Below are 67,957 nucleotides of genomic sequence, written 5' to 3'. Positions count from 1 at the left end.
TGTATATATGTGTGTATATATGTGTGTACACATGATCATATATGTATGTATATCTATATTATATATAGATACATAATAGATATATAATAGGTATATAGAACACACACACACACACACACACACACACACACTCCTTTATGGTTTTAATCAGTCGAGATGACTTTAAGATTCATCTGCAATGAATATTATTGTAGAAGGTGCTAATTTATTCTTTTGTTCCAGTTTCTCTTTGGTAAAGAAACCTGTGGTTTATATGTTTTTCTATATTGGTCCTTTATGTTTTTCTTATCTAGAGTTCATTAAATGCTTTCCATAGATATGGGAAATGAACATCAGTTTCTACTTTTGCATTTTTGTCTATAAAGGGCAAGTGTCTAATCGAGAACAAATATTTGGTTCCATCAAATGTGATTTGTTTCCTTCCATGAGATATTATGTATGCTTGTTCTCTTTGGGTGTGGGAACACTTGATAAAGCAGAAACTGTCTTGGCCCATGTGTAAGTTCATTCTGTGCAAACATGTTTCCAGCTGTCAAAACCAGTGATTTATTTTACTTAATATAGTCTTGGAAGCTACATAGGACTTGCTGTGTTCTGTATAGGGATGGTGGATTTTATACTATCTGTTGTTCTCCCTGAGGTAAAAATACCCTTTGCCAATTCATTTTTGTCTTTGTATTTCTTCTTCTTCTAGGCATGACCCTGAACTTGCTAAATAAAGTCATTGTAAACAAGCCCTCATCTTGTGTCTACTGTGAAGTACTCTTTCCTAAGACTACTGAGAATGTCATTGGTGGCTTTTCCAATTTACTTTCCTAGAATGCATCATGTTCATTTCATACGATATCTTATATTTTGCTGGATTTGCTGGGTCACTTGTCATGAGCTAGTGATTTGTACATTTTTATTTCTTTACATGTCATTGTCAAGTTTTCCAGCAAGGTACCATTAGCCTCACAAATGAACTCAGGAGTGTACCATAATTTTTTATTCACTTTGAAAGATTAGAATTAATACTTTGTTGGGTATTTAAAGATGAATTTGAAGCCAACTCTCACCTGTACTTTTATAGATTATATCTACCACTAAGTAGACTGTCTTTGTGTCTTCAGTTCTCTAGGTTGCTTTATTTTCCTGCTGTCTGGACATTTTTAGAACATTACCCAAGGATCTGGAAAGGCAGAATTCTGTGTGGTTAAGACCTAGAGAGTCAATGCAACCTTGAGATGAAACAAATGATAAAGAGGCAGTAATTGTATACCTTCCAGGCATAAAAACATTTTGTTTTAAGGAATTCTAATTACAATAAAGTAGAAGGTTACTCAAGGATTGACTTTGTGGCAGGTGTTAAGAATGGCACTTATTTTCCCTCAGGATGTAAGCTGCACCTGGACCAGCAGCTATAATTGTATGCAGCATATGATTATGCTATGATTATCCCTACTCAAGACTCAGCTGCCTTTCATATCACCAAAGACAGATACATGGGCTTTATCCTTGTAGTTGATAGCATCATAGTTACTTCATTTTCTTAGAGAAAACAAATTGCTTTCTGTTGACTGTTTTGCTACATAGGAGAAATTTCAGGACCCTTTGTACATTTATAGTCACTGCCTGGCAGAACAGAAAAATCTTAGTGGACTCTTGTTTTCCATTTCTAAAGCTACACATTTCAATTGTGTCTTGCAAGCCAGGGGAGTGACTTGTGGTAGACACAGTGGCCTCCTCAGGCCTATAAGGGCTCTCATATCCCATTGGTTACATGTCCCAGAGTCCTCAGAATATAACGGTTGTCCTGAGCCATAGTCTGAGAATCCAGTAAGATGTAGATATTTCTCTTTTTCTCCTGTTGTTTTCAAAAAGCTTCAATTTGAAGTAAGGATGACAGAAGTATTCATGCGAGGATGTCCAAAATATTTTTACCATAGGTGCTTTCTTTTATATAATGTTCTAGCTTCATTAAATGACTTTGGTAGTAGATGGGTGGGCTGTGACTTTATGAGGACACTGGCTGCGGACTACCATTTTATTATAATGTTTAGACCTCTGCTTTCAAGGAATGGAGGATTTTCTTAGGTCATAAAAATCAAGTGAGGATTGAAGAAAGTTGTCCTGTTTTCTTCAAGACTCTACAATCAATCCACCATTCAAACCAGGTCGTTGACTACGATGTTTCTTTCCCTGTCCTTGAGCAACAGGGGTGATGTGGAAACTCACTTCAGTGCTGAGGTACTGCTCACACAGGTGCTCCTCATATCTTCAAAGGAGCAATGTCTGTTGCCAATTAAACTTAGCTTAGCAACAGGAACAGAAGGTAGAAGAAGAACGCCAACTCTGGTCACAGTCACCATCAGAGGACAGAGCTTATTTCCCTGTCTCTGGTTCATCTTTGACTGTCCAGGTTTTTAATGACATGATGCGAATTTACTTGGTGTTTAATTGTGCTTTGGAATAAAATATACCTGTGATTGTTTTAAAGTATATTTGTAAAGTCAAATGAATGTGTGTTATAATGAGCGTGACTGAAAAAGAACAAAAAGTACTAAAATGCATGAACAAAATAATGGGGCAATTTTGCAAATCCTTTCATGTATAGTGAAATATAATAAATACTTTATTATTCTTTATATTTAATACAATTTTGAATTCCATATAGTATATAGTTCATTGTGTCTATGTACTTGTAACATCATGTTTAAATATAGTTGTAATGGGGTACACAGAGAAGCATTGCTTATAGATGTCCCCATATCTAAGCCTGGTGAGATGAATCAATAGTTAAGAATGGAAGGGACAGTAGGTCAGGAAATCGAATAGAAATATGTAGCAGTGGGGGATGGGGAACTAGGGGTAGCCACTAGAAAGTCCCAGACACCAGAGAAGTAAGAGGCTCTGAGAACGGAGATGACTTTAGCTGAAATATGCATCAAAGGAGAGGTAGAACCTGTAGAGACCACCTCCAGTAGATAGGCACAGCCCTCAGTTAAGGGATGGGGCTATCCACCCATCTCAGAATTGTTAACCCAGAAATATTCCTGTCCAAAGGAAACATGGGGGAGAATGGAGCAGAGACTGAAGAAGAGTCCATCAGGAGACCGTACCACCTAGGGATCCATCCCATCTGCAGACACCAAACCCAACACTATTGCTGATGTCAAGCATCACAGTCAACCATTGGATTGAGCCCAGGGACCCCAATGGAAGAGCTAGGGGAAGGACTGAAGGAGCTGAAGGGGATTGCAACCCTATGGGAAGAACAATATCAACAATATCAACCACCCAGAGCTCCCAGGGACCAAACCATCAACTAAAGAATATTCATGGAGGGAATCCATTGCTCCAGATACAAATATAACAGAGCATGGCCTTATCTGACATGGATGGGACTTGGAGACACTTGGTTATATAGAGGATTGAAGCCCCAGTGAAGGGAGATGCTGGAGTGGTCAGGCGGGAGTTGGTGAATGGGTGGAAGAACACCCTCGTAGAGGCAAAGGGGAGCGAGGGGTTGTCAAGGAATAACCGGGAAGAGGGGTATCATTTGAAATGTAAGTGAATAAAATTATTTTTAAAAAGACAATAAAGGCATAAGAACTCAAAACAAAGAAAAAAGAAACAAAAAAAAAACCAAACACCCCCCCCAAAAAAAAGAACAAACAAAAAACCAAACCAGCATCACCACCATCACTACCACCACCACCCACAATTGTTGGTGGTATGCAGAGGATTTGAGTTTGGGGCTCAGTACCCTTGTAGAGCAGCTGACAGTCACCCGTAACTGGAGTTCTAGAGGATACAAAGGCTTCTTACTGTCCTTCATAGGCATCTTCACTCACATGCACACACACATATATTTACAGAGTTAAAAAAAAATCTAGAGGCAAAATACTTTATTTTTCACAGAACCTTGTCTATTTCAGGATGTTTTTATTGTTTTACCAGTGAAAATATAACAAAATTTAAGATGATTTGAAAACAAGATTTCCCCTGAAAACACTGTAAGCTTTTGTTTCATTTGTTTAGACGAAGCTCTCATTCTCAAGTCTAGGCTGGCCCTTCTTGCCTCAGCCTACAGGTGTGTAAGGACACACCTGGTGAGGGCTCAAATTGTATGTTTCATCTACTGTGATATTATTTTGGAGAGGGCCATGATCTTAGTTTCTGATTTTTAAAAATAAACTTGTATGTATTCATGGGCATGTAGTAGAATCAGTTCTCTGCCTTTAAAAGTCTTTTCCAGTATATGTCTAAGAATGAGTGTCTGTTCTTCCAATTTGTCCTCCCTTTCCATTTGAATCAAAAAGTTCCTCCCCTCTTACTCATTGCAGAAGGAGGTGTGTTCCAAGATCCCCAGTAGGTGCCAGATCTCACGCGTGGTACAGAATATTCTATATACTGTATTTTTTCTATATATACTTAACTTCAAAGTAGCTCCGAACATTCAGCCATTTACTTAAAGTAAGCATTTTACAGCTTCTCTTTGTTATAACTGAATTGCTACCATCACTTCTCTTGTGACAATAGTTAGTTGAAGATAAGACCCAGAATACCATCACAATGTACCTGCTAACTAAGATAGGTATTAAGTGCATAATGGGTATATAGCATGTATTTCTTTAATAAAAGATTGATTCACAGGGTGATGTGCATTTTATTACACTACTGAGCATAACATACACTTGAGTTTTCCATTTACTATTTTCAAGCAATATTTAACAGCAGGTAACTTGAACTAGAAAGGGAACAAATGTACCCATGTTTTTATTTCAAATCACATATGCAGTTATAGTAACTAGTTCATTACCACATTTCAAACAGTCCCAAGTGTCTTTCAATCTCCTGTTTTGCCCCTGAAGAGGTTAACTGTATATTAGCATTAATATACCTGTTAATGTCCCACATCTTCTGCATCCCCACAGGATCAGTATAAAAGTATGACTGGTTTGTGTCTAGGGAGATGATTCAGTGGTAAAATCATGTACTACACAGTATAGGCATGGCTGAGAATCCAAGCAAACATAGGAGATGGGGGATTCTTGGATCTGTTGTCTTCTAGCCTGGTTCAAGGGAATAAAATGGAGAATGAGAGAGCAGGACACCTGACATCCTCCTCTGTCCTCAACATGCACGCATGAACACACAACACACACACCTATACATCTCTCACACACACTCACAAAAACACACATACAACACACACATACAAAAACATACAAACACACAAAGACACACAAAGATGCACATGCTTACACATACACAAACACACCACACCACACCCACACCCACACCCACCCACCCACACACACACACACACACACACACACACACACACACACACACATACACACACACACACACCAACTAATTTGCAAACTTCAGTATTGTAACCAGAGGGTTGCTCAAAGAATAAACTGCAACCAAGTTTCAGGATGGCACAAAAAGCCTGTCTCCTGGGGAAAGAATCAAAATTCTAACAGGTCTTTGCAAACTCCAGCATTGCTTTATGCCTGGTCTCAGTACCCGCTGAAGATCCCTTTTCTAGTCCTGTCACGTGCTCTCTCTCATGTTCCTCCCCTTTCTTGTATGCCCTTGTTCACAGCCTAGGTGTTAGACAACTCTACCTGACCTTTTCTTCAGGAGATTGGCACTGCTGTTTCCCCTTTAAATACTGTGCTTTCTCCCATGTAGAATGGCATGCCTGCATCTCCAGGGCAACCTCCTCTGACCTCCCAGTTACTCTCCTTATATCCTCCTATTTGGTTTTCATCAAATTTATTGGCATCAAATATTTTATTGCTTTTGAATACTTCCTGTTGTCTCTCACCGTGTACAGGGAAGAACCTTATCTACTTCATGGCTGACATGCTCCACTTTTTACATTTCCTGAATAGCAGGCAGAGTGCTCTCTTTGCTAATGAACAATTCTAAAAATAAATTCTTTTGGTATAAATACTTGAAACTTAGTGGACTCATGATGTTTTAGCTTCATAGTCTTAATTCTACGATACAATCATCAGTACGTGCATTACCCCAAGAAAGACTGCATTTACCTTTTGTGAATATTCTTTATATAAGTTGACAGTACACTCAATATCTTGTTTTCTAGGTAGGATGGATACAGAAATAATATCTGTGTACTCTTTGCAAAAATTAAACTAGCACATTTTATTTTATTTTTTAAAGAGTCACTGTTTTACATGTGGACAGGTTGAACTTGCACTCATGAGTTTCTTGTTCCAGTCTTCTGAGTACTGTGATTATGGGGATGTGCACCGTGCCTTTTTAAAAATTAGCATCTGCTGTAAAAAGTCAACAAATATTACTCTATTATTCCATCCCACGTAGAATAAATTTACCTTTTTTTTCTAGGCCTAAAAATATGTTTTATTTGCCAAATATGTGTGTGGGTACTAATATAGTTATCTGAATACATCTTGCTTCTGAGAACTTTTAAGTTAAAGAACTTGAACCAAATAGTAATAAGAACTTCTTAGATTCTCAAAATCATTTATATATATTTCTTTATCAGGGGAGAGCCTAATTAAATTAGTTCTCATAATTATGCCTGCCAAGGATCCTCTCTACAAAAGGAACATTGGAATATACATGTATAGCTCTTACCCTAGCATCTGTAGATACATGACTGTATAAGCCAGTCATTGGCTTTCAAACTGTGTGGGTGCTCAAGTCTCTTAGATAAAACGACCTAGTATTAGAATATGATATTCACAGCATCCTTACTTTAAATTATCTCCATCGATTTAATATAGCACAAACACCACATGGGCAGTTGTTACAATGTGTTTGCTGGTTAAGGACATGGAGGGCTGACTGCAAACAGGACAGGTTCCTAGACTTCATGAAGTCTAACAAATCATAGCTTCTATTTTCAAGAATTCTACTATCTTACTTTGTTCAGGAGCATTTTTATTTGCCTCCTTTGTCTTTTAAACCGTCTACAAGTCTTTAAGAAACAAAGAAAGCAATTCCAGCTTTTTATAAGTCTCTCTTATAAAAGATACTATATAAACTTGGAAACAAGGTTGCAAAAGCCAGATACTTTTTGTTTGCATTTTCTATTCTCTTCCATACTCATGGATACATACAAAGTTATATTCCCAAAGGAATAGAGTATAGTATACAAATGTTTAGAATGTCTCATTGATCTGCTGTATTTTCTGCTCTGATATTTAAAGTTCCATACTCTTTTTGAGTTTGGAGCAAACAGATAGTTTGCTATATTCTTTTAACAAAGTGGAGGGTAGGGTGGACTTTGGTCACACAGTGATAAACAGGTCTTTATTATTTTGGACACTGATACAATGATTCTAGTGAGCATTCTTCCCAAACTAGCATATGTCCTTTTATTACAAGCATGGTGAACATTTATGATAAGGGTACAAGTTTGACTTGCTGTAAAATTAGCTGATACCATTACCTGGACATTGAGTAAAAGTATAATACAAGATGTGTTTTCCCAGTTTGATTGACTTTAAATCAGTATACTAATATATACTGTAATGTATGGGATTTTTAAAGCTTAAAGACACTGAACAGATAATATTTATCCATCATCATTTTATACAACTTTCAGATATTTAGAAATATCTAAATATCTTTAGAATGAAAATACATTTGTATGTCAATAAAGTATAATTAAACCTTTATTTTCTTTATTAGAATGAAATAATGAATCAAATGAAACAAGAAAAATGGCAAGGAAAGATTTAGCATAAAACAATATTTTTTAAAGGAGAATGTCAAGAACGTTATGAAAATATTCACATTGCTTATAAGTGCATGGCAGAGTCCAGTCGTTTACCATAAAAAAGCAAATAAACTCATTTCCTTCAAGCTACAATTTAGGGCCTTACGTTGGGAGTGGACCATTCCTACATATATGGTTTCTGGTTTTATAATGAAAATAAATTATTATCTCTGGAAGACTATCTGGATGTGTTCTTTCTTAAGCCACAACCCTTCCATACTAAGAGGGAATTCATTGATTGTTCTATCTTTCTTTGCCAGAGAAAGATGTAATTAGAACAGGTCTAAACAAAATATCATAAAGTCAAAAAATAACGGTGGAATATTTAAAATTATAATTATTGAGTGAAGATTAAACACCTATCTTCTTCAGTATGGGCTTTGCAGTCATTTGCATATTGTATTCAGCCAACAATCACATTTTAATTTTTAATTAGTAGACATTAAAATATAATTAGCAGCAAATAACAGAATGACAAAGCTATGAAAAAAGTCTTGAAGAACAAAGGAAGCAGCATTATTTAGTCAGAGTGTGAAGTGCTCTTCCAGGATCTTGGGGAGTCAAAATGTCTTCTTAGTTCTCACACTTGGCCTTTCTTTTTCTCTGAGATAGAATATTGATAACACGAGGGGATCTGTCAAAAACTAGGTGTGCATTCCTCAGATTCAAGATCCCCAGACCTTAATAAACACATGTGTAAAAGAACACAGCAAATTCCAACATAGCATACACAGAACAAAATTAATTCATTTATCAGAGACATACACAATTTTAGATATTTCCAGAAGGAAGCAGAGGACAACAGAGACAAACTGTAGCTGTCAAATCAGTGGGACAGAGAAATACGCTACAAAATTCACACAATACATGAGTTACAAATGAAAAAATAAATGCTTTAGGAAAAGAAGTTGGTAGCCTAATATATGCTCATGTATATATTTGTATATAGAATGAAGAGAGTCAGCTTGCATGAGCATCATAACCTATCTACCTTGAAGTCATATCACACATACTATAAGCAATTTACAGAATTTGCCAGGTTTGCATATACAGAAATTGCAAAATGAATTAAAATACATTGAAATATACCACACTCGATATGTACGAATATAAACCTCCCAGGATTGACAAGGATTGGCCATAATTGGCACTTGCTACCATTGAACAAAAACGGCAACCAAGGAAAAGAAGGGAAACTCCAAGAAAAATTCCACGGGGCAAAGAGGAAGTGAGAAAGGACTTTCTTTGATTATTCCATGTGTAAAATCAAGTTGTCTGTTGTTGATCTGACGTGTTCAGCGTTTTGCTTTTTGTTTTGTTCTCCAGCTGGGGTGCTGTTTGAAGGCAGTTTTTGTTTCTTAGGATTTCCATCTTTGTTTCTTGCAGATTAGGTGTCCCTTGGTAGGAAATTGGTGGAATCCATGGAGATATTTAGTATACTCATGTCGTCCAGGCCAACTCCTGAGCAGTCAGTGAAATTCAGGTTTTATTTGTTGAAATAAAAGAGGAAAAAAATTGATCTTGCAATTAGAAAATGTCCTATCACTTCACATCAATTCTCTTGAAACAAAAGATGAGCCACTTTCCCAAAGAAAATTATTATCAATAAAGCGTGTGATAATGTCTTCACTTATGCTTCCGGAAGCTGATGCTCCTTGTGTAGATAACTAGAGTACAGGGGTGCAGAATGGTGCTTGGAGTTTAGGGTCAACTTTGCTGTCCGCTCCGTAGATTTTACAGGCGATTTGCTCTTTGCTTTAAGAAGAGAAAGTGATATTGGAAAAAAGTCAGCACTTTAGATTAAAGCAAAGCACCCTTCACAAAGCCACAAACAAGAAGCAGGACAGAAAGTCCATGGCTTGTAGCTATCCTCGCACCTGCGGAAGAAGTTATAAGATATTCGCTCATCTTGAAGATTTCCAATGCTCCTTATTAGGCTGTTTTAAACATATACACATATATATTTAATTAGCTCGCCAGCTTGGCTCTGGTGCTCATGAATGTCTTGGCATGCACTGCAAACAACAACACATACAAAACATTTCAGTCCCAAGAACTGGTGGTGTCTGATTTCAAACAATGCCATCCCGCGGCTGGGAACTCTGAGAACGAAGGAATCCACTTTTCCCTTAAGAAATTGTGTGAGGACCACTTCCTGTGGTCCTTTGGTCATTTCTACCCACATGCCTGAGAGCACACTCCCTATTTCACTAGTGTGTTAGTGTGAAAAGTGCAGGAGAAATCCAAAGCTTATGAGCGACGTGCTGGTAAGTGCTGAGGACTGTGGTGGAGGCCATGGCCTCTTAGTGACAACTTTCAGAATATGACCTTTCTCAAGCTTTATCCCTCAAGTCTAGGGATGTCAGTAATGAAGAAGCTCTGAAACTAGTTGGGTATGGTAGGGAGGGAATCAATGAGTGTTGTCACAATTCTTCCTTTATTATCCAGTCAACTTCTAGCCTTAATGATGTATGCATAACTATTAGAGTGACAAGGGACAAACGCATGCTTCCTTCTTTGTTTGTTTAGTTGGAGAATGGTTATAAGGAATTGGAAAGGGTAAGAACTCAACTTTTTCGACATTTCAGTGAAAACACGTCAGCTCTTTAATTGCAATGGTAGAAATTGGTGCATTCGAAGAGCTGCTTCAGAGTAAATATGTGGGACTTTGGAATGGCCCACTGTCAGGCTTCTCTGATGCTGACTCTAATTTGTTTGTCTAGACGGTGGCCTGTGTATGGCCCCTTGTATCTCCTTCCATCAACCTAAGAACTGGATGTTCTGTAAGTGCTCTGAATCCAACTTGTGTGAAAAGTTCAGAGACCCAAAAGTTACTCTCATTCCCTGCGTGGCTCTAAGTACAGAGATCATGCAAGAAAAAAAAAACATGTATTCTAATCCACTAACTGTTTGCAACTAAGCGTGTACTCATGTTTGATTTTTGAAGAACGATATCTGACAGAAAGAAAACGGCAAATTACTAACAGTTCACTAAATACCTGATTGCAGTTGATTGGACACAAATGTATATGCGACCGAGAGAAGTTTGTAAAATGATAAAAGTAGCATGTCTTGGCAAAAGGATTCACTCCAGGAGTTATTTTGTGCAATAGCAGGTCCCTTCCCAGGGTGAGTGTTAAGATGTTGGGTTCTACCTGAAATCGCTGTTTTCTGATGCTCCTTTCTTAGATCTACCCTTTCTAGAACATCCCAGACCCATGATCCTTCTAACACATCGCTAAAAGGGCAGCTGCTTCCTTTTGACTCAGCATTTCCTGTCCTATGTCTAGCGTGTGCAAGTTAAAGCATAATTTACATGAATGGTTTAAAGGGAAATAAATAAGCCAGTCACACATGGTTGGAAAAGGCCACTGGAATTTGAATCGCCTTCTGACATACAATCCACCATTGGAACACAGACCTTTCTCTTTGTCCAGGTTGGAACTCTTTATCCACTCTAGTTGCTTGCATTCACTAGCACATTAGTCGAATTTATTTCTGCCGCGCAATCCTAAGGCTTTGTTCTCTCTGGTAAATTCTACATCCTGTTTCATCACATCACGGAGTGGTTTTTCACTTCGTTTTGTGTCTTGTGTGGAGACGGACTCCTCAGTGAAGTTTGAGGCTCTAAACTGCTGTAATCTGTCTTATGTATGTTACCAACGTCACTGTTTTCATTAAGATTCATACTGTTTTCAGAACACAATATTGTCATCCAATATACTCTTGTTTGTTACATAGAAACATTAAAAGTATTGGGTTTTTTTGTTTGTTTTATATTTTTTTTTTGTTTTCTTTTGTCGAGAAAAAAACCAGCAACACCTCAGGTACTCTTCTCATTTTCCCATACAGAAATATTTCACTTTTCTGGGACAATAAGCCAAGGTACAGTCAGAAGTCCTGAGTTCCAACTTCTTTTGCTCACCTCTGAGATTTCCAATGAGACACTTAACTTATTATATGTCTTATAAAATTACCCTAACTGTGCATATATTATAATATTTTGACTCTTTTCACATTTTTAAGCCTGATCTGACTTAGAATAGATTGGCCTGCTTTGTTTCATTTAGTGTCCTTCCCTCTATTCGCAGGTCAACCATGGAACCTATTACCTGCCGTAAATTATCATACATTTAAGCAATCATTGCCCTCAGATGCCCTGCTGTACTCTGTATTATTTTTTCTCCAGAGGATGGGGCATTCTCTCTTCTGAACTTTGCAAGTATTTTGATTCTGCTTCTCTTGTCTCTTCACATAGTTAACATTGTTTGCAATTAATTTTCTTTTTACATTATCTCACTGATAGAAGAGTGATCCATTAAAAGCAAAGAACTGAATTCATTTAAACAGTTGATAAATTTGCTGTAAACATATATAAGTTTACAGGTTTCAAACTTCCATCTCTAATATAAAATACTCTGTGAAGAGGGGAAATGTTATTATATAATTGTTGGAAGAAAATATTCAGATAGTATATCTGGGCTGAGAGAGGTCAGATCTGACAAAGAGCTTTTCCTTCCATGGTTCATAAGTTATGTCCCTTAGCTTGGTACCTGTCCCACCCTCCACGATACTTAATCATGTTCCTAGAGCACTTTTGGGTGCTAGCCCCATGTCTGTGCAAGATGGTGGAGGTATTTTCTCTATTGTAAGTAGAAAAGAACTATCCAAGAAATCTTAATAGTCTGTGAAATGCAGAAGCCTAGCTCCCATTTCTTTGAGGCCTCAGGTTTTTGCATTGCCTCCAAAGCTGCAGACAAGCATGTAATCCTCTGGAGTGTGAGAAATGAGTCTTACCAAAGAGCAATGAAAAAAAAATCTTAGCAATTTCATCATCGTCATCATCAACATCATTAGCACCACCACCACCACCATCATTATCGTTGTACAATATAATAGACGTTCACTTGTTTATTTTTTAAAAAAATTCAAAATTGACCCAAGCTCAATAGTCAAGACTTGGCAACTTCCTCAGCTGAGCCAGAAATGGTGTTACCCAGCCTTCTGACGTTATCTGGTCCTACTGTTATCCTCTGTCCCAGGTCATCAACAGAGATCGCATTTTAAAGAGGCTCATACTCTATCTTCCCCTTACTTGTTAAATCTGTGCCAGCAGATAAATTGTTTCTTTCCTCCTACCCCTTGCCCCGACACCCTACCAGGTAGAAGAATCTTGCTCCCCTGTCCCACACTATACTGTCCATTTAGCATTCATTTGAACTATACAAGGTATGCTTATGGTCTACAAAATAGCTAAGACGTACGAGGGAGCTAGTATAGATCAATACAGTAAACATTTGTAGACAGAGTTTTATTCCTAATAGCAATATCAGATGCTTAATGCACAAATTAAGAACACAGTCCTCAGTAACAGAACATCACTCAGTCTGAGATACACAGAGAACAGAATAGGGCAAAAGCACAGGCAAGAATCCTAGGTAGAGTCAGCTAAGAGCCCTGGCAAGCTCTGGACTGAGCTCTGGGACCATGACAGTGCTTCAAGAGCCTCGCCTTTGTTAGCACATCATTTGAAGAGTGTACTCGAGAGATAAACCTCTGTCACATACATTTTTTTTTCTGCTATGACTTGACACATGTTAGATATGGATATATCCCCATGTCCAAGAGAACTTTAACTTGGGATTTATAATGTTTCAGATAGCATATAACTCTGTGTTTTGAACTTTTCAAATCGTAGACTTTCAGAGTTTAAAGTTTCCTCAAAGCTTCTTAAGTGTTTGAGTGAGATGTGAGTTCACCATTATTCGGACATGGTTTTGGCTAAGAATTTCTTTTTTCAAGATTTTGACCCAAGAGAAAAAAAGGGATTGGTTAGGTGTTGAATATTCCATTAGTTAGCTATGGGAATGGAAGGAATAGCAAAGCTCATGACTTGGAAGAATTATCAGCAGGAGCAATAACAAATGACCAAGTGGGAAGTGAAAAGCTTCAAACTTTAACTCAGGCAAAGCTTATTTAAATATCCACTGTCTTTTGACTTAGAATAATTTTTATGCATTACTTTCCTGTGCACATAAAACTAGAATAGAAGTCTCTCTACTGAAAGTGTTGTACACTCCATATGTGCTGCCCGAGAATCTCCTTGTCTTCTTTTCCCTGACCACCTAATATCATAAACAGGAACAAGAAAAAATGGAGCAGGATATTCTCTGCCTGTGTAGCTCCACTAGTCAGAATGTAGAGTATTTATTTCACAAGAATGAACTACTCATCATATGACTAGAACTCCTCCAAGATAAATGCAGCCATAGTCTGATATTTTGTTGTCTGAGAAGAAGTCCATGTTTCTATGCTCTTATAGCCCCAGAGAAGACAGGTCCCTTTGACATACTTTACTTTATTACAAACGTCAGCTTTAAGAAGTGAAAGTGACTGTGGGAAAAATTGATCTAACTTTTGAAGAAATTTTTATTCCAGTTCGCTTGTAATAAATCACTACTAAGGGGAAAGCTCAAATAATAGAAAGATTTTATCCTAGAATATTTTTAAGGATGATAGCTTTTTATTAAAAATCCTAAGGGCCCAGTGACAATTTCTTTGAGAAATTTAGCTTTTATGAAGACGGGGATATCATTTTGACTTGATAGATATATTACTGACTTTGCTGTGTCCTGCCATGTTGGCTGCTTCATATTCTTTTCTTGCTTCCCTTTGGTTGGCAAATCACAGCCTCTTCTAATTAGAGAGCTTTCCACTGAGGATCAAAGAGAAAGTTTAATTGTCCCTCCATTCCAGGTCTAAAAGACAAGATGAATCAGTGCATTGTAGGCTCAATTGAGAGACGTTGCCTCATGTCTGGAAAGTGATCAAGGTGGAAAGTGATTGAGGAATATGCCCAGTGTCAACCTCAGGCCTTCACATACATTGTGTTTGTGTGTACAAGACACACACACACACACACACACACGACACTAAATGAATGCATAGATAAACATTATAAAAGATGTACTATGATCTTGGAAGGAAGCAATATTTCTCTTACAGATACAGTCTTTCTTAGAATGTAGATACCTAAACTTTGAAGTGACTGATTTTAGGCAAAGAGAAAGTCTGGGACATTCTGTAGTGATTGGGGTATTATCCAAGTGCCTTGTCATTTAGACCCAAGTTTTCTGTGTCTCAATTTCTAATGTGTTGGGATTATAAGAGGCCTTCATGCTCTGCCTGACACTCATGTGGATATTGAGGATTTAAATAATGGTCTTCATGCATGGGAAGCGCTTCTCTCCACTTAGCCAATTCTCTGGTCCTGAACTCTGCTCCTTACACTTAAATGGAAGTATTCACTTACTGAGCCAACGTCAGCCTGCCATCATACAGCATCTATTTAAATACATGTTCATAGTGATGTCCAAGTAAATCTGATCCTTTCCATCTTGTAACCATGACATGATGAATTATGACAGGACAATCTAATATTCTTCGTCACGTTTACCTCTGGTTATGATCCTGTGAACTAGCTACAGACCCATTTAAAAACAAAAGTAGGGTTTATACAATTTGTTCAGGTTTACTTATCTGGTAGTCACCGTCATTGACTTCCAAATGCAGATTATGTTAACTGTAGAACTCAGATGATTACCAGTTAATGCAATCCATATTTTCATCTTCATGCCCCCACAAATCTAACCTTTGCCAATCCTGACTGCTAAAAATAGAAGGGAATCTGAGTGGATTTCACAAAATAGAAGCAAGAAGAACAAGATTTGGTAGATAAATAGAAGGTTCCAAAGAAGGACCTTCGAATATCATGCTTTAATAAGAATTCTAACATCTAAGTAAGAACTATGTATAATTAATCCTACATATATCCTGGATATAAGTAAATGCTGCTAGTGTGGTTAAAACTAGTTACTCATAGAGTTTATATTTTCTGCATGTATGTGTTTATTATTAGTTAGCAAACCTTCCTATAAGGTAAAGGTAGGTATCAATTCAGACTCTGAATATTGAAATTCTACACATGCGGTTTTCCTACACTGATAATAGTGACTAGCTCTAAGTTTAGCTATGGTGTTATGTAAGTGGACAATGAAAGTGACAATGGGAGGACAATGGTACTGGAGTATGGTGACAGGAGCTTTGCACATGGTTCACCTATCCAAGAGCAGCAGGAAGGATGACCCTGAATGAGGAAGCCAATACAAAGAGTACCACAGCTAGAATTGTCGAATGCTAAGTGTAGCCCTCAGAGAAATGTGCTGTAATGATACCCGCACTGATGAGGTAGACATCAGCATAAATACTTAGGTAATTACTCACTAACTGGTAAAACAAAGAGTGTCTCCTTCATTTCCCGTGTCTGCACAGACCTCGATCATCAAGGACATCAAGGCAAATTCTTTATCAAAGAAGGAAAACATCTCACGTTAAGAACCAAAAGACAATGGAGGAAGGAATGAAAGGAAGGAGAGCAGCAGGGGTCAAGACACAACTTCACATTCCCCATTCCCGGAGGCTTCTTAAATAAATTGAGATGACGTCACCATGACATGAAAAGTGATAATTTCACACAATTTAAAATTTAGCTTTCGCTGTTCAGCACATTTTTATTTTTGAGGAGGCAACTATTGGAGCAACGAATATGAACAAAACAAGGAAGCCATCAGTTTCATGTCCTTAACAAAGCAGCTCTTCAACACAAAGCAAAGGGGTAAGACTCTCTAAGCGCTTTAATTAACTTAGTGCTATGGTTTTTGCCCATTTTACGAATCTAGCTGTTTCAAATGTTTCTATTTTATAAGGTATATTTTATAAGGTATTTGCATAACTGAGATTATCTTCCTAGCCATCAGCATTAAATAATTAGATATTCTAATATGAATACTTTTTAAACTTGTCTCCTTGTCAAAACATGAAAAACAATGGATCAACCAAACTTGGTAACAGAGAACATTCCCCTAACCTTCTAAATACAACTTGTGAGTAAGTATCACTTGAAATACCAGTATGGTTTAATGAAGAGGGGTCCCAGTGCCACTTTCTGGCTTTCTCTTGCCATTATTACATAAGTGGTTTGAAGCTATTTTCTTAAATATTAACTAACTTATATAAAAATGTACAGATCTTTTTTTCAACAACAACGTATCCTGGTGGTTTTCACAGAGATAAATTAAAACCTAAATCTTCAAATCTCAACATTCTTTTTACCCTAATTATATTAGCTAAACCCGAGGGACTACAATAACATTAAAAGCACAGAGATGTAATTCATAGCCCTAAATCCTCTTTAATATTTTAGATGGTTTGAAAGAGAGTCTTCAAGTTCCGTAAGTTGTTTTTAAACTGTATTTAGAAGTTGTAATTGTATTGGCTCTTTTTTAATCAGCATCTTTCTACTTTAATTAAAGCTAGAATGGGAAAGTTCCCTTCAAACCACATGAGCTTGTGAGGTCAGAAAAGTTATAACTGAAATATTTTACAACTGGCTACAAAAGATGCTTTTGTATATTTGTTCATAAGACATTGAAATGATACAAGAAACGAACTGATATTACCATAGATTTTGTCACGGCTTTAATTATGCCTTTACATAGAGTATCTGACTAAATTATTTAATGCTCACCAAAATATTTATTATGACTTTGAGGATAAAATTGCTTCCTTTAATTTCATCTTCTGTCTTTATTTTCCCAATAGTTCTATAATTGTCTGCTTAATGTAACCAGGTCTTGAAAATATACAGAGACTGTGGAATAGTCAGGTGAAATGCTGATGCCTCTTGTTTATAAATCTTTCTGGGTATGGATTCATTTGACATTCCGAGTGCTGACACATCACCTATCTTCTTACTATTTCTTTGAATTGTGAGGCTAAACCACTTCATTGAGAGGGCAAAAGATTGCATATTTTATTTATGGCCATTATGCGTGCTTGACTTACAAATTCATCAGGCTCAAATTTTTCTGCTTAGAAACAATGATTTTGATAGAGAAATTTTCCATTCAGTGTCCAGAAAGTATGGTGTTGCATATGTGTATGTGGATATAATATGCCTAGTTTTATATCCTATATGAAATTCTAAGTATAATACTTTCATGACAGTTCTTCACTATAAACATGTGAATGTGTATATCATGTATCTGTTTTAATTTTGTCAGGAGCTCGATGTCACATAGTTGTATTATTTTACTTCTCTGATGGCACTGTCATGGGATGCCTGCTTTTATTTTTCCATCAGGCACAGTTTAATCATTAAATTTTTTTAATTACAGCAAAGTATTAAGTTATTTTACTGATAATATAAATATGAACATCAAATGTTAACGTCTTGACTTTTTTAAAAAGATTGATGTATTTATTTATTTAATGTATATGAGTACACTGTAGCTGTCTTAGACCCATCAGAAGAGGGCATCAGATCCCATCACAGATGGTTGTGAGCCACCACATGGCTGGTGGGATTTGAACTCAGGACCTCTGGAAGAGCAGTCAGTGCTTTTAACCACTGAGCCATCTCTCCAGCCCACATCTTGACATTTTAGTGTACATTTTCATGTATCATTTTTATTAGTTTTCTATAAACACAGTGATGTTTTGTAGAACGTGGTTTGATAAGGTGTGTGGGGGCTGCCTTAGTGGATCCAGGCTGAGGCACTCCCTGCCTCCCCTGAGGCACCAGCCACAAGACAGCTGTAGTGTGAAGTGAAGCTTATTTTGGGGATTGGGAAGGGGGCTGAGAAGGGAGTAGAGGCAGAGAAAGAGAGGGGACAGGGAAGTACAGAGAGAAAGAAGAAGCTGTCCAGGAACACAGGGAGAGAGAAGGGAGGGGAGGGGGAGGCCAGAGGGGAGCTCAGAAAGAGAGAGAGTGTGAGAGAGGACAAACAATCCTTTTATAGCAAGCCAGGCTCCTACCTGGCTGTTGGGTAGAGCCTAGAAGAAATGTTAACACATAGATCAGATTGATTTAAGGTTTTACCTGTGAAATGGCTTCATTTAATGGTTTTGTACTCTGGTTTCTCATGTTATGTGATATACCGAATCTTCCTATTGCCATTATTCTTCCTATAAAATATAGTTTTAGAAGCTTCATAATATTTAATATATGCTTTCACACATTCATCAGTTGACTTCTCTGGTTTTAGTCACTGTGAATTTTATGTTATAAGAAAAGCTGCCATGAGTATGAATGACGGTCAGAAGTTGGCATCTGATTCACGACTGGTCTAGAACTTAGTTCTCACAAGTATAATATCGGAGAACAGGAGTCCAATTCCCCACATTTGACCTTTTCTGTCAAATCAAATTGTTCCTGGGAAGGGTTGTTCTGTCCCAGCACAGAGTGGTAGGACACTGAATTCACTGGGACCTTGACGATCTCATGACCCTAGGCAGCATTTGCCACGATCATGCCTGTCAGGTTTTAGTAAAATTACTTAGGATTTTCACTTCGTTAAACGTGTGGCTGACTGCAAAGTCTGACAATGGCAGTACTGCGGGTAGCCATCTGAATGCACAGAGCTTTAAGTTACCTCAGTAACTTGCTCCGTTCCCATTTATGTGACCTGTTATTATTTATTACCTTTTTCAAAAATGACTTTTTTAAAAATGTTTTCCTTTTGCACACGATTGAGCATTCTGCATCACGTTCTGACGTTTTCCTCCCTAGGTATTGTACTTGGATACAGGATTGAATTGAGTTTGTGTATTCGTTGAGTTTTTGTCCGTACCACGTGATTCCACTGCTGAGTAGCTCACATAATCACGGCACATTTTACTGTTGTCATGCTCACCTCATTCCCTAAGGGTTATACAAAAATACAACCTTGGGCATTGTTTCGAGTTCCCATTGAACTTAATTAAACATTTAAATTGCTTACAGTAAAATGTCATGTCCATCTGCTGACTATTCCATAGCCTCAGATTTCTGATTTGACCTTTCAACTTTTGATTTTCTTTCCATTTGGAAATAGAACCTAGGTTGTGGCAAAATGTTTCTTTTTTGCTTCTTTTAATTTTTCCTCTATTTTTGTTTCTAACTTACATCGTTTCACACGGTTTCAGAATTTTCCAATCTTTGTTCCCCCTACTCTCATTTGCGTTCCTTTGATTTCTTCTTTTATATTTTATCTTATTGTTTTTTATTCTTTTTTAAAAGATTTATTTATTTATTTATTATATATAAGTACACTGTAGCTATCTTCAGACACACCAGAAGAGGGCATCAAATCCCATTACAGATGGTTGTGAGCCACCATGTGGTTGCTGGGATTTAAACTCAGGACCTCTGGCAGAGCAGTCAGTGCTCTTAACCGATGAGCCATCTCTCCAGCCCTTTTTTTTTTTTTTTTTTTTATTCTTTAATCATTTTTTTTTTACAGTCCAGTCTTTATCCTCCTCCTGGTCAGCACTTTGTTCCACATCCCCTCCCCTGTCCATGCGCCTCCCCTCCCCCCAGCTCTAAGATGACTAATGACTGCACCTCTCCTCTACCAGACATCCCTGCTCCCTGGGGTCTCTGGAGGGTTAAAAGATGGCTGTTTGATTGAGACTTTTGGGAAAGAGGGTGAGGATGGGGAGTACTGACCTCACCTACATGCTAGGTTTGCTTTTTAGAAGTTTACGATCTATGATTTTATTCAAAGCTGAGAAATGACCTGGGACATGAGCATTGCCACATCAGTTCCTATAACAAAAGCATTTCTAAAGTTCAGAGTGACTCTGAGGAACGTTCATCCACAGTAAAAGGCTGGTAGACAGAGTTGAGGAATCAGTCTGTATCCACCTGGGATTGCAAACCAGACTTTCATCATCGGCTCTACTTTTCCTCTTTTTCTACTTAATCTTTTTCTTTCACTGTTAAGGCATTTTGAAATATTTTCATTTCTGTGTATTTTAGCTGTATCTCTAATCATTTAAATTTTTTGAAGACTTTTTTGAAGGCTTGAACTCTGATTTAGACGGCAGCAGATTTGTATGCACACAGCTTTCGAAGCCTTGCTGCTCGTTCGGGTTGATTTCTTAAAATTCTCTCAAATTTTATTGCACTTTGCATTGAGGATCTAATCACATCTTGAGCAAAAGAGCTGCTGGCCAATACGATGTGCTTCTGTAGACGGAAACCTATCACTTGTTCAGGGTAGGTGACAGAGGGGGAAGAAAGCTTTCACATTACAAGAGGCAAAGCAAGACGATTTTAACTTATCACATGCCTCCAAAGGGGAATATCTGTCTCCTACAGCAGGTGGACCCAGCCATTTACAGCCTTCCTCCTAACTGATGGTTTTCTCTTTCGCTGTCTCAGTTATCTAAGGTCAACTGCTCTCCAAAAATGCTATTTGTCTTCGTGTCTGGAGAGATTGCTCAGTCATTCAAACCATTGGCTGCCCTTCCAGGGTTTGATTTCCAGCACCCACACAGCAGCTCACATAAATCTGAAACTCTAGTCCTAGGGGATCCAATGCCCCCATATAGCCTCTGCAGACACGGCATTCATGTGTTACACAGACATATATGCAGTCAAAATACCCATTATACAAAATAAAAAGAAATGAAAAATACTAAAATATATTTTTCTTGATTCTTCCTAAAGAGACCACATTGCCTTGGCTTTTAAATAGTTGTTCTAATTTTGTGATTGTTTTAGCTAATCTTTTCCTATGCCTTATTCATAGTTTAAACTGGCTTTATCAACATATATACAAAGCAGAGAGTGGTATCTGTAGGGTTCACGTTACCTAAAACTTCATGGGTCCTGACATGCGTCCCCTATAGATTAGGACGGACAAGTGTGCTCTCAGAACTTTGTGCTGGTAATAACCTGCAAGCATGTGCAACGAGAGCTGTGCTCACTGTAACTGGTTACCATTTGCTAGTGAGATGTTATTGAGAGCCAAGTCTTTAGTACATAATTCTCAGAAGTCTGAGGATCGTGCTTTAGTTCCCTGTCAGAGGATGGAGAAGCAGAAGCACAGAGCTATCCATGACTCCCTCTTCTTTACTGTTGGACTCTATTCCTCTGCTGGCCTCAGAGGCAGGGCAAGGAGTCCAGGCCCCTGGTCTTCTCCGCTGAGACATGCTCTAGGTATAGCTTATCTTCCTCTCCGTGCTAGCAGTATTTCTTGGAGAAGGAATGCTGCCTTTCATCTCTCGTTCAAGATGTGTGTTCTTTTGACCCATAGGGTAAAGTATGTCTGGTAGCTTCCTAACCCTTTCATCTACCCAGCAAGAGGCTCATAAGCCAGCAGCAGCTTGCTGCAGTTCCAAGGCCTCTCACCAGACACACTATGAGAGACACAGTTTAGAGTCCTGACAGATTATGCTTTCTGTGACGTGTGCCTTAAACACAAGTGAACCTTCACCGTGAGCTGAGGAACCTTTTCAGGAAGAAGATAGCTTCCTTCAGTTAGTAAATTTTGCTAATGGTTTCTGGAAAAGTGAACCAGTCTGGACTCCTGGTCTACATAATTCCTGTTCTAACAGGCTCTGGTAGATTCTGTGGCCTGTGTCATCCAAATGACTGCCTCTCATCCGTTTCTCTCTTTATTAACTGATTATCCATTGACACAGCTGCCTGTTAGTTGATGGAATGACAACGATCAAAATAACTTACTCTAAATATCGACATTAACATCTAAGCTGTGCCATGGCTCTGTACCTCAGTGTGGAACTGCACTTACTCAAATACCACATCACTCTCCATGCAAGGCCCTCAACTCCTCAGACTACTTCCCCCATGACTCGGAAATTCTGATTTAAGGACGTTTGTACCTAGCCACTCTTGGAGAGCTGCCATGTTTATCAGCAGCCGAGGAGCTCCAGTGAGCCCTGGGCTTCTGGCAGCTTTAGCAGCAGCTGACTCTCAGCTCTAAGGATAATAATATCACAGTAGACAAACAAAAAAAAATCATGTTTCAGAGTTCAGGGAGCCAGCATTCCCACTGAGTGACTAGATGTAGCAACGATACTAAAGACATCCTTAACCACTGCCAGCTTTCCTCACTCCCAGCTGTTCATCCCTGGAGTGAGGTACAAAGGGTTTGCAAGTCTTTCTCAACACCAGAAAACCACAGTAGACACAGAAAAGTCTCTATGAGTATTTCGAAGTGCTGGCCCCCTCGCCAATAGACTTCTACTTCTTTTCTTGTTCCAAATGACTTTTGAAAACTAGTCATTCTCATAGTTTACAAGCATACAGACGTCCCTTTTTCGTTCTGTCCTCAGAGGCTATAACTGAGTAGATGCTGGATGGGACATTAGCATAGGAAAGTGACTGACACATGCTCTCTTGTGGCATCTTGCAAAGAACAAGTGCAGGATTCACTTCAAGAGTAGCTGTCAGTAGTTTACATCATTCGGGAGATTGTGGCATAAATATTCACTTCTTCTAGGCATGTAGAGCCCATTTAAATTCTTGCCATACTCATTTTCAGTTACCAAGGAAGAGTTAGCATAGTGCAGCACCTGTTCTAGTCGGCCTGAACATGAGGTTTGCAGAGCTAAAAGAGGCATTTTTCACAACACAAGGTATAACACTGGCTTCAGAGCAGGTAAGACCGAACTGATGAAGATCTGGCTAATGAAACCATGGATTTGATTTCCTGATCAGAGAACAGGAGAGAGCAGTTTAAAAGGGTAACATGTATAGAAATTCACAATCACAGGAAGACTCGCAGAGGAAAAAACATTTACAGGGCTATAGAAGTAAGATAGTATATGAAAACACTCAAGAAATACTAAGCAGGAAAAGAAAAGTCAGGATTATGAATTAATTAAAAGAGATTATAAAATTAATGGTGGGCACTTTAGACATAATGTTTTTTTCTTTTCTTTCTTTTCTTCCTTTCTTTTCTTTCTTTCTTTCTTTCTTTCTTTCTTTCTTTCTTTCTTTTCTTTTTCTTCCTTTCTTTCTTTTCCTTTTTCCTTCCTTCCTTCCTTCCTTCCTTCCTTCCTTCCTTCCTTCCTTCCTTCCTTCCTTCCTCCTTTTTGTGGTGAAATGATGGCTTTTAGAAATAAGACAGGTGCTGTTGTGATACATACCTGATGTTGGAATCGAAACACAGAGGCTGTTAAGAGACTTATGATAAGTAAAGTAAGGGGTGCTTGTGTTCAGAATAATATTAATGTGTGCAGAGTATTAAAAATGCAGTTTTCAGGGGAAAATATTGCTGAACAAAATGACCAGTTGAGTTGGCAACTGAGAGAGGGAGAGATAAGACATTTCCAAAGTTTTCACCAGAGCCGTCTTTATGATGATACTATTGAATGCCCAGGAGAAGGGGTATTGTTGTTGTTGTTGTTGTTGTTGTTGTTGTTGTTATTTTTAGTGAGAAAGCTCAGGTTAAAAACATAGAGCTCTGAACATCTGGGTTTAGTGCCCTATTTCAGGTATCTACTGCTGTGGAAGTGCTGCTTACTCAGTCCTTGAAAAGTGAAAGTTCATTATCATCTCTCATGGTTCTTAATGATGCCTGGTCTAAGCTAGGATTGCTTGTAGGAGATGGAATTGGGGATGAGGTTAGATGCAAGCTTGGAATGATGGGTGTTCAAGATGGCGTCCTTATGGTCCTTGGCCCCCAAGAGGTAATGATGCCTTTGAGTTCTTGTAAGGCCTGAAATTGGAATCACGTAACTTTCCCAACCTTTATGAGTCATATGGCCTCAGGCCAACTAAAACTCCAGCTGAAGGAAAACATACTCCACTTTTCAGTGCTGGACCAACAAATGTGCTCCTGTCTTTTATTTGCCACAAGGCTTTGAGTTCCCACATTCAGAGATGTTTAAAAGGACAATTATGAACCCTAGTCTGGATCTCTTGAAGAAAACTAGACGATAATGTGAATAGAAACATTTTCTAAGGAAATTAACAGTCAAAACCACAGAATAAAATCAAGAAGTTACGAATGACAGAAGAATGGCATCATAGAAGAAACTGAAGTCAAGGAGGAAATAAAACAGAGGGAGGCCAAGAACAGGGAGCCAGCCTTCACATGCAACAGAGGGCAGAATGTCAGAAGTGGGAGAAAAGGAAACCCGTGTTGCCTACATGTTGGAAAGGATAAGGAAGAAGAGAACGTGCAGGAAGCATCAGGGACATGACAGACGCATCACAAATATTATTAAGAAGTGAGCAGTACCCTGTGGGACTCTGAAGAGGAGGACAGAACATAATACTGCCCTTCCAGGAGGAACTGGCTTTAGCTAGGCAAACACTCACTGAGATATGGCTCTGCCCAGTGAGAGTAGAGAGGCTTCCTTTGGGTTTTATTTGCTTTTTTAGAATGGGTGGGTTAGAATGATCAGTGAAAGAGAAGGGAAGAAAAGAAAGGAGACATCTGACTTGATCAGGGTAGGTGAAATTTAGCCTCTGAAGGATTGAAGGTGAGGGTTGGAGGAGACAGGAAGTAATAGCAAAGACAGGCTAGCTTGATTATTCTAGGATATGGGGGAGGTAGGAGGGAGCTAAAGGATATCTTCGATTTTCTGCAAAGTTAGCTATGGGGTTCCACCTTGATAGGCGTCCTGGATTTTGCAACATCATGGTCTCCCCATTTTCCTATCAGAGAAGTCTTATTTCACTGTTTTTGCTGGAAAGATGTAAACTGCCCTCCTGTTATTTAACCCCTGTTCCTCAAGAGACTTTCTTGAATCAGACAGGAAGGAAGACATAGCTTCCTCCGGAACATCATTAGAACATTTCTTTAACTTCTATTTTCATGCCCTGGTTGTCTCATGCATTAAATCTAGTGGCATTTCTTTTTGTCTTCAAGCTTTGTGCACTATAAAAATAAAACATAACAGAATAAAAACATGATAGGAAACCTAGGTTTGATATGAACAAATTCTGTCCCAGGTACATAGAACTGGCGTGAGCTTTAAAGAACTGAAGATTAAAAAACGTATAAGAAAGTTTTGTCTGTTTGTTTGCGTTATATTTTCTCTGTTATTTCAGTTTTAGCTCTGGTTATAAAAAATAAACTTTAAGTAGCTTTAAAAGTTAAGAATTTATAATTATCTGTCACTTGTGAAGGAATTTATAAAGAGAAAGAAAATAATTGCAAGAAAGAAAGGACAGTGTATAGTTACTAGCTTTGATGAAATTGTTGGGAAAAGAAACCAGGACTATATTATTAGGCTATATAATAGGTCACAAGGTAGATTTTCCCTCTTCCTTTTCATCCCCATTTTGCTTTAGAGTTAAGCAAACAAACATTTAAAACAAATTTGAAGATTTTATCTAAAGTTATTTTTAGCTACTGTTTCCTTCATAAAGAAACAGGAATTACTTGACAGGAAAATTGTATGAATTTAGGGTTAAGCATGTGAATCTAAATGGTCAAGCCAAAGAGTGTAATAAAACAAGGAGCCAAATAAACCAGTTTATTATGGCACAGGTTAATGTGACAATGCTATCTATTCTATAGAAAAGTAATTCTCAACCTGTGGGTCGTGTCTCCTCCAGTAGTTAAAATACCTTTGTACAGAGGTCACACATCAGATATCCTGAGCATTAGATATTTACATTACAATTCATGAAAGTAGCAAAATTTAGTTAGGAAGTAGCACCAAAATCCTTTATGGTTGGGCGTCATCACAATAGGAGGGTCAGTATTAAAGGACTGCACTGTTAGGAAGGCTGAGAATGAATGCCATAGATGACATAAGCCTCCTTGTATCAATTGATAAACTGTAAAAGGCTAGCACAGACCTTTGCCACTCACACGAAGATTTTCACCCTTGTGTCTTTACCATAAAAACTGCACACTATATGGAATCTACAGACACTCCAATTTTTAATGGGAAAAGAAGCAAAGCCTGTAGAGGGAAGCAGTGTGGCTTTTATGTTTGTGTTCCTGTGCTTGCCATGCCTCCCTGACACAGAAGGTAAGTGAGTAAGTCAATGAGGTACTACGTTAAGTTGTATTTGAGTCTCACGTGAACGTGGCAAAAGCAAAAATCATTAACAGGGGACAGGAGGGCCGCGTGTACAACGAATAGTATATGTATATGTAAATGCCCATCCCAATGACTGTATTGTGTGAGACGACCTTACAGGCATGAATCATAGACAACATACAGAGTGCTTGGAAAGCCTTGGCTTCTGAATGAGATGATTAGCGACTGTGGATAAAAGCATGGATGAAACAAAGAAGGGCAGGCCGACAGGAACCGGATGTAGATCACTCCCGAGAGAGACAGCCAGAATACAGCAAACACAGAGGCGAATGCCAGCAGCAAACACTGAACTGAGAACGGGACCCCGTTGAAGGAATCAGAGAAAGAACTGGAAGAGCTTGAAGGGCTCTGAGACCCCATATGTACAACAATGCCAAGCAACCAGAGCTTCCAGGGACTAAGCCACTACCCAAAGACTATACATGGACTGACCCTGGACTCTGACCTCATAGGTAGCAATGAATATCCTAGTAAGAGCACCAGTGGAAGGGGAAGCCCTGGGTCCTGCTAAGACTGAACCCCAGTGAACTAGACTGTGGGGGGGAGGGCGGCAATGGGGGGAGGGTTGGGAGGGGAACACCCATAAGGAAGGGGAGGGGGGAGGGGGATGTTTGCCCGGAAACCGGGAAAGGGAATAACACTTGAAATATATATAAGAAATACTCAAGTTAAAAAAAAAAAAGTGCATGGGAGATCTTCCTGTATCCACTGGTAGAAGAAGGATGCAGAATGTTTTGAGAGATTTTAGGTTTGTCTTTGCTACAGTCAGGGAGGGAGTGGCATAAACCTTATACTGGATAGAACTTTCCAGGAGAGATCATCTTTCTCTCCTTTAACCTTCAGGAAAAACAATTTTGTATTAAGGATGGGGCTGATGGGAAGATGCAAAAGGAGCAGTAATTTTACTTAAAAATTGTTTGAGGATATTCAGTTCACAATTTAGTTCCCATCACAGCTCTAAGGAGAGATAGCAAAATAAAGTAGATATTTTTAGTGTTTATTATTTTATGTCATAAAGTGGATAGGATACTTTAGAAAGAGAACACTTCATTCTTTGTAGTCTCTCACATGGACTAATTGCTCCCTTGGACTTGAGCACACAGATTTATCGTGTCTAGCTTGGAATATTATATATACGCTAATAACGTCTCTTTAGGGTTTAGAGCTCTCCCTGATTTTTATTGTAAATTGACTGCCAAGGCCTGCTGTAATTCTACAGGTAGAGTTTAGTCTCTTGGGGTTCTAATATAAAAGAAGATGAAAGGATCACGTCTTCATCGCTGGAAATAATGGTTGAAAATTGTAGTTGAGATACACGCATTTGTGTACTCACACACTGAAAGCTTTACCAGCTAGCTCTCCAGGCTTTGGTGTTGAATTTGGGAAACAAGAGAGATCCCAGGAAAAATTAGCAAAGCCAGAACAACTGGTTTCCAGAAAGGCTTAGCCATCATTCAGCAGATGGCTATGCTAATGTGATTAAAACCTAACAGGAGTCTCATCAGCGTCTAAAGCAATGAGAATGCACAGGACCCCGTCTGAGCACCCTAATGGATCTACATCACGTCTGTCCAAACAAAAAGCATAAAGAAGAGATGCACATTGGCATACATAATTTTATTAGTTTTTATTGATGGATTGATTTTTTTCCTATGATGCTGGAGATTGAATCCAGGGATTTACACAAATTAATAAAGTGCTGTATAACTGAGCTATATGCCAGACCGGACATCTATATTTCTTAAACATATTAACAAGCTAGGACTTAGAGGTGTGCATTGGCTATTCCTGATGGCGTTCAGGTAGGCCTGGGCCTGTGCTGCTGTAACTCCCTAGAGCTGCCATCAGTCATCGTGCACTTCTACAAGGCCTCTTATAGAACTCTGAAGCTTTTGGTGAATATTATTATTTCTGAAAAATTGCAAGTGGAAAGAAAAGCAATTAATCATCGCAACAAGTGATTCCTTGTCTATCAGGTATGTGCTTGGACAGGATGCTCCCCTTATCTTATGTCAGGCAAAGCATTTGAGAAAATAGGACAGCCAGGGGTCTTGTACAAGCCTGCTCAATCCAGTCAGCCTTTATCCCACATCAAGGTTAGAAGTAGAGTGCGTTTCCATTGGTGGAATGATTGCATAAAGTTAATGCCATTCAGAATTACTTTAACTTGCACAGCTGACTCAAGAGATGTGTGACTAAGCTTCCAAATTGACATGGAAGGCACATCTGTAGGAGCCGCCCTATCTTCGCACTGCTTCCTTGTCTCTCCTCCTCACTTCCTGCCATTATCACCATCAATTTCATCTCAGGCAGCCGAAGTTTCTCCTTCAAAACCAAAAGCCCTTGGAGAATGGCTGTGCTTAAAGCCAGAGGTCACTAAATATATGGCTGATTATGGTGAGTCCTTTTCATTTCCATTTTGATTAAGTGAAAGCCTCTTAATTTGGGTCATTATTGATACATAAATCTGCAGAGAAAATGAACATGCATTTATAATGTAGCCAACATTCCATGATTTATTGTTCTTATAGTGTGTAAATACAGAAAGAAGAGGGAGAATAAAAGGGTCCAGCTCTCAGATCCTTGGATATGAAACAGTGCCAGGGATTAATGGAGCAAACTCATCCTGAACGCCCAGCCTCCTGCTCTCAATAGCTCATGTCTCCTTATTTCAATCGAACTCAGTCTCCTATTTGAAAAGCCATCTAGTATTAATCTCTCTGTGCTCCTGAGCTGAGCTTTCCGGTGGCAGGTTTGTGAGTGATAAAATGAAAGGCTCAAAATGGGGTTTCATACCTGATTGTGGACTTTGCTTGGGGATTTTGGCTACCGCTTGAGGGCTGGAGGTGGAGTGCATTCGTTGGTTGGCAGAGCTGTGGACGCTGCTGGGAACCACCGAGGAGGCATTCTTTCTAGGCTTCGTGTCTTGTAGCCACATAGGCGAGGCTTCAAAGGCCTGCATCCGCCGAGCATGGCTGTTGGCATTGACTTTCAGGTAGGCCTGGGCCTTGTGTTCCTGAAGCTCCCCGTAGTTAGCATCAGTCACCCTGCACTCATATAAACCTTCGTCCTTTTTTCTCACTTTGGAAATCTGAAGCTTGTGGGAGATGTCATTGCCTTGGACTTTCACTGTCTGAAAAATTGCAGGTGAGAGACAAAGTTTCACATGAAAGGATTTTTACTCCCACTCTTTAAGTTTGCTCATGCCGGGACACTTAAGGGTCTTATTGGCTTCCCAGCACAAACCTGAAGGTCATATTCATCCTGTTCTATGAGCAATCCCATTCACAGACATGAGCAGTCATAAGCTCAATCTTAGCAGTGCTAGAGTGGCCCTACTATGCTCCCTTCCCAGACTATCCTAACATGGGACTGGTCTCTGCCTGGTTGGCTCAGCTGATTGAAAGACTAAGGAGGCCATCTTTGCACAGAATTGTTTTCTGTACGGCTACATGATAATTCCCTCAAATATGGGGCAAGAGGTGGGGAAGTATTGGTCATAATAGTTTAATAGAGGGTGCACTTTATTGAAGACACTACTAATAGACTTAGTAATATTTTTCTTCTCAATTGTCTACTAACAGAGGGTAGCAGGGCTCAGGCTACAGAAAAAAGGATGTGAAATCAAGGCTCACTCATATCTCCTGTCATTATATAAGCTTTTGATGCTATTAACTGAACATTATTTGATTTTCAAAACTAAAGTCAACCCATTTACTACAATAATTTTATCTCATACTAATAATAAGATCACATGTCTAATGCATAATATTAAATATATACCATGTATTTCATATATATATATACATATATCACAGCAGTTAAATTTGATATATATATTATATGTCAACCAATGATTGACAGGCTCAAAAATTACATATGTCAAGTTTAAGGATTTGATTGATTTTTATAAACACAGAAATGAAGAATATTCTTGCTATGGAATTATTGTAATTATTACAAATAATCCACATCTTCATATTATCAGCAGATCAGTATGGGCTAATAACAGATGACTTATATATTTGGTTTCATATTTTTGTGATTTATTTGAATACTATATTTAGAAATACTTTACATGAATTATGAATGATATTCAAATTGAGTTCATTGCATTGCATAATACTAGTGGTTGGTTTCATTTTTGTTTTCTTGAGATTTTTATTTTATATAAAGAGCAGGTACTGCTATTGCTTTGAATTATTAAAATTATTGGTGTTGAAGTAGTGCAGACCTTCACTGTTACGTTTAGGTGAATGTGAAAGCGAAGAAAAAACACTATAATTATCCTATTAGCTAGCAAAATAATACTTTATGCAATTTGTAATTATTTACTTTGTTAATACGTGGAATTTTATTTATGGATTCTAAATTCGGCTCATATTTAGGGCTTTAATGGGATGAAAAAAAAAGACAACTGCCTCTCATTCTGAATTTGTAAAATCACCTCTTCAATATCAGTGAATTAAAAGGTTTTCAATGTAAAATCTGTTTTCTATTCATGTCCAACTTGGGCCTGCTTGGCACTTTACTAAAGGACATGCCCCCTGTCCCTGGTCCCTGTGACACTCACACTAATCTTGGTCCCGTCGTTGTCCGGGTCTCTGTCGGGTAAGAGCTCCACCTGTAGGACAAGGGTGCAAATGCTCAACCTCGCCTGAGTTCTTCAGTCTCAGGCACCACAATACCGCAGCGCCGCAACAGCTAGAAGAGATCCCTGCCTTCCGTTCTTGGAACGCTTCAGACAAAGCAATTTAAGAAACGGAAGAGCAACCCAGGTCCCAACCGCACTCAGTTCCGAGGCCAGGATAGCCGCTGGACTCCCTCGCTCGCTCGTCCCTCCCTGGATCAATCCCTGAATTTCCCTGTCTCCACGCCAGATCCCAAGCAGTCCCCGGGGTCCCCATGTCTTCCCTGGGCATCACTGCGACCTCGGCTCTCCCCAAGAATCTCTAAGGTCTCCGTGGTAGCCTCTGTCTTAGCGACACCTTGGAGAGTTCCTGTCCTCCCCAAGCATTCCCACGGTCGTCGCGGTTCCCGTGCTCACCGAGCATAACCGAGGCCCCCGCGGTTTCCTCTACGCTAGGGACGCTCTGGAGAGCCCCTGTGCTCCCCCGCAGCCCTGCAGGCTGTGCTCCCCTTGGCTGGCCGAGTGCTCCTGTCATAGACCTGTTAGGTTTTATCGCTCGCAGTTCAGTTTGCCTGACCTGCGGGTTCCAAGAACTCAGGCGAGGACAGGAGTGTGGGTAGAAGTTTTTCAGACGAATTTCTGAATCCCTGCCCTCGGCGCTGACCAGTGCTCGCTCTCGTCTACAGACTTTCTGGTCCTCTAGGACTCGTGTCCGAGTCCCTTTAGCTTCCTGGGCCTCCCGGTTCCCGCTCTTAGCACGATTCTTTAATCTTCTCTTTACGTTCTCCTTCCTCCTCTTCTTCCACTCTCCCTCCTCCTTAACTGTCTCCTGCTCTACTCTCCTCTCCAGTCCAGGGCTCTCCCTGATTTTCTGATGCCTACCCCCATCTCTTCCTCCCCTCCTCTATCTCCTCCCCTACCCCACCTCCGCTTTCCCCTCTCTGCTCAGAGAGAGAGAGAGGGAGGGAGGGAGGTGGGGAGGGAGGGTTGGTTTGAAAAGCTCTATACCGACTACTAAGAGCTGGTTAATTCCAGTCTCAGTGGAGAAAGTCTCTCCCAGCTCCTGCGACTTCCTGGTGTTTTTCACTTACTGTCACTAGGACAAATTCAGCCTTGCTCACTCTTACAGAGCAAGGAAGGTTCCCTGGAACGCATAGGCAGTACCTTGGGCCCTGGCTGCTGGTTAGACCTGCACAGAACTAAGAACGTGACATGCGGGGGGCTCTGTGGGCTTTGAGCTATGGCTACCTGCGAGCCTGCCGCCTCTGTCCCTTGCTCCAGGTCCTCTGGTCCCCGAAGGAACCACCACTGGATCTCCAGGTACACCGAAGCAGAGCCGCTTTGGAAAGCGCAGGACATCTCCACATTTTGCCCTTCGGTCGCAGTCACGTTTCGCGGAAACTCGGTAAATTTTGCTGCAAAACAGAAATGCATCGTTTTTGGTGTATCTACACACCAGCCTTGCCAATGCCTCTTTCCTGGAGAACTCGACACAAGTTTGTGTTTGTTTGGCCTTTCTTTTTCGTGCGCCTTGAAAGAAGAAAATAAAAACAGCAATAACAAGCCCTTATGACATCCCCGTGGGGCTCCCCATCCCAGTCGCTCTGCATCAGCGTGTGGCGTGTTCTTTTCTTGGTATCAATCACTTTGCTGTTGATCAAGTCCAGATAATGGAAAGGTTAATGAGCTTGCCAAGGGCTCTCTTCTCTAGCCAAGCTGCCCAGAGTTAGATCCAAACATCGTTTGTCAGATTGCAGCATTCTCTAAAACTTACTGAGAGACCCAGGGAGGTGCAATTTAGACCATCTGTCAAGTTGATCTATGAGGAAGCCTCTAGATTCTTAAGTTTCTCTACAGCCTATGACTAACTGGGATGTTTCCTGTTAGAAGTGGGTCATAAGTATATGTCAAAATGCCCATTCTTAACCTATCAAAATAGTGGTTGGCAATTTTGTTCTGGAGCCCACAGTAGTGAAACAAGTTGCACACTATCTAAGAGGCATATGCTTCGTCTCCACAAGTTAACCTTCACGATTGTTCCCTTCAAGCCATTGTAAATCGCAATATGTCAGGGGATATAAAAATCACACATCCGTGTTTAGTTCGGATCAAAGATTATTTGAAAGCTACCACAGAGACTCTGTCTAGCCCCTTTGCAACTAACCTTGACACTGCCCAAGCTTGTAAGATTAATAGATCCACGTGACAGTGACAAAATAAAATCCCCTTCGTCCCTGGGGGGGTTTCTTGAACATGGGATGATTTTTTTTTCTTGTTAAGAAGATGATTGTTCTTAGCTTATCTCAGAGACACTTTGCAGAGAGCTGATGGCTGTCTAGAAGAAGCCTTTTATTAGCGGCTGAGAGAAGGGGACAACCGCAGGCACACATATGGAAGGAGGACGGCTGAAAGGCTGGCAGGAATGATTGCAGCCACTTTCTCCTCTTTTCTTCTAGATAGTGTATCTGGGTGTCTCTTGTCACTGTTTCATGAAATCCCAAACTGAGCAATAATGAAAGGGGACATTTTATGTCTCAAGGAAGTGGCGGACTGTCTGGAAAGGGTTTTCTGCTTACATTGGCTAGTGGACTGGGGCATCTCTGCTCGCAGAAGTGATGCAGTCTTCAGGAGGCAAAAACTGTGATTTGCTCATGGTGCCGAAGCGACCACTGCAGCCTGCAAAGTCCCGAACTACTGGGCCCAGCAGGCTGCTGCCGCTGCTTATGATGCAATTCATAGATCCTGGTGGGTCCTCTGGTAAACACATGGGGAAGAAGTCACAGTGCCGGAGGAGAAGGGGACTAAAGCTTTCTGCCTCCAGGGAGTACTGGCAGGGAGAAGCCCCTTCCAAACAGCAGCTCTGTATTCCCGAGCGGTTGCCTTGCTCATGCACAGTGAAAACACACACACACACACACATACACACACACACACACACACACACACACACACACACACACACACACACACACCTCTGTGTATGTGCTCACTGAGGAACTCACCCATCGCCAGACTGGCATCTACTAGATTTTTCTCTGAAACCTGGCTTGCTTGCAATTAATAAACTTTGGGGGGAAAGCCCAGATGAACACTATTCATACTACGGAAACCCACTATTGGCTTGGTTTGAGCCACTCTCCAGCTGTCTGTCCATTCTTCGAGTTGGTTCAGCACACACACGCATCACCACAAGCACATTACAAGCAACCGACTTACCTTGAGAAGAAAGCCCTTGTTGTACATATAACACGGAAAAGAACATAAATCCAACAGACGCCAAAAAGATCCCCATCATGCCAAGGGAATAGGGCACATCCGTGTAGCCCAGAGCCCCAAAACCTAGAGACAGGCAGGCAAGCGTTCCGCGGGCTGCTCTCAGAGCCCAGGGCGCGATACTGCATGCATGCTGCCACTCGCAGCAAAGAGTGGCTTGGGCACAGGGGATTGCGACTGGCGAGGGTTGGACCGAGCTGGCTGCGATCCGGAGGCTTCAGGCGCAGACCCGGGCTGCCACGCCGTGAAGTGTCTCCTCCGGCGGCTGGCTGCTTCCGCTACCTGGCAGCTCGTCCCACGTCAGTCGCTCGGCTTGCGTGCTCGCCGCCCTCCCCACGCCCAGCGAGCCCGCGGCGAGTGGAGCGGGCGCGGGGCGGCGCGGACTGGGCTCGCGCGGCGCCCAACTTTGCCTCTAATGGCAGCGATGATGCCTTTAACTCTCTGGGCGCCGGGACTGCGCACCTGCCGGCCGGGGGTGGGGTGCAGGGCCCTGGCAGATCTCGGCTCTCCAGTCCGCCTTTACCCCCATCAGTCAGCTGGGGCTTAGCTGGATGAGACTGCTTTGTGCAAAGAGAGCAGGACAGATTTAGGGTCTTGGCATTTGCTCTGGAGTAGGGGTTAGGGATTTCAGGAGGAAGTTGAGGCATTGTTAGAGACGAGGAGGAATGGGATGGGTTGGGAGTGACTGCTTTGGGGCGATGGAAACAGCCCACGGAGGAAAAAGGCGCTTAACCAGTTATTAACTGCCCTTGCTAAAATGATCCTATGCTATTATTTCACCGGAATGTATTGTGAGCAGCTTACAGCTCAGGAGAGGCCATTCATGCAGGCACCAGATCACTCCAGCTGGCGAATGGAAGGCACAGAAAGTACAGAAGTCGTGTATTAGAGAATGCTCCAGAAGGAAAAGTCCATCATGCTATGCGTATTATCTTTTTCATTCTTATACTCATTGCCTGCTTTGCCTCCCTCCCACAGTATTCCGGGTGGGGGAGGAGTTTTGCAAATCATTAAGGTCCTCTTTACAAGATTTATTTTTGTTTTGTTCAGTTTCTTTTGCATAACATTAATTACATAATAGTCTTTAGGATTATGTGAATAGACAATATTATTTCAGCAGGCTTCCTCGCTAACACACACACACCCACCCACACACACACACACACACACACACACACACACACACACACTCGTCCAGTAAGTTTCAGGACTTGGAGCAAGCCTAGTCCTTTCCTTTGGAAAAGCTTGAGAATTTATACTGAATTTTTAAAATTAAGAATCTTAAACGAACACACACACCCAGAAACTCTTGTCAGTTCTTGTTCAATCCAACCACTCGTCAATGAGCTTGCATTTTAAATTTTATTTTTCATCAAAAGGCACAGAATAATTTAAAGTATTTTCTACGTAGATATACATATATCCTTCAGTAATAATTGGAAATATGCATTAGTCTCAACAATGCTACCAGAAAACAATGAAGCTTATATATTTCCATCTTTGAAATTAAGAGGGTGAGCTTGGCTGATGGATTTCCTGACACAAAAACTTAACCCTAACCTGCCCGTAGGATTTTAAAGTACTTGTCTCCTACAACTGAATGCAGCAGGAACGTAAAATATCACAAAATGTAGGCTCATGAGCTTCATGGCAATGCACTGTATTTTGTGAAAATATAGTTACTCCCGTTACAGACAGACATGGGGAGATAGTTTGCATCTGTATGTGTTTAAGCTAAGCATATTCTGCGTCTTCCTCTGATCAATGTGGGAAAAGGATTTTAAAATTTGTCATACTTTTAAAAAAAAGTATTTCTTCCATTCTAACATTTTGTCCTGGAGAAGCTATTCAGTGCAGGTGAACACTCCATTCCGAACAATACTTCTTCAAAAACAAACAACATATTGCAGGCATTAAATGCTCATCTCTCCGGTCATCTTCCAATTTAAGTGTTATGCCTAACTTGACATGTGGGGAGTGATTACATGGTTTTTGGCTTTCTTTAGAGCATTCAGCATAAACACCAGCTTAATGTGTCTTGAGAATGGCCTGACTTCAAGTTTATCGGCTGTCCCAGTAGTTTCCAGAGCTCCTGTCATGAACAAGAGGTCTGACTAAGTCAGGTTGGCAAGGCAGATGGCATTAGATGGGGAAACTGAATCCTGGAGCTGGAAAAGTTGATTGGGCCAAGTTTGAACGTGCAAAGAGGGAAGGAAAGAACAATTATTAGCACACTATCGAAAGTCATAAACAGGAAGTGATAGCATCCGTATTACAGAAAGAGGGAATGAGGTAAAGAGGAAGTGAGGAAGAGCAGAAGGAAAGAAAAACTGGAAAAGCAGTTAACTCTTCTAAAAAAAGGTCTCGTAGTACTTTATTTTTAGTTTTTCCAGTGTAAACCAATGCTTTTTCTTAAATATCCGTCCCTACTTCGTAAAGAGGATAATCAGTGCTGGCAAACGCCTTCACATCATTCTATATGAAACTTTTACCTTACTGAAGACAAAATATATGGTAACCATTCCAACTGAGAAGTTTCCTGAAACAGTCCTGGTAGTGGTGTGGTGTGATCTCCAAGACTAGAGATGAGGAGGTTGGAAAGGCCAGTTTTCTGCATGGAGATGTGCAACCAACATTTCCTTCCCATTCTTTGTCTCCCAAAAGATAGGTAATGTGTAGTCTTCGAGAAATGGCTGTAAATTTCTCCTTAAGGTCCCTTAATATTTGCCATTTTGCTTTCTAAAAATGTAAGCATTGTGTTTCCACTGTTCCTCTCCCCTAAGCTCCAGCTAGAGAGGATTACCTGAACGTCCTCCTCCTCAAACGTCTTCCAGTCCCTGTGAGCCTTTCCATTGTTTTCCATTCGGCTTCTGTTGGGTTGCATTTGCATTTATGCAGGTTTTGCAGATTCAAAGTTGCTTAACTTTGTCTTTCAAACAGGTTTTTGCAGGCTTTTGCATAAGCTTTCAGAGTTATTGATCACTGAGTCAAAGGGAGAGGAAGGGCTAAGAGCCCTCTGGCTAGGGACCATGTAATCTCTTTACCCTAAGAGGCACGCAGAAGGTGCTTTTCCATAGTGAACTTGAAAGGATTCCTTATGCTCTGCTCTCACATGCACAGAATGAGTTTACTCTCAATCTTACACTGTCAGTTTTTAAAAACTGAGTCCTGTGCATCAAATGAAATTTGGAAAAAAATCTCAGAATCATTTAAAGACATAAAAATAGACATTTTCTTCCGGAACAGCCTTTAAAACATTTAAAATAGCTGTGTGTAGAACCAAAGGTTAATCCCCATGGATGCAAGAAGATAAGCCTCCTTCCTTTGCAGGCCTTGCTGGCATCTCCTGACTTAGCTGAGCTCAGTTTAGATGCTTTCCCATCTGCACCCCAGGGTGTGTTCGCTATGGTGTTCTTGAACACCTTCTTTGGAGATAATGGAAACTGCCTAAGAAAGGATATTCCCGGGTATTGAGAAACATTTTCACTCACAATCTCACGCCTGGATTAATTTATTTCTTACTTGGGAAAATAAAAGGGAGTATTACAAAGCTTCAGTGATGCAGTGCTATATATATAAAAAATCTACAGAGAAATTTTTGTATCAACTGAAGAAAGTTTAAGAGTGAACAGGAAAGTCGCAACTTAGAGTTACAAAAATGGGCTTTAAAACTTTGTTTTCTACGGAACCGTGCAAGCCAAGGGATATGACATTTAAGACTTCTTGGCATGTTGAAATAGAAAGAGATGATAGAGTTAAGGATGGACGGTGTTGTGAGAAGAAATGTAACTGTGTCCTTTTGCACATGTGCGGCTCACATCATTAGAAACTGAGTCTACTTCTGAACTTTTCCGGATTTCATTGTTCATGCTGGACCAGTGATAGCACACGGCTGTTAATGAAAGCAAACTCATACTTTGTTTTCCCCAAGATGTGAAGATCTAAAACGGGTTTGACTCTACAAGTTGAAAGGAAAATTATACACCCCGCGATCGGAGCGAGAGACGCGTCCCCCGTTTTGGGGTACGCTCTTTCATTTGGGGGCTCGTCCGGGATCGGAGCGTGACCCCCCGGAACCCCGAATGCCCCTTGGAGGTACGTTGGTGTGAGTGTTGAAAGTGGCCGCTGTGTATGTGTGTGTATGTGTGTGTGTGTACATTGTGCTTCTCGTACTGTGTATTGTGCCATGGTCTAAGGTTTAAGTTGGGTGCACTCGGGTGGAAGGGCTTCCCACCCCGAATTTGAGTGAACCCCGTTTTCGAGTACATCTGGGCAGATGGGTTTCCTGCCCCGTATTTGAGTGTACTTGAGCGGAAGGGTTTCCCGCTCCGGACAGGCGCCTGTGAGTAGAAGGGTTTCCTACTCCGAATAGTCTTTTTCTTTCTCTTTTTTCTTTTTAGAAAGCGCACCGGGGGACGCCCCAATCGCGCAGGCTCTGGGACGAGTGAGAGACGTTCCGAGAGCCAGCCTTTGTCGGGTCCTGGCTCTGGGACGCGTGAGAGACGTTCCACGAGCCGAATTTTGTCAGGAGAACCCGGCAATGGACAGTCAAAAAGATCTGACTGTGACTTGACTTTGGAGGTCGCGTTCGGCTGCCTATTTGAGTATAGGCACGGACAAATGTGCTTAGATGTGTTAGTGTCTGTTGTCTGTATTCTGTTTCTGTGTTTGGTATCCCAGAAGCGGTTAAGCTGCAGTTTGGGCCAGGTACTGAAGGTACCAGGCATCTGTGGAAATTGGTTATAGGATGCTTTGTCTTGGTCTTGTTTGTCTGGATTGTTTTCTGTGGTATTGTCCAGTGTCTTTTTGACTTTTGTTTCGTGTTTGAATTTGGACTGACGACCGTGTTTAAAATCTTGGACCGACGACTGTGTTTGAAATCATGAAACTGTTTGCTTTGTTCGTCGAAGAGTTTTACTTGGTCCTCTTGGTGCTTAAGTTAAAAGTTGAAAATAATTTGCTTGAGAGAAATTGTTTTCTGCCAGGAGTTTTATCTTTCTCTCTTGAGCCTCCTCCCCAAGGAGAGATGCCCCAGGTTGGGGGACAAAAAGAGCCCCTAAAATAGTTTCAAAGAATCTACAACAAGCTGTAAAGAACTTTGTTTTGTTTTGCCAGTCAAAATTTAGAATTCAGGCTTTGGCGGTGGCCAAGGTCAGAATTAATGTTTTCTTTTCCATGGGCCTTTAAACCCAGTGAGACAGTTTGGTAAAGGGCTGCTACTGAGGTCCTGATAGCCCCAGGTGAATTGGTTACAATTCTTTTATCAGCTGCTTAGTATCTAGCAACCAGGTTCTAACCATCTCTCCATCCTTTTGTTATTAGTTGTTACTAGAAGCCTAGTGTCATTTGGAGGCTGGTTCTCTTGAGAGGCAAAGCCATGGTACTGACACTGAAGAGAGATACTCCTTGAGGGAAAATCTAAGCTTGTGCTTATTTGTACAATGGCCTTTTTGTCCAAGAAGGCCTCCTGGTTTAGCTGTGTGACTAAATGCTGTTTGCCCTCTTCACAAGATTCTCCTGTTTTCTCACCATCCCATTTGAGATGCTTGTTAGTAACTGTTACAGGTCTTCTTTACCACCGAGGAAAGACAGAATCCTACTAGAGGCCAGAAAGAATGTTCCAGACATGGATGGAAGGCCCTCACTCCTGACTGTTGACTTCAATACCCCTGAAGGTAGGGAGTGCTCCGGGTCTGCCCCCAGGCTCCAAGGGCGGGTCTCCTAGGGGCTGGAAAATGCCCCACCAATCTGGCTAAGATAAGGAAAAGATATGAAGAGAAAGTTACAGAAATTTGAAGGGTTAAGCTAAGTCACTGAGAGAGTTATTGTAAGTTGCAGAGAAAATAAGTTGATGCGTGGTTTAGGGTCTGTGCAGAATAGTGGACAGCACCTAATAGCTGTAGAAGAAGATGCAGAGAGACTGAAAATAAGAAAGAAAGAAAAAGAAAGAAAGAAAGAGGTAAAAAGAGCAGGAAGCTAGGGAAGAAAAGAGACGAAAAGAAGAAGTTAGAGAGCTAAAGAGAGATAAAAGATGAGAGAGGAACATATACTGGCCACAGTAGTTAGGGAACTTAGGAAGATAGTACCTGGCAACAGAAGAGAATTCCTGGCTAAAGATCAGTGTGCCTAATGCAAAGAAAAAGGACACTGGGTCAGGGACTGCCCAAGAAAGAACGAGAGGGGCCACTGGAGAGCTTCTTGGTCCTAGAGTGCTGGCTATGTACAGAGATAGAAGGGAAGTGTGGATACAGGGACCCAATGCTCTGTGCTCCAATGCCCCCCCAGTGGGCCAATATCCAAAGACCTTGAGTGCAAGGGGCTACTGGCAACGAACAATACTTATGGACTGCCCGAAGAACAGTGGACCTTGGCGTGGGCCGGGTAACCCACTAGTTCATAGTCATCCCTGACTGCCCCTATCCCTTGCTCATGAGAAAATTGCTCTCCAAAATGGCTTGCGTGGGCTGAAATGGCTGGGTGAGGCCATGTTATGCATATCTACAGAATGTGTATGTGGAGCTTAAGACCTGTCTCAGTGCACCAGAACCTGATGCTGGGAGATGAATGGCTTAGTGCTTTTCTGCCTGGAACACACCGTTCCTGCCAGCCGGGCACTAACAATTATCACCCAATCCAGGACTTAAAATGTGATAGAGTGGCTGAGAGTGTCCCAAAAGATGGGACCACTGGTCAGCTGCCATGGACTAGATTCTCCACTGGTTGGGGACAATCTGGTCACCTTGCTGCCCAATCTGGACCTGGAGCCACCACAGCACGAGTGTCAAGCACTGACAGAAGCCCATGGGTGGAGGAAAGACCTCCGCGACTGGCTGATTGACCCCTGCTGAAAGCCGAGGACCTTGTCCACAGACGGGAACAGTTCTCTTCATGAATGAAGGTCAGAGACAAGTGGGTGCTGCCATGGTGGACAACACGACGTCATCTGGGATGGCTGAACTTCTACCCTCCCAGCACATCAGCACTGCAGATGCCTTTACCATCTCTTGGATGCCCTGGTGAAGCCAACAACTGTGAGTACTATTCATTGCTCAGGATATCAGGAGGGAAGAGATTCAGTGGCATAGGGCAGTAACAAAGCAGATAAAGTGGCTCGAGAAATGGCTATGCAGGAGCCTATCCTGGTTAGAGGCCTGCAAGAGACAGCCACTGAGAACTAGGATCAGACTAAGGGATGACCTCACTTAGAAAAGGCCCAAATTGCTTAAAAGATAAAGGACAATGGCACACTTGAGGGGAAAAAGCTATACTCCCCAGAGAACAAAGAAAAGACTCACTTTGCCAAATACAGAAATGGACTCATTTAGGAGATAAGAAGTTTGTCCAAGTAGTTAAGGTGTATGTAATAGACTTTAAGATTTTAGCCAGAGAGACAGTAGAAAGTATAAGGTATGTCAATAAGTGAATGCTTAGCAAGCAAACAGGGCAAAGAGACCTAGAGAGTTTAGTGAAAAGTCGAAGTGAACTTCACTGAGATAAAACCAGAAAAATATAATCACAAGTATCTCCTAGTGCTTGTAGATACTTTTTCAGGAATAGATAGAAGCTTTCCTCACCAAACGAGAGACGGCCTCTGCAATCATCAAGAAGATACTGGAAGAAATTTTCCCCCGATTTGGAATGCCCAAGGTAATCTGGTCAGACAACGGCCCTACTTTCGTTGCTAAGGTAAGCCAGGGTGTGGCCAAGTATTTAGAGGTCGATTGGAAATTACATTGTATTTACAGACCTCAAAGTTCAGGACAGGTATAGTAAATAAATAGAACTCTAAAAGAGACCCTGACCAAATTGACCATGGAGACTGGCGCAGACTGGGTGACACTCCTTCCCTCTTGCTCTCTTTAGAGCAAGAAATACCCCTTCCAGATTCAGCCTTACCCCCTTTGAGATCTTATATGGGGCCTCAGCCCCCCTGACTGTATTAGAGGATGTTACTGAACCAACATGTCATAGTGCCATAGTAATAATGATTTGTGTGCCAGGCTAAAAGACCTACAGGTGATACAGAAAGAAATCTGCTCACAGCTGACAGCAGCCTATGCCCCGGAGACCCCTGAGTTCCAGGTCGGAGACTGCAGCTACACTGAGCCCAGACATTCGAGCCTCGCTGGAAAGGACTGTACCTGGTGCTGCTGACCACCCTGACAGCTGTCAATTCTCAGCCCTCACCAGCCGTGTACTAGCTGTTGGGGCTGAGAGCTGGGACCTAGAGGGAAATTCAGTCATGTTTGTCCTGGGTTGTATCAAGATAGGTGTGGGGATAGGTTTGATTTCCATTACAAATGATGTAACATTGCATATGTTAGGACTCCTAACACTTCTTGGGACTGTGCCTCAGGGATCACAATCTGTATAAGTTTAGAAGTTCTAAAAGCTAGTCATGACCTTGGTGTGTAGGTTTAGATAGTGTCCAGATTGGAATCCTGATGCTAAAGACTTAGTAAGACACAAAAAAGGAGTTGAGAATTACTTAGGGCTAAGGCTATCTAGGTGCTGCAAGGGCAGCACAAGGACATCTGCTGTTGCAATGCAAGGCTTATAGAGAATTCAGAACTGCCATTCAGGAGTAATTAAAGACTCCATGAATAAACTTAGAGAAAAGTTAGACAAAAGGCAGACAGAGAAGCGCATCAGGGATGGTTCAAGAGCTGGTTTAGTAGATCTCCTTGGATGACTACTCTGGTATTTTCCCTTATGGGACCCTTCTTAGTTTTGCTTCTGCTTCTGATTATAGGTCCATGTGTGTTAAAGAAACTAGTTAATAGGTTTGACACCTACAAAAAGATAGAGACGCTCAACAAGGTTGGTTTGAGTCTTGGTTCACTCAGTCTTCCTGGATGACTACCCTACTTTCTGCTATATAGCTGGGCCATTACTAATAATTTTCTTGGTTTTAGTTTTTGGACCCTGCGTGACAAACAGGTTAATTGCTTTTGTTAAAAATCGAGTGAGTGCTGTGCGGTTGATGGTTCTGAGACAACAGTACCAGTCAGTTAGGACAACTGGTGAGACCAAATACGAGACTTGATATCAAAATTCTAAGATTAGAATTACTTAGTAGAAGAAGAGGGGAATGAAAGGAAAATTATACAGATGTAAGGTTTAAAAATATGAAGTTAAAAGAAAATTCAGACTCAGGATTAAACACTGTGAAAAACAAGTCCAGGCAGCCCCGCCCTGCCGCTAGGACTAACAGACCATAAAGATAAAGAAAAGGAATGCAGGAACCAGCCCGAGTTATCAGGACTGACCCAAACCATCTGGCAGGAAGGCACCTCCCCCAGCTTACTCAGAGTCACACCTTAACCAGATGTCCTTCAAACCCTGATACGCCCCTAGCTCCTAAAATCCTGTACGCTCCAGTCAATACGTACTCTCCTGCTGTGCTGTAATCTCACTGCCATGTTTAAATGAGCCAATCACCTATAGCCGCGCCAGAAATTAGCCAATTGTGTGTAACCGCGCCAAACCCCCTAACCTCCCCTATATAAACCCCCGAGTTTGGAGGCTCGGGGTCGATTCCTCTGTCTCCTGTGTGAGATACGTGTCGACCCGGGATCCCGCTAAGACCCGGGATCTCGTTAATAAAGCTACCTCGTGCTTTTACATCAAGAATGGCTACTCGTGATTCCTGGGGGCACCCCACCCCGCGATCGGAGCGAGAGACGCGTTCCCCGTTTTGGGGTACGCTCTTTCAAAGTCATTTGAGAAAAGACCCATTTAAGCACCACGATTCTTTCTAAGGCACAGGTTAAGTCACTTGTCATTCAAGTCTGTAACAGTTTTCTTTAACAGACTTCATGTTGCCTGTGGACTGTGCTTTGTAAAGTAAACAGTTTATGCAGCAAGACTAACGGGTTCTCTGAAAGAGACTAGGCAGGGCACAGATAGCTCCAAGATGTCAGCTGCCCACTGCATAGTTACTATTCATTTAAATCCCCCACATAACACCCTTTATCTTTTCCTCTTGTACACAACAAAAATGTAAATCACTTGGATTTGCCTTTTATGCTGGAAAATTTTGTGTAACTTTGCAATTGAAGTTCATAAAGTTAGAATACAAATTATTCATGAGGCCATCTTATGTCATTTTAGAACTGTAATGTCTGGCCTACAGGCGACCTCTGGAAAAAGAAGCAAAGACCTGAGTCACATTTTCTTTAAAAGTTAATATCAAAATCTTAGCTGCTGTGAACAAAATTTATAGCCCTTCCTATCCTTTCTCTTTCCCTTACAATAGTCTTATATGAATATATGCTATGCTTGTTAGTTTCAGTAGCAGAGAATTAACATCTCTTCAAAGCTCCTTTACCTACCAAAGCCGAGGATTTTGACTCTGAAGCTACTCTCTCTCGAGAGTTCCTGCTTCTGAATTATGCTTCAGTTAAAGCTCAGAACTTCTACCTGATATTTACTAGCTCCAACCTTTTTTTTTTTTCATTTCAAATCCAGTTGGTTTGATTAGACACAAGTAGCCAGAATATACACCTATTTTTGAGTAACTTTTAATTATGCTTTTGAATTTTTTTTTAAGAAACAAAGCAATTTGTAGACATTTAACTGGTCTAACATTCTGAGTATGTGTGTCGTCTAACTAAATGTATATTTGGAGTATCAGAGCCCTGGCATCAGCTTCTTCCTATTATGTATTACTCTATAACCTTAACAGTATTTAAAATCTTCGACCTTATTCAATTTCCCTACAAATAAAGATCCCCGCGTCAGACTTTGTGCTGACGCAGTAGAACAGAGTATGATCGGGATTATTACAATCTACAATGCTAGATTTCCTGATGATTTGCATTCAAGCCATGGTGAGATGGCACTTAGGGTACTTTTAATTGTGGTTAGCCAATAACTATATTGTTCACTTTAACAACAACCCTTGGCCATCTGCTTTTGAGAATTATTTGTTCATTTTATTCACACATTTGTTGAATGACAGTTTTGGGTGTGTGTGTGTTTATGTGTATGCATATGTGTATGCGTATGTTTATGCATGTGTGTATGTGTATATTTGTGTGTGTGTATGTGTTTATATATGTATATGTATGTGTGTATGTCTGTGTGTGTCTGTGTGTGTCTCTGTGAGTCTGTGTGTGTATGTGTGTGTATATGTGTCTTTGTATGTGTGTGTGTCTGTGTATCTGTGTGGATATGTTTGTGTGTGTGTATGTGTATATGTATGTGTCTGTCTGTATATGCTTTTATACGTATGTGTGTATGTGTCTGTGTGTCTGTGTGCGTCTGCGTGTATATGTTTGTGTATGTGTGTGTGAGTGTGTATATGTGTGTGTATGTTTGTGTATGTATGTGTGTGTGAGTGTGTGTATGTGTGTATATGTTTGTGTATGTATGTGTGTGTATGTGAGAGTGTGTGTGTGTATGTATGTGTGTGTGTGTGTGTGTGTGTGTGTGTGTGTGTGTGTGTTTTGCAGTGTTTAATAAATTCTGGTTACTAGTACCCCATCTGAGGTATAGCTGGTAAAGTTTCCTACATTTTATGTGTTATGTGCTTGTTCTGCTCACAGTTTTTTTCTCCCATTTGTTCATCCTTGAAGCTAAGCTAGTTTCTGAGGTATTGGCATACTGATCAGAATGTTCTTGCCTAAACCTATATCTTAACATTCATGTCTCATCTTTTTCTCCAGTGGTGTTAGCATTTAAGTTTTCAAATTAAGGTCTTTTAGCAGAAGGGGATGGTTCTAATAAAACACACTTGGTTCAAAGATAATTAAATGACAGCTAATACATTATATTCTAATTTTAAAAATTAAAACAATATCAGTTATTTGGTAATTACTCATGACTAAAGTTTTATTAAACTCATTCAAAATAAATCTCAGTGTACTATAGAGTAGTTCCTTTATGAGCATTTTATAGGCATAAACTGAAATACTCCAGAAGCACATTGGAAAAATTATATTCTATTGTTTCCGGAGTAATTAAGAATTTTCATAATATGAAGAAAAAGCCCCAGACATTAGCTCAAAAAGTAGACTAAATCAAAAATGGTAGGAACTTGAGATCGTATTCATGAGACAGGTGAAAAAGTTGTATGTTTAACTTAGTCATATTCAGAACTAGAATTATACTGGGAACAGGGTGCTAGAGTGACTTTAGTATAAATGTCAGAAGACCTACTCCCAATCCCAGGTAAGCCAAGCCAGAAATATATTAAATAACCCTTAAGTGATTCTGTTTGATACTGCACTTTATTAAAGTTAATAGAGTCATAAAAGGGGAAGAAAGTGACTCAGATAAGGGGTCTACACTTCAAAAAACTTTGACTGCTGGAACTCCCAAAAGTCTGACTTAGGTGAGTATCATTGCAATCTTGGGTTGATTAAAATCTTATAAATCCAGTGGAACAGTCCTGGTTTGTGGCAATTGCCCCTGCATAGACATTGAAGTGTCACCTTTGCTTCAGAGTGTAGTCTGTTTTTTGATGAAAATAGTATAACTTTGCTAGTTAAAGTGGAATGGGAGGGCCTAGATGAATTAAGGATCATGACTGGGAAACTTGCAAGGTCCAAGCTAAAAGATAATATAAGACTGCTTTAAGAGGTCAGGATTCAGTACTGTGAGGCTATTTGAGGTTGGATGAAAGAAAAGTTTGATCCCAGTAAGCCTATTCTGTTTTTAGACACTAGGAGTCCGTTCACCTTCTCTTTGGGAGAGCCCCCTAGGCCATGTGGGCGTAGCTGTGGATGTGTGAGCTGAATCATCAATTAGTCTTCATAATTGCAAAGAAGGAGCAAAAGCACATTGGATTTAGGAAAACGTGGCTACAAGATGCTAAACCTTGGGATAAAAGCATTGTAATCTAAGGAGGTGGAATGAAAAGCAATGTTGGGGGAGGGTGTCTCTGCTCTGTGTTTGGAGGGCTTGATTGCTAACAGTGAAAGTTATGCTTGTCCTTCAAAGTGAGAAGAGAGAGGAAGAGGGAAAAGGAGAGGGAGAGGGATAGGAAGGGAGTACATTGTTCTACAACAATCAATTTTACATGTGGAAGTGGGGAGAGGGGAATAAATATAGGATATAAAGAAATGACAATGGAGAAGCACGGTATTCTTCCAACAGATGACCTCAGATGATCACCGGTGCACAGATAAGAGGAATATGGGTGAACATTTCTGTGTTTCTGAGTAAGTATTGGGACAGATGTGCTTAGAGGCCTAGAGAATCATACGGAGTACAGGTAAGATAAATTGAAGTGAAAATGCACTGACTCTAAATTTGGGAAGAGAGGAAGAAAAGAAGGGACAAAAATAACATGAAAAGTGTCAGAAAAGAAGGTGGGTTGGAGTGACTGACTAATATCTTGGGTGGTAGAGTAAAACTGCTTTAAAACACAAAATGTTGGGGTATAGTATCCAAGTGAGTTTTTTTCCTATGGTGCAATAATTTTAGGAAATGGCAGAATGTCTAACGAGACAATGAAGTCAAGAGTTGAAATATATCCACTTTAGATAGAAAACAAATGAACCAACCAACCAACAAGCAAACTACAGTTTGCTCAAATTGCAGAATTTTAAGCATCATCCTCATCTGAAGACTGAGGTAACTAAGAGAGGATAGTAAGATATGGGTATTTTGTTCTGTGATAAAGTACCAAAAACATCGGAAAGACCATTAGAAAATAAAGACTGTTTTATTTGAGACTGAATTACATGAGTTTTGAGCAACCATGTTTTTCAGCTTAGGTCTCTTCCATACCATGCCTTAAGTAATGTAATATTTAATACTTTGACATTAGAACAGTTTGAAATTCTAACGTTCAGTATTTTGAAGTTAGAATGCAGCCATAATGAGTAAAAGTTCTAAAGGTGCATGTCATAAGGATGGAATAGGCATGTATGTGTGCATGTGAGTGTGGGTGGGTGCATATGTGTACACATGCATGCAAAAGAGTGAATGTAATGATGCAGAGAATCTAGTTTATCTTGGTAGAAATAACTTGAAGTATACTGTAGGGAAGCGGTGAAGAATGCTTAACCATCCTGGGAATGGGCCCACCAGGACATTAACAGAGAAGATAGGGTTATATCCTACACGGAAGTGGGATAATCTAAATTTTGTCTATGAACTGCTCTCCGTACACCTCCATCATGAGGAGTGGTGGTGACTCTGCTATGCCTTATGATGAGCTGGTTGGAGCATTTTTGTGTGTGTGTGTGTGTGTGTGTGTGTGTGTGTGTGTGTGTGTGTGTGTGTGTGTATGTGTGTGTGTGTGTGTGTGTGTGTGTGTATGTGTGTGTGTGTGTGTGTGTGTGTGTGTGTGTGTGTGTGTGTGTGTTCTTTGAATAAAAATGCTTTCTGGTCAACTGCAAATGTTTTTTGAATTGGAGGCAAAAAGAACATTTGTAGACAACCAGAGTGTGCTTAAAATAAGCCAAAATAAAAAAAAATTACTCTAGGTTCTTGATACAGTATTCTGGAGATTTGTATGAGAGGAGGACAAAAGCTACACTTTGGAGGTTTTTGCTTGATTTAGGTATGTTCTAACAAACTTACACTGGGTAAATTGCTTTAGAGTGACTCCCTTTGCATGTAGGACCTATTTTTGGTTCTATTGTACCTGAGTAAGGTGAGAGTATGTTTGTTTTGGTGTGTGTCATGCCTTGAGTCATGCAAGAACTAATGTTTTGTTTGTTTACTTTACTTGTGTAAACTGGTGATACTTTTAGAAATAGTTATCCATTCCATTTCTAGAGTCTTAGTAATTGGTGTTCTAAATGACAAAGGAGATCCTTGTATGTTAAAATCTCCTCTCTTAATTTTCTAGGCATTCTTTTGGCTTGGTATTACCCCTTTGCTGTTAAGAATTGTCACCAAACAATCCTCTTAATAAAAATAGAAACAACCTGCAAGGTTTAACTGTAGCCCTGCTACCATAGTGCTCAATCGATTTTTCTGAGATACTTCTTTATAATATATGAATGGGGTGTCAGCTGAGCCTTCTGAAGCAGGAGTCAGGCATGGCATAATCTTCATGAATCTGTCCTATGTAGCTGACTTCATCCAGTCATCTTCTCTTTCTAAAGACTTCAGCCTTCATATACCATTATAAGCTGGAGACCAGGTGCTCAAAATATAAGTATATGTGCAATCTTACAGTTTCAAATCATGTCAGACACAAATTCAATTCATGAGGTTTAGTAGAAAAAATTTTTTATTCCATTCAGGATATTTAGTAGAAAGATATTAGTATATCACATCAGCTTGAAGACAAATGTACATGTGACAGTATATTAAAAAAAATAAATCTCCCTATATACTTGTTCATTTGTATATGACAGTTGTGAGCTTTCTGGCCACACCTACAACAGCAGCAGTTGAGGATCAGCACATGGCATCCCATAGCTCTGCCTGCCTCCGAAGAGGCTGGTTCTAACCTGACACACACAGCTCCACCTGCCTCCCCAGAGGCCTACTCCAACCCAGGACACACAGGCTAGCCAACAGCAGAGAAAACCAGATGGCAGAAGGCAAGCCAAAGAACACAATCAACAGAAGCCAATGCAATTTGGCACCGTCAGAACCCTGTTCTCCTTTCTACAGCAAGTCCGGGATACCCTACATTCTTGAAGAACAAGATTCTGACCTAAGTTACCATCTTTTAAGGAGAATATAAATAATTTCTTGAAGAAATACAGGAAAGCACACGCAAAGAAGCCCTTGAAGAGGAAGCAAACAACACAATTAAAGATATACAGGAAAATACAATCAAACAGGTGAAGGAAATGAATACAGCAGACTGAGACCTAAAAATGGAAATAAATGCAATAAAGAAAACACAAATGGAGTCAACTCTGGAAATATAAAACCAAGGAAAGAGAATAAGAACTACAGACACAAGCATCATCAACATAACACAAAAGCAAGAATTTCAGGCATAGAAGAAATGGACACATCAACTAAAGAAAATGCCAAATATAAAAAGGTCCTAACTCAAAACATCCAGGATATTTGGAAAACTATGAAATGATCAAACCTAAGAATAATAGGAATAGGAGAGGGTGAAGATTCTGTTCTTTAATATCTTTAACAAAATCATAGGAGGGCTAGAAAACATCTTTAACAAAATCATAGAAGAAAACGTACCTAACTTAAAGAAAGAGATGGACATAAACATAGAAGAAGCTTGTAGAATACCATACGGATTGTACCAGAAAAGAAATTCCTCCTTCCATGTAATAATCAAAACTCTAAATGTACAGAACAAAGAAATAATATTAAAATTTGTAAGGGATAAAAGCCCAAGTAACATATAAAGGCAGACCTATTAGAATTACACCCGACTTCCCAAAAGAGATTTAAGAACCAGAAGATCCTGGACAGATGTCTTGCTGCAAAAGACAAAAATGACCACAGATACTATACCAGACTACTATACCAGCAAAATTTCCAATTATCATAGATGGATAAACCAAGGTATTTAGTGACAAAACCAAATTCAAACAATACCTTTCTACTAATCCAGGCTTACAGAGGATAGTAGAAGAAAACTCCAACCCAATGAGGCTACTATACCCAAGAAAACACAGAAACAAATAATTTCACACCATTAACATCAGTAGAAGAGAAGTACTCTCTCTCTCTCTCTCTCTCTCACACACACACACTCACACACACACACACACACACACACAAACACACACACTACACACTCAATGATAAACATCATCAAGATAACAGGAAGATAACAAGAAGTAACAATTATAGGTCATTAATATCTCTCAACATCAATAGATTCAATCCCACTGTAAAAAGACACAGGCTAAGAAAGTGGATGTAAATACAGAATCCTTCATTCTGCTGCATACAGAAAAACATATCTTAACAACAAAGACAGTCATTATTTCAGTATAAAGGGCTGGAAAAAGGTTTTCTAAGCAAATGGATCCAAGAAAAAAAAAAAACTGGCGTAGCCATTCTAATGTCTAATAAAAGAGACTTCCAACTGAATATAATCAAAAGAGATAAGGAAGGACACTTCATACTCATCCAAAGAAAGATCCACCAATAGGACATTTCAATTCTGGACATCTTTGCCTCAAATGCAAGGACACCTGCATGCATAAAAGAAACATTAACAATGCTTAAATAATACATCAGCCCCTCCCCCATTCGTAGACCTTAACATCCCACTTTCACCAAGGGATAGATCATCAATACAGAAATAAACAGAAATAATAAAACTAACAGAGGTTATGATTCAAGTGACCTAAGATATCTATAAAACAACTCATCCAACCACACCTTCTCAGCTCCTCCTGTAATATTTTTCCAAAGTAGATCATATAATCAGCCACAAATCAGAAGAAGATCGAAATAGCCCCATGCATTATATCATATCTCTATGGACTGAAGCTGGACTTCAACAACAGAAACGGCAGAAAGCCCACATATTCATAGAAACTGTATAAAACTCTACTTAATGATGATTGGCTCAGGGAAAAATAAAGAAGGAAATTAAAGACTTTCTAGAATTCAATGAAAATGAGGGTCCTTCATACCTAAACTTATGGGACACTATGAAAGCAGTGCTAAGAGGAAAATTCGTAGCACTAAATGCCCTCATAAAGAAATTGGTAAATTCTCATACTAATGAACTAAAACTACATCTGAAGGCTATAGAGAAAACTGAAGTAAACACACGAAGGAGGAGTAGACAGTGGGAAACAATCAACCTCAGTGCTGAAACCAATCCCAGACAAAGAGAATAGTACAAAGAATTAATGAAACCAAGAGCTGGTTCTTTGAGAAAATCAAGATAGACAAATCCTTAGCCAAACTAACTAAAATGAGAAAGACAGTACCCAAATAAACCAAATTAGAAATGAAAATGGTGATGTAACAATGGACACTGAGGAAATTCAGAGAATCACTAGATTTTTGCTTCAAAAGCTGAAAGTACACAGAATTTTAAGATCTAGATAAAATTAATGATTTCATAGACATATACAAATTACCAAAGCTAAATCAAGATCACATAAAACCATCTATATAGTACTATAATCCCTAATGAAATAGCTACAGTCGTTAAAAACCTCCCAAAAGAAAGAATGAAAGTAAAAAACCCTGGGGCACATGGTTTTAGTGCAGAATTCAATCAGACTTTCAAAGAAGTGTTAATGCCAATGCTCCTCAAATTGTTCCACAAAATAGATGCAGAAGGAACTCTGCCAAACACATTCTATGAGACCAGAGTCACCCTGATACCTAAATCATACAAAGACTCAACAAAGAAAGAGGATTTCGGACCAATTTCCACTGTGAACAATAATGCAAAAATACTCAATAATTACTCGCAAACCAAATCTAAAAATACATCAAAGACATCATCCACCATGAACAACTAGGCTTCATTTCAGGGATGCAGGAGTGGTTCAATGTATCAACATACATCAGCATAATTCACTATGTAAACAAACTGAAAAAAATACCAAACACATGACTATTTCATTAGATGCTAAAAAAAAATCATTTGACAAAATCCAACACCCCTTCATGATAAAACTCTTGGAAACAGCTAGAATACAAGGGGGATACCTAAACACAATAAAGGTAATATACAGAAAGCCAATAACCAACATGAAATTAAATGGAGAGAAACTTAAAAGGATTTTCAGTAAAATCGGGGACACGTCTGTCCACTCTACCCATATCTCTTCAATATAGTATTTGAAGTTCTAGCTAGAGCAATAAGAACACTAAATGAGATGAAATGGATATAAATTGAAAAAGAAGTCAAAGAACTGGTATTTGCAGATGATATGATAGTATACATAAGTGGCCCCAAACATTTCACCAGGGAACTCCTTCAACTGATAAATGCCTTTAGCACAGTGGCTGGATACAAAATTAACTCAATGAAATCAGGAGCCCTTTTCTACATAAGTGATAAATGGGCTGAGAAAGAAGTCAGGGAAATAGTACACTTCACAATAGCCACAAATAACATAAAATGCCATTGTGTAACTCTAACCAAGCAAGTGAAAGGCCTGAACTTCAAGACCCTGAAAGAAAATGGAGGAAGATGTTATAAAGATCTACCTTGCTCATGGATTGGTAGGATTAACATAGTGAAAATGGTCACAGAAACCAATGCAATCCCCATCAAAATTCCAACACAATTCTTCGCAGTTCTTGAAAGAACATCTCTCAACTTTGTATAGAAAAAGCAAAAAGTCCAGGATAGCCACAATGATCCTGAACAATAAAAGAAATGGAGGTATCACTATCCCTGACTTCAAACTGTACTACAGAGGAATAGTAATAAAAATTGCAGTATATTGGCATAGAAACAGACAGGTGGATCAATAGAATCAAATTAAAAACCTAGAAATAAACCCACATACCTGCAGACACTTGATTTTTGACAAAGAAGCCAAAACTATACAATAGAAAAAAGAAAGCATTTTCAACAAATGGCACTGGTCTGCATATAGAAGAATGCAAATAAACCATACTTATTACCCCCACACAAAACTCAAGTCCAAATAGATCAAAGAACTCAACAACATAAAACTGGACACACGGAATCTCATAGAAGAGAAAGTAGGAAATAGCCTTGAAGGCATTGGCATAGGAGACAATATCCTGAACAGAACACCAATGGCTCAGACTCTAATCCATAAATGGGACCTCATGAAAGTCCAAAGCTTCTGTAAGGCAAAGGACAATGTCAATAGAACAAATGGCAGCCTACAGATTGGGAAAAGATCTTCACTAACCCTACATTAGACAGATGTCTAATATCCAAAGCATAAAGAACTCAGTAAGTTAAACTACCCACCCAAATAGTCCAGTTATTAAAGGGGTACAGAACTAACAGAATTCTCAGCAGAGGAATCTTGAATGACCAAGAAGCACTTAGAGAAATGCTCAACATCCTTAACCATCAGGGCAATACAAATCTAAAGGACCCTGAGATTCTCCCTCATGCCAATCATAATAGTTAAGATAAAAAATAAACCCTCAAGGGACAGCACATGCTGGCAAGGATGTAGAGAACAAAGACACTCTTCTATGACTAGAGGGATTGCAAACTTGTACAACCACTCTGGCAATCAATCTGGTGGTTTCTCAGAAATTGGAAACATTTCTTACTGAAGATCCAGCTATACTGCTTCTGGGCATATACCCAAAAGATGCTCCACCATATTCGCAGGGCATGTGCCCCACTATATTCACAGCAGCTTTAATCATACTAGCCAGAAACTGGAAACAACCCAGATGTCCTTACACTGAAGAATGGATAGAGAAAATATGATTCACTTACACAATGGAATACTATTCAACTATTAAACACAAAGTTGCCATGAATTTTGCATGCAAATGAATGGAAGTAGAAACTATCCTGAGTGAAGTAATCCAGACACAAAAGGACATACACGGAATGTACTTACTGGTAAGTGGATATTAGCCATAAAGCACAGGACATCTATGATAAAACCTATACAGACCCAAAGAAATAAACAAGAAGGAATGCCCAAGTGAGTATGCTTGAATTCCACTTAGAAAGGGAAACAAAATAGTCATAAGAGTCAGAAGAAGGGAAGAAACTAGGTAGGAGAGGGGAGGGGGACAGAAAGGAGAGTCAGGATCAGGAGTGGGGAAAGACCAGAGAGAGGCCCAGAGAGCCAGGAGAGTGAATGGAAATCTGCAGCTACTAGGGTCAGGGGAGGGGAGGATCTCAAGTAAATACCAGAGACCTGAGATAGGGAAGGCTCACAAGTGTCAATGTGGAGGACCTTAGCCAAGATGCCAAACGGTGGGACATAGAACCTGAAGGTGCCACCTCCTGTAGCCAGGCAGGATGCTCAGAAGAGGGATAAGACACCAACACACTCACAAAACTAAAAGACATGCAGGAATGGAGCAGAGACAGAAGGAAAGGCCAACAAATAACCTGTCCAACTTGAAACCCATCCCATGGGCAGGCACCGGTCCCTGATATTATTGATGATACTCTGCTATGCTTGTGACAGGAGCCTAGCATAACTGTGTGCTGAGAGGCTCTACTCAGCAGAAGACCGAAACAGATGCTGATATGCACAGCCAAACAATGGGCAGAGGTCAGGACGCTTATGGAAGAGTAGGGAGGAAAGGATTGAAGAAGTGGATGGGAACCCCATTGGAAGACCAAGAGAGTCAACTGAACTGCCTACCAAAAAATATGCACAGACTGGAAGGAAGGCCCCTTGCACATATGTGGCAGACATGTAGTTCATTCTCCATGTCTGTCTTGTCTGGCCTCAGTGGGAGAGGTTGCAACTAACCTGACAGAGGATGTGCCAGGATTGGAATTGGGGGACACCCTGGGAGAAGAAGAGGTGGGGGGATGGGGAAAGAGATTTTGGGCTTGGAGAGAAAGTGTTTGGGATCTTAAAACAGACAGTTTATGTTTGAAATAAATGATCAGTGAAGGGCTTTTGTATAATTGGTAATTGATCACTATGATTTCTATATGGAAATAAAAGAATATATGATCCTTAAGTTATGATGTGCAGGAAAATGAGTCAGGCAGACTATTATTTAATAACGACAGAAGACATCAACATTTATAGAGAATAATGCAAACTAAAATATTCTTCATCTTAGAAGAGAAAACCACTACTCAACATGGTGTGAAAATCACCATTCATGAAGAGTAAAATTAATAAATTCGAACTCCATTTAGTTTAATATGTTCTGTTCGCTTAAAGACACCATTGATTAATTAAGTAACAACGATAGGAGTTCAGTGTCATAGAGAACTGAGATACCCATAATCAATAAATATTTCACACCCAGAACAAAAATTATACATCAATAATGAAAAAATACGCCTTAAAAATTACTTTCGTTATTTAACAAAGATCTTGTATTTTAGTCAATGAATACCTGAAAAGGCGTTTAGCCATTTTATTAATTACTAAATGCAAATGAAAAGTACAGTGACACGTCAGAGCACTTTATAGCAGTCATATTTTATCTGTCTATCTATCTGTCTAACTGTCCATCTATTTTTCTATCTATTTGAGACAGGATTTCTTCATGTAGACCTTGCAATCCTGAAACCAGGCTATCTTTGAGCTCGCAGAGATCCCTCTGCTTCTGCCTCCTGAAGGCTGGGATTAAAGTCACATGCTACCTTATGGAAGGAAAGGTTTATTGTAGCTCACAAGTACAGGTTATGGTCTACGATAGCAGAGAAATCAAGGTGGGAGGACCTTAAAAAAAGTTTAGCTAGGTCCCTACCATATTCAGAATCACAAACAAATGCTGACATCCTTTCGTTGCTTTCTTACTTGTGTTTAGGTCAGTTTCTATAATGACATAATTAGCACGCTCCTGTCTAGGAAACAGTGCTGCCCATTAGTGAGTTAGGTTTATTCTGGCCATTAGTTTAAAAAACTTTTCTATAGATATGCCCACAGGTTGACACAATGTAGACTATGTCTCATTGAGACCATCTTTTCAAGTGACTCTAGGCTGTGTCTCTATGATCTATGCAACCAATGCCATAAAGTCACACCATGTGACAGACCTCTTGTGGTAGGTTTATTGGGGAAGGTATATACAAAGGTAACCTCTGGATGATGGAAGAGGGAAGAAGACAGTGGGGAGAGGAGGGCTAGCCTTTTATAAGGAGAGGCAGCACATGAACAGGGGATGCTGTGTAACTCTCGGCGACAGTGTGAATGTACTGCATCTTGGCAGCTAGCATTGACCTTGCTCTTGCTTGGTTTCTGGGGCAGGAGTGGAGGTGCCTGATTGCTAAAAGTGTCAAGATGACGGATAATCTAAACACCTCATGTCATATCCAGAGTTAGACCATTATCTGAAGTATTTTGGGGGTTCTTAAGCAACCTGGTTGGAATACTACAGACTCCGTGACAGTTTTTCGTCACAATTAATATAATCATTAGAAATAAATATATTTATACTAGGGACTCCATTCTCATTCCTGGGTAAATATTAGGAAGAATATGAACTTATGGACGGTACTAAATTTGTATAAGAATATCATAATAATTGCCTTTAAGAATTCACAGTAAGCATTTTAATAGCTTAAAATAGAAAATAAAATTGATGCTTGTCTACAGTAGAATAGAAAATGGATTACCACGCATTAATATAATAAGTTACCAAATAGCAAAGAAATCACCAAATACAACTATATATAAAAATTGATAAAGCATGTAAACATATTGAACATGAGAAGTCAGACAGAAGGATGTATACTGATTGGTAGTACCCGATAAAATTTCAATAACTCGTTGACTTACGTTAGAAACTAGTGTTGGGGAAGAGAAGAGGGTTATATGGTAGAAGGCTTAAATGAAGATGATCTTATTCTAATTTTGATGTGTTTATGTTCTACTTGGTGATTTATTGATGTGGACGCCAATTTGGTAGATGTTTAAAAACAAAATAAATGAGAAAAATTACAAATCAGCACCATTAAGCTTCTATCACTGAGCATTGATTTTGACTAATTTCTTCAGTCATGCTTACGATTGTTCTTTCTTGCAGTAATGAAAGAGCACCTTCCCAGTTTCTGCTTGGGTCACTTCACATTTCCCATTATTACTATTTCTAACACTTCTCGGTTGCCTGAGATTTCCACGCACAGGCTTTTTCCTCTGTGTGTACAGTTACCTTCCGCTGACATACCGAATGTGACGTAGAGGCAACTGCAGGAAAAGTTCATCCACTTTGTCACAAAATACACAAACTTGTGCACATAGGTGAAGGTTTCATGTTTGGAAGAGAGTCTTATTAGTAATTATTACATTTTATATGTGATTACCCACCAATAACGGTGCCTCGAGCAAGGTTGCATTTGTTCCTCTGTCTTATATCTACCTTCCACACGTACAGTCCGTGAGGTGGAAAAACCAAGGCCAGCCTGAAAGTCTGCCTTTTAAGCACTAGAGAGGCTGAGTGAGGTCCTTGTCCTCCAGTCTCAATGGGGCCACTGTACCAGACAGATTGGGTACAAAGAAAGGAAAGGACAAATGCAGAGATGAGTAGCAGATTTGTGTTATGTATTTGTCCTCTAGATATGATTTGAGATGTTCTGATTATCTATAATACATGCCACACAGATAATATTCTGGCCACCTTTTTCTTCCCAACTGTCCTCTTGGGCCAATTTAGAAATTTTTTTCCATTTTGTTTATTTATTTATTCATTGCTTATTTTATTTATTTACATTTCAAATATTATCTCCTTTGCCAGTTTCCCCCTCTGCAAACCTCCTATCCCATACCCCTACCCCTGCTTCAATGAGGACGGTCCCCCCCTCCTACTTCACCGCCCTAGCATTTTCCTACACTGGGGCATTGAGCCTTCACAGGACCGAGGGCCTCTCCTGCCATTGATACCAGATAAGGCCATCGTCTGCTACACATGCAGCTGGAGCCATTGGGTCCCTCCAGGTGTGTGGGACCCCGAAAGATACCCTGGCTGTCTGTTGAGGAATGACTTGAAATCCTGGTGACCCTGAAAGGGATAGTAGGCGTTTCACCTGACTTACGGAAAGCCAGGCCCTTGTCACTAGGCACAGCTCTAGGTCATCAGTCATATAAGGGCAATGACCCAAGCTCCTCCACAGATAGAGGACATGACCACAGGTCACATAGGCTCAAGACAGATCTCCATTATAATGAGGTACCTAAAGGCCTGGAGGCTTAGCCAATGAACTTTCCTTCCCAGACCCTCCTCCCTGCAAAAGGTATTTAATCTCAGGCCCACCCTGAGAAGTGGGGTATAGTTTTACTTATCTATTTTGCTCCATGACAATAAATGTCTTAAACCATGGACTGTCTCTTTTCATTAGGATCTGGATCTGCCATGTAAAGCAGCCCTTCGCCTATAAAAGCCCACTTCTAATTTCCCATAGAGGGCCTCCCTGTGCTCTCAGCCACAGCTATCACCAAACCTGCAGCCTACAACCTTCAAGCCAAAGACTTTCCCTATGAGACCAGCTGGAGCTCTTCTCTTCCCCTTCTGCCCCTGGGCTAGATGCACCCTGTGGGAGGGCCCCACTCTGTTCTCAGCTCTTTTGCGGCTTCCAGCAGCACCTGGATGCCCAAGAGCCTAAGTATCAGAAGCCCCTGGCCTCCTTGTAGGCCCAGGAACCCCTGAGTCAGCTCTGTCTACCCTAGGCATGACACCTAGAAGTGGGATAAGTTCGATCAAGTTCCCGCTTCCAGCCTCCCTTAGCAGCCAAGCTCTGTGGTAAAGCAGACACAGGACCCCCCCCCTCCCACATCCCCAAACAATAACCCTACACATGTGTACTCTTTGGTTGGTGGTTTGGTCCCTGGAAGCTCTGGTGGGGTTCTGGTTGGTTGATATTGTTGTTCTTCTTATAGGGTTGCAAACCCCTTCAGTTCCTTCTGTTATTTCTCTAACTCCTCCCTTGGGGACCCTGTTCTCAGGCCAATGGTTGGCTGTAAGCATCCACATCTATATTTTTTAGTCTCTGGCAGAGCCTCTCCAGAGACCGCTATAGCAGGCTCCTTTCAGCAAGCACTTCATGGTATCAGCAATAATTGGGTTTGGTGTCTGCAGTCTCTGGATGGCCTTTGCTTCAGTCTCTGCTTCTCTCTTCACCCCTGCATTTCCTTTAGACTGGAGCCATTCTGGGTTAAAAACAATGACATCAAGAAATTTGCAGGCAAATGGATAGAACTAGAAAATATCCTGAGTGAGGTAACCCAGTCACAAAACAACACACATGGTATATACTCACAGAGAAGTGGATATTAGGAAAAAAGCTCAGAATATACATGATACAACTCATTGATTATATGAAGCTCATGACATAGGAAGACCAAAGTGTGGACTACTTAGAATAGTTTTAAACAGCCAATTGTGATGGTACATGCCTTTAGTCCAAACAGAGGCAGGTAGATATCTGAGTTAAGGGTAACCTGGTCTATAGAATGAGTTCCAGGACACGCAAGGCTACACAGCAAAACCCTGTCTCAAAAGCAAGCAAGCAAGCAAGCAAGCAAGCAAGCAAGCAAGCAAGCAAACAAACAAACAAGTAACAACATCTTTTAAAGCTTGTCTTCTCTGTGCTTTGCAGTCATGGCCTGCTTCCAGCACAGTCCCACAATAAACATCACCACATTCAACACAATCTGGACAGGTCCAACAAATTTTACTGGCAATTTAAAAAAAAAAAAAAGATGACCAGAATGTTTTCTTCCAAAATAAAATGAGTGGGTTTTTTAATGCCTTATCTGACTTGACCTTTCAATATAAGTGACTTGGATGGCCACCTCCCACTCTCCTGTTTTCCCCTTGATCGATAAAAGTCACCGTCTCCTGTTTTCCTGCCTCTTTGTCTCATACTCCTTTCGCCAATTCTCTCCTTAAGTCCCCCATTCAGTGCAAGTACTGTTGAAAGCTCTATTCTCTGCCACCTTCCTTCCATTCTTTACTCAGTTCTGAACAATCTTGGTCTATCTGGTTTCAGTCACATCACTGACAATGTACAAGCCCAGCGACCTCCAGACAAAACATCATTCTTGAAACCTAGAGCCATCTGTCAGGTAAATTTTTTTTTAACTTTAATATCTCCTAGATACACCAAACTAAATATATATTTTTATCTGGTGACCTTAGCAAATTAGTACTTATTTCTTTTTACTTCCTCTAATTAATCTGAGGTAAATGTCACATTTTTTTTTTCAATAAGAAAATAACTGAATCCTCCTATTGGCAAACTGAGAACCACCCACATTCCAGAATCGGGTGCTTCCCCTAGTCCACCTTAGTGCCCCAGCACCAGCTGCCCAGTCATCACCAGCCACCAAGTGCAACACATTTCCACTGTCACTGTGAGTTCCACATTCTCCTGATGCATGTGGGCCATACTTTTTAAAGTCCCCGCCTTTATGGGTTACTCTCTCTTTAACTTCCATAGGAAGACTTCTCTATATGCACCTCCACCCCCAGTGAATCTCTCCAATGAGGTGAGGTCTGTTACCTGGTGTGACCTTGTGGCATCTGATTATTGGGAAAAAAATCCTAGCACTTTCTATTTGTTTTACCTTTTTCCTGAGTTAGTGTTTATCCTACGTTTAATTTCAGTACCTCCCCTATGCACCATCCATCACACATTCACTCATTATCTTTGACCTGGAGGGCAGGCAGCATGGCCTTTGGACACACTTTTCTTCCATCCGTCTTGATGAATCTACTCAGTGTCCTTCCCACTAATCAGCAATAAGTTATTTTCAAAGTTACAAACTTTATTTTGTTATTTTTTTATACATGGTCATTAAAATAATTTTTGGAATGGTATGGGAAAGATACTGAGTAATTAAATTCACTCTTGTCTCATCAGTCTTATTTGTTGCACTGCCCATAGAATTTTATGTTCCTCTTTCATATATGAAATAATCATTTCTTGTTAGTGTATAGGGTGTTTTTATCTTACTGAGAAGCATGTTATCTCATTGCCATTTTATAGTTCTTTACAAGGTTATACTAATTTGACATAAAGTTATATTAATATCCTTTCAGGAAACTCTCACTGATCCATTTTATTAAATGTCCGTTTCATGAGTAAACAACTGTACTGTTTATGTTTAATAAAACTTAGTTATGTTTGGTAATTGGTTATTAATTTTCTGTCTTTCAAAATACTTTTTGATTTGTTTATTTATAAGCTGAATTACACTTATTGCAATATCTAATGTTGTGTCTGTCAGTTTTAAAACTTGTACTATGAAATATTTATGCATATCACACATTAAAACTGAGAACTGAGAACCTGAATGCAATTTTGCTCAATTTTTCTAGCATTCATGAAACAAAAACCTGCTTGCCTTAATAATTAAACCTGTCCAAATCTTTTATTGTTGCTTCTAGAGATATTAGAATATATCTTGCAGCATTATAAAAATATATAACTACTATGTGAAGGGAATTCAACAGAAAATGGGTAGCATTCCTATGATTAACAGTAGGATATATATATATATATATATATATATATATATATATATATATAATCAAAAGTTGGCTCAAAAAGTATAATAATTGACCTTCCAAAAACCAGGTAGCCTGCCAGAAAGGAAAGCTCCTTCACAACATAATAACCCAAAACACTAAAATGTGTATAACACAGAAAGAATATTAAAAATTATAAGAGAAAGAGACCAAATAACATATAAGGGCAGACATGATAGAATCACTCTTAACTTCTCAATGAAGACTCTAAGAGCCTGAATCATATAGATCTCTCCTGAGAGACACAGCCAGAACATGTCAAATACAGAGGTGAATGCTAACAGCAAACCAATGAACTGAGAACGGGACCCCTGTTGGAGGGATTAGAGAAAGGACAGAAAGAACTGAAGGGGCTTGAGACCCCATAAGAACAACAATACCAACCAACCAGAGCTTCCAGGGACTAAACCACTACCCAAAAGACTGTAGATGGACTAATCCTGGGCTCCAACTGCATAGGTAGCAGTGTATAGCGTTGTTGGGGCACCAGTGGAAGGGGAAGACCTTGGTCCTGCCAAGGTTGGATCCCCAGTATAGGGGATTGTTGGGGAGGTGGTAATCAGGGGGTGGATGGGGAAGGCAACACCCATATAGAAGGGGAATAAGGGTTAGGGGGCTCACGGACAGGAAACCAGGAAAGGGAATAACATTTGAAATGTAAATAAGAAATACCCAATTTAATAAAAATGGAAAAAAACAAAACAAAACAAAACAAAAAATAGACACATAGCTCCTAATGAAATAGAAGCAGTTATTAAAAGCATCCCCAGCCCCAATAGCCTGTGGTGAGATGGTTTTAGCACAGTATTAATTCCACCAGGCTTTCAAAGAATTAACACAGATATTCTTTAAATTATTCCACAAAATAGAAACAGAAGGAAGATTGTACAACTCATTTTGTGAGAGCCAGTCAGTTATCCCAATACTTGAACAACATAAAGACCACAAATGAAGAGATACATACCAAATTCCCTAAGGAACAGAGGTATAAAAATATTCAATAAAATACTTTCAAACCACATCTAAGAATATATCAAAAAGATGATCCACTATAATCAATTGTGCTTCATCCTAGAGATTCAGGGAGGATAGTTCAATATATGTAATTCAACAAATGCAATTTACCATATTAAGAAAGTAGAACAAAAAATTCCACCTAATTATCTCATTAGATACCAAAATGGCCTTTGACTAAATTCAACACCCTTTCAGGATAAAATCCTGGAGAGAACAGGGTCTCAAGAAATATACCTAAACATAGTGAAGGGAGTTAACTGCAAGCATATAGCCAACATCAAATAAAATGGAGAGAGAGTCAAAGAAATGCCACTAAAATCATAGTTAAATCAAGGTTGTTCATTCTTTACATATCTATTCCATAAAGAACTTGAAGTATTAACTGGAAGAATAAGAAAATTAAAGGACATCAAGATAACACAAATTGGAAAGAAGTTGAAGTATTTTTACTTGCTGATAATACAATGTATGTAAGTGACCTTAAAAATTCTACTGGGAAGCTCCTCCAGTTTATAAACACTCTACAAAATTGTTGGATACAAAATTAACTCACAAAAATAGTAATCCTTCTATATATGAATGACAAATGGACTATGAAAGTGTACAGAGAAACAACACTTTTTGCAGATAGCCAAATAATATAAAATATCTTGGGGTAACTTTAACCAATCCAAAAAAAAAAAAAGACTTATATGATAAAATCTTCACATCTTTGAAGAAAAACAGATACCAGAAGATAGAAAGATCTTTCATTCTCATGAAGCTATATAGTTAAGATAATAAAAACTAGTCATCCTACCAAAAGCAATCTACAGAGTCAGTGCAATTCTCATCAAAATTTCAATACAATGATTTACAGATTTTGAAATGACAATTCTCAGCTTCACATGGAAAAACAGACAAGCAAAAAACTCAGGAAGGTTAAATTAATCCTGAACAATAAAAGAATTGCTAGAGAGTTCACCACTCCTGATTTCAAATTATACTACAGAGCTATAGTAACAGAATCTGCCTGGTATTGGCATAGAAACGGATGTATTGATCAATGAAATTGAACTGAAGACTCAGACATAAATCCACACACACACACATGAATACATGCTAGTTTTTTAAAATAAAGAAGCCAGAAATATACATTGGGGGGAAAATCTTCAACAAATGGTGCTAGTTAAACGGAATGTCCTCATGACAACGAATGCAAATAGATCCATACTTATCTAGCAAAAAATTCAAGTCCAAGTGGATGAAAGACTTCAGCACAAAACTAGCCAGTGAACGTGATAAAGGACAAAGTACAAAACAGTCTTGAATGCATTGGCGTAGTAGAAAACTTTCTGAACAGAATGCCAACATCACAGGCCCTAAGACTGACAATTAATAAATGGGACTTCTTGACGCTCAATATTTTGTAAGATGAAGAACATCGTCATTTGTTCAAAGTAGCACCCTACAGAATGAGAAAAGATTTTTTAAACCAACAACACCTCTGATTGAGGTCTATATTTGAAAACATATAAATAACTCAGTAAACTAAATATAGATAAAACATAATCAAATTAAAATTAGGCATTGCTTTAAATAGAGAATTCTTAATAGAGGAAACGCAAGTGGCTGAGAAACACCCCCCCCCAAAATTCTAACATCCATCTGGAAAATGTAAATCCAAACTACTTTGAGATTCCATCTGACACCCGTCAGCATGCCTAAGATAAATACCATAACTGACAGCCTATGTTGGTGATGATGTGGAATAAGAGAAATATTTCTGGTGGGAATACAAATGTGTACAACCACTATGTGAATCAGTGTGGCATTTTCTTGGAATGATGGGAATAGATCTACCTTAAGGTCCAGATATCTCATTCTTGGGCATATTCCCAAAGGACTCTACTCTACCCCCACCTTATCACAAGGATATCTACTCAACCCTTTTCATTGCTGTTCTATTTATGATAGCTACAAATTGGAAACAACCTATATATCCCTCAACTGTGGACTGGACAAAAAAATGTGCTACATTTACCCATGGAGTATCACTCAGCTATCAAAAAATGCTATCATGAAATTTTCAGGCAAATGGATGGAACTAGATAAAAAAATCATTCTGACTGAGGGTAACCCAGACTCAAAAGGATTAATATGGTAGGTACTCAATTATATGTGAATATGCTCCTAAATAAATAATAATCAAGCTACAATTCATAGATCCAAAGAGGTATGGTGTAAAGAAAGGGTCTATGGTGGACACATCCCTGGGATTGAGAATTGGAATAGATTTTACGGGTTGATTGGGGCAGGGGTGAGTGGTAAAGAAAACAGAATCAAGTGAGGGAGGGAATGGGTAGAGAGAGAAAGAGGATATGGGGAGAGACAGCTGGAATTTAGGGGCATTTTAAGGATAATATTGAAACATAGTAGAGTAGAAACTTCCTAAGTATATGAACACCATTCTAATGCGGTCTCCTAATCATGGGGAACATAGAGTCTCAACTGGCCATCTCTATTTTCCTAACAAGGCTCCAAGTACTGGGAATTGGTTACTTTCTATTAAATTGTTGGTCAAGGCTAGCTACATGAAAATCCCCAATTAACCCAGGCTGTTGCCAGGACAATTGCTTGCTCTCTACAAACTGACAGTGAGGCAGGGAGTACTGCCCAGGATACAACTCATACAACTCAGTGAACATGAAGAAGTCTAGGTGCTACCTACATGGAGCTCTTATCCAACAGTTTAGTTTCTTTGGTGTGGGAAGACAGTCTGAAGGCTACCAGTCTTTGACCTATAACCTGTCCTACCTGCAAAACATGCTGGGCAATGATGACACAGAACTCATGGGAGTAACCAATCAATGTTGAATTTGAGGTAAGGCCCAATGCATGAGATTGAACCACACCTGACACTTCTTGGGTAACCAAGAACTAGAGACTAGATAACCTGAGACCTAAGGTTAAATCAAACACCACTGGTCTAAACAAAAGTGGTATTAATAAAAATGATTCCTAATGATATTCTGCTATTCTCAAATAATAGAGCCTTAGTTAGTTATCAGAGAATCTTCCTCCAGCAGCAGATTGGAACAGATGCAGAGACCCACAGACATAAATACACAGAAAGAGCATCAAAATCGGAGGTCTCCATCAAATTCCTCCCCCCAGAATGAATGACACCAGGAGAACAAGAGGATATGAATCCACTACACAAGGTGCATATGAGCTTGGAGAGACTGAAGCAGCTAGCAGAGGGCTGACACAAGTCTGCACAAGGTAGTCTGCACATATATTATAGCTTTTAGCCTAGTATCTTAAAGGCCCAACTGAGTGTGTGAATGAGTGTATCTTTGATTCTTGTGCATGCTCTTGAGGCTCTTTTCCTCTTGCTGGGTGGCCATATTCAACTTTGATATGATGGATTTTCTTTTCTTTCTTTCTTTCTTTTTTTTTTTTTCTGAGCTGGGGACCGAACCCAGGGCCTTGCACTTGCTAGGCAAGCGCTCTACCACTGAGCTAAATCCTCAACCCCGATGGATTTTGTTTTATCTTACTCTATTCATTTTGACACATTTGGTTGTTATATTTTAGAAGCCTGTTCTTTTGTAATGAGAGTATATACAAGAGGGAGAAAAAAATGAGGAAGAACTGAGAGGAACAGATGAAGGGTAAACTAGAATCAAAATATATTATATGAGAGATTGATTTTCAATGAAGGGATTTTTTTATAGTAAAAAAGTATAATTATTAAGTTAAAAAATCCATAAAAATGTTATTGCTATAAGAATACATTGGCGAAAAATCAGCATCTTTTTCTTATGGAAAATGGCAACATGATAGATGACAAATATTTTAAAACATTTTAAAAATAAACTTGCATCATGAATACAGAAACCTCTTAAATGTAAATAAAAAATAACAAAGTTATAATTTGAAGAAAGAGAAACTGACACCTTACACCAAACATGACAGATTACAGGTAAGTAATGGGACACACAGTCTATTTAGCAATGAAGTACCACTGAATGTCAACTAAAATAATAAAATATAGTTAAAGAATACAAAAATTTAATAGCAATTGGATGACTCTTCAGGGCAATAGATGACATGGAGATAAAATATAGTTCTACCATATTGAAAGATAATTTGACATCATTGAGACTATAGGCTTTACATAATGAATAGCACAAATGGTAGAAAAAAATTTATTGATATAAATAAATCAGGTGCCAGAAGCACCTGAGATTTTAAGTAGCAGAATAGATAATAATCCAAGGAGCACTCATAAAATTGGTTGCTTCTCAGTAGGGCAAAAACTA

The 67,957-nt window shown here is 39.8% G+C and overlaps 1 protein-coding gene across 4 annotated transcripts; it reads right to left on the bottom strand.

Annotated features, from left to right (window-relative positions):
- Positions 1-7,269: 7,269 nt before the first annotated feature.
- On the bottom strand, positions 7,270-34,875 carry Vstm2a (V-set and transmembrane domain containing 2A). Of its 4 annotated transcripts, none has more exons than XM_032916087.1 (5): positions 34,530-34,875; positions 32,562-32,728; positions 31,257-31,307; positions 29,480-29,816; positions 7,270-9,523 (listed from the first exon to the last, which is right to left on the bottom strand). In XM_032916087.1, exons 1-5 carry the CDS (start codon positions 34,606-34,608, stop codon positions 9,399-9,401), a joined length of 759 nt encoding a protein of 252 aa, XP_032771978.1. In that variant the 5' UTR covers positions 34,609-34,875; the 3' UTR covers positions 7,270-9,398. The 4 variants fall into 4 exon arrangements, with proteins under 4 accessions (XP_032771978.1, XP_032771979.1, XP_032771980.1 ...); XM_032916088.1 differs by having other exon boundaries at positions 9,407-9,645; XM_032916089.1 differs by lacking the exon at positions 7,270-9,523 and adding an exon at positions 9,652-9,783.
- Between the last annotated feature and the right edge of the window lie 33,082 nt (positions 34,876-67,957).

Source organism: Rattus rattus, chromosome 11, assembly GCF_011064425.1.
Source record: "Rattus rattus isolate New Zealand chromosome 11, Rrattus_CSIRO_v1, whole genome shotgun sequence".
Taxonomy (NCBI): Eukaryota; Metazoa; Chordata; class Mammalia; order Rodentia; family Muridae; genus Rattus; species Rattus rattus.
The sequence above is the reverse complement of the archived record's forward strand: the minus strand, read 5'-3'. Positions and strand labels throughout refer to the sequence as shown.

Bases quoted from the DNA above. Each gene is read 5' to 3' on its own strand.
- Vstm2a (XM_032916087.1), bottom strand. From the start codon at position 34,608: ATGATGGGGATCTTTTTGGCGTCTGTTGGATTTATGTTCTTTTCCGTG. The intron at 32,729-34,529 runs GTAAGTCGGTTG...TCTGTTTTGCAG, and splicing joins ACAAGGGCTTTCTTCTCAAG to CAAAATTTACCGAGTTTCCG. The intron at 9,524-29,479 runs GTATGAAACCCC...CTCTTCTTAAAG, and splicing joins CAAGCAAAGTCCACAATCAG to CAAAGAGCAAATCGCCTGTA.